This window comes from Suncus etruscus, chromosome 18 (assembly GCF_024139225.1).
Source record: "Suncus etruscus isolate mSunEtr1 chromosome 18, mSunEtr1.pri.cur, whole genome shotgun sequence".
Lineage (NCBI taxonomy): Eukaryota > Metazoa > Chordata > Mammalia > Eulipotyphla > Soricidae > Suncus > Suncus etruscus.
Window position 1 is genome coordinate 33853954 of NC_064865.1, and position 64434 is coordinate 33918387.

At 46.4% G+C, this 64434-nt stretch overlaps 1 protein-coding gene across 3 annotated transcripts; it reads left to right on the forward strand.

Moving 5' to 3' along the window:
- Positions 1-35109: 35109 nt before the first annotated feature.
- On the forward strand, positions 35110-58947 carry DDR1 (discoidin domain receptor tyrosine kinase 1). Of its 3 annotated transcripts, none has more exons than XM_049765330.1 (18): positions 35110-35394; positions 48167-48296; positions 48388-48490; positions 48894-49122; positions 50121-50268; positions 50685-50793; positions 51146-51332; positions 51431-51677; positions 52068-52163; positions 52278-52429; positions 53152-53317; positions 53984-54094; positions 55137-55381; positions 55469-55596; positions 55763-55981; positions 57161-57395; positions 57706-57855; positions 57976-58947. In XM_049765330.1, the coding sequence occupies exons 2-18, from the start codon at positions 48209-48211 to the stop codon at positions 58114-58116; spliced, it is 2754 nt and encodes a 917-aa protein (XP_049621287.1). In that variant the 5' UTR covers positions 35110-35394; positions 48167-48208; the 3' UTR covers positions 58117-58947. The 3 variants fall into 3 exon arrangements, with proteins under 3 accessions (XP_049621287.1, XP_049621286.1, XP_049621288.1); XM_049765329.1 differs by lacking the exon at positions 35110-35394 and adding an exon at positions 44710-44920; XM_049765331.1 differs by lacking the exons at positions 35110-35394; positions 53984-54094 and adding an exon at positions 44710-44920.
- Positions 58948-64434: the final 5487 nt, after the last annotated feature.

Below are 64434 nucleotides of genomic sequence, written 5' to 3' on the forward strand. Positions count from 1 at the left end.
AAATATATACATATTTCATTTTTGTCCAAGGCTGAGATAGAAGACTGGGGAGGGTGTGGGGATTCAAATCCTATCTGCTGCCCCTTTATCTTTGATGTTTGTATCCATCCTCAAGGTGGCTTCTGGGACCAGAATGGTTTCAGAAACTCCTATAGTTCAGACCATTTGGAAATCTTTAAGATCAAGATCTCCAGAAGGCAGGGCTACCCTGGGCCTCCTGGTACTTCCTGAGGTACCTGAAGGCAAGTCTTCAGGTGTTCCAGGTGGGGCAATGAGTGGGAGATAGGTATCTGTCCAGTTACTCAGCTCCTTTTCCTGCCAAAGTTTCACTCTTCTAGGTGAATCCAAAAGTTCTGGGCTATTCTAAACAGCACATCACACCCTTATTTTTTTTCAGGAGCTCAGGTTTCCTAGATAAACCCTGACAGTAAGCTTGTCAGTAAGCTTGTCAGGGAACTTCTGAGTTCCTGCTTCCCAGTTGAGGAGCTCCAAAGTCCTTCCTTTTGAAATGAAGGGAGTTCCGGTGAGTCCAGGAGAAAGTATGAGAAAACTGGACAAGGAAAATGCAGGAAAAACAAAACATTATTATTATTATTATTATTATTATTATTATTATTATTATTATATTTGGTTTTTCGACCACACCCAGTGACGCTCAGGGGTTACTCCTGGCTATGCGCTCAGAAATTGCTCCTGGCTTGGGGGATCATATGGGATGCCAGGGGATCGAACAGTGGTCTGTCCTAGGCTGGCATGCCTAGCCTAGCACATCTATCCTAGGCTGGAGCTGCCTTACAGCTTGCACCACTGCTCCGGTCCCACAAAACATTATTTCTTTGTTGATTATCTTGCTCCAGCTATCATTACAAATCTTTGTGTTCACCTCTGGAAGGAACGACTGCTTAGTGAAGGGGGCGTTAAGAATGTTATATTTGGGGTGGAGAGATAGCACAGCGGTAGGGCGTTTACCTTGCATGCGGCCATCCCAGGATGGATGGTGGTTTGATTCCTGGCATCCCATATGGTCTCCTGAGCCTCCCAGGGGGCGATTTCTGAATGTGACCTATGGTGTGACGCCAAAAAAAGGTGTTATATTTGGGGCTGGGAAAGAGAACAGCAGTTGCTCATCTGGATTCCATCCCAGGCATCCTATTGGGTCCCCCAAGCTCCAACAGGAGTAATTCCTAAGCACTGCAATGTGTGGCCAAACAAAACCAGAGCTAGGGTGACATATTTACACATTCAATCAAGTGTCAGTAGGACTGTGAATTGACCAGGGGAGAAAGCCTAGGGTGCTCCTGAACTGTCACCAGTAGGTAGCCAGTAGGAAGACGAGAAAAACTAGTGATAGGAACCTGGGAATCTACAAGGAGCTCCAGATACAGACGGGGAGAAGGGGTGACTGGGAATGGGTCACCCCCAAGAAAGGAGTGAGGTGGGGCCAGAGCAATTGTACAGCCGGTAAGGCGATTGTCTTGCATGCAGCCAGACTGGGGTTTGGTCCCTGGCATCAGATGGTCTCCAAAGTCCTCCCTCCAGGAGTGATCCCTGAGTGCAAAGTCAAGAGCAAACCCTGAGCACAGACTCTGTGGTGCTCTCCCATCCTCACCAAATAAAGTGTAGAAAAAAGAAAAAAGGGGTTTTTACTGTTGAATTTAGCCCCTGCCATTTGAGCCCTGGCCTGGTCTTTCTGGTCATCTGTTGGGATGTTCCCTGCAGTGCTCGGGTCTTGCTCTGGCAGAGAGGCGGGCAGCCCAGACATTCTAAGTATTGATGCCCTGGAGTGGCCCTCAACCACAGAGGGACTTTGGTGCATAATCCAAGCTTCCGTTTGAGTGGGAGGTTTTGAGGCATCTTCTACAGTCAACTGAGGGTCACCTATGGAACACTCCTGTGTCCTAGATTAAAGTTCCTTTAAACTTTTCCTCTCTCCCCTGCTCTTCCATCAGTGACTCTTGGCATTTTCTCCCAAGTATCTCAAGTATCTCCCAAGTATCACAAATACTCATCTCTCTAGGGGAGGAACCAGGTCCTTTTGGCAATGTGTGGAAGTCACTGGAATCCTTAGAATAAGTTTTTAATGTGTTAGAGAAAATACATAGTGTTGTAAGTGATTTAGGTGAAGTGAGAAAGGCAGAAAACCATATCTTGGCCACCCAATAGGCCTGGTGTGGGTCAGGACTGATGAAGTGACTATTAATAAAGACAAAAGAGACAAAGGGGGAACTAAGGTAGAGAAATTAGAGATTGGGCCTTAAGGAAATGAATTATCAGTATGGAATGTCACAAGGGTAGCCCTAGTGGTATAATCTGGATGACCAAGGCCCTGCTAGATAATAAAAAAATAATAAAAAAAAAAATAAAGATAGGCCCCGGAGAGATAGCACAGCAACGTTTGCCTTGCAAGCAGCCGATCCAGGACCAAAGGTGGTTGGTTCGAATCCCAGTGTCCCATATGGTCCCCCGTGCCTGCCAGGAGCTATTTCTTTCTTTCTTTTTTTTTTTTTTTGGTTTTTGGGCCACACCCGTTTGACGCTCAGGGGTTACTCCTGGCTATGCGCTCAGAGATCGCCCCTGGCTTGGGGGGACCATATGGGATGCCGGGGGATCGAACCGCGGTCAGTCCTACGCTAGCGCTGGCAAGGTAGACACCTTACCTCTAGCGCCACCTTCCCGGCCCCAAGGAGCTATTTCTGAGCAGACAGCCAGGAGTAACCCCTGAGCACCGCCGGGTGTGGCCCAAAAACCAATAAATAAATAAATAAATAAATAAATAGATAAATAAATAAATAAAATAAATAAAAATAAAAATAAAAAAATAATAAAGAAAGTCTTGCCTATCAACTTTTGTTAAAAAGGTATAAGGGGGAAGGGTATCAAGCTTTCTAATAATCCTTCTTTAAGAGATAATCACGAGGGCCCGGAGAGATAGCACAGAGATAGCACAGCAGCATTTGCCTTGCAAGCAGCTGAACCAGGTGGTTGGTTCGAATCCTGGTATCCTGCCAGGAGCTATTTCTGAGCAGACAGCCAGGAGTAACTCCTGAGCACTGCTGGGTGTGGCCCAAAAACCAAAAAAAAAAAAAAAAAAAAAAAAAAAAGAGATAATCATGACAGCATCCCTCCCTTCTTTTTCCTTCTTTTCTGTTTCCCTAAATAGAGACTTTTTGAGGGGATGCGGGGGAACCACATTCAGTATGTTAAGGTTTGGTGTCGGTGTCGTAGGATGAGACCACATAATTGGAGTAAAGCTGAACAAAACTTTAATCCATCTAACAACAGCTCCAACTGACCAGTCAGGGTTGTCTCTAGCAGGAGACAAACCCCACCCACGGTCATGAATCAGATTATATAGGGAGGTTCTAGCTTTTTGATGATCTTTAAAATGATTGGCTGTTGTTTCGGGTACCTTCCTACTGCTCTTTGTGTCCTTTCTTGATAGGCTACCTGGTATGGCCAGGTAGCTTGGGGAGGTGTTAATGAAAATAGGCTTGAGAAAGCCCAACATGTAGTGCTTACAAATTGGTGTCCCTCCTTGTTCAGAACCTAAGAGAAGCCTGACACGTGGCCTTTATAAAATGGTGTCACTTCTTGTTCATAACCCAGGACTTCACAAGTGATGCTCAGAGTTTCCTCCTGGCTCTGCACTCAGGAGTCACTCGGGACACCATATGTGATGGTGGGAATTAACCTGAGTCAGCTGCCCTACCCAGTATACTATCTCTCTGGCCCCTAAATAAAGTCTTTTTACTAGATGTGGCCATTTGCTTTTTTTTTTTTTTTTTGGTTTTTGGGCCACACCCAGTAACGCTCAGGGGTTACTCCTGGCTATGTGCTCAGAAGTTGCTCCTGGCTTGGGGGACCATATGGGACACCGGGGGATCGAACCGCGGTCCGTCCAAGGTTAGCGCAGGCAAGGCTACCTTACCTTTAGCGCCACCGCCCGGCCCGGCCATTTGCTTTTGGGTCCCTTGCTTGACTGCTCGAGGACAAGAACCTGAGTGCCTGTGACTGTTACAAAACTATGAGCATCTGTGTGACATGGATGCTCTTGGCCCAGGGATTTCATGAGGCAGCTGTTGAGTGGCAACTGTCCACTTGTGCACATTGTGGGAGCAGGTCCCCACCACTTGAGTTCTCAGGGAGCCAAGAATTTGTTCACTGCAGAAAATTGCTCTCTGCTTGAAAAGCAAAGTCTGTCTAACCTCAGCACAGATATTCTAGGAATGTCAACTTTCCTCGAAGAATTCCAGGAGAAGACAAATAGTGAAGCAAAATAGTTTATTTAAGGAGATTCTCTCTAGTGATAGTTCAGCAGTTAATGGGTAGAGCATTTGCCTTGCATGCCCTTGACCCAGATTTGATCCTTAGCATCCCATATAATATACTCTGAGCCCCATTAGGCATGGTTTCCCTGAGCATAGAACCAAGAACTACCCTTGAGCACTACTGGGTGTAGCCCTACATAAAAAGAATTCAGTAAGATGTGAGGGAGAGAGAAAGAGAGAGAGAAAAATATGATCAGAGAGCACAGGGGCTGTAGCAAGTACAGTGGGTAGGGCACTTGCCTTGCAGGCAGTCAATCTGGGTTTGATACCCAGTACCCCATATGGTCCCATGGCCCCACCAGGAGTGATCCCTGACCACAGAGCTAGGAGTAAGCCCTGAGCACCAGCAGTGTGTGTGTGTGTGTGTGTGTGTGTGTGTGTGTGTGTGTGTGTGTGTGTGTAGGGGGGAAGAGGGAGAGAGGGAGAGAGAGAGAGAAAGAAAGAGAAAGAAAGAGAGAGAGAAAGAGAGAGAGATTTACCCAAATAGCTATTACCAGCTTTACTTTTGTTTTATTTTGTCTTTTGGTTTACACCCAGCTGTACCTTGCTTGGGGCCCTTATGGGTTGCTGGCAGATCAAACTCAAGTTGGCCACATTCAAGGCAAGCACCTTCCCTGCTATACTATCACTCTGGCCCCTATATATCCCATTTCTCATTCATCCACTCATTTGATATGGTTGTTTTCAAGTTTTGGCTATTGTAAATAACCAATATGATGAACATGGTAATTACATCTCTTTGAATGAGTGCTTTCTGATATTTACCAGAAGAATAGCATACATGTATATATGTTATATAATTATGCATTATATAGCTATACATGTATATTAATAACATATAATTATATTATATAATTATAGAACTATTTTATGTCATATAATTAATTAATATATAGTTACATATATGTAACATGATATGATATAGAATGGGATTTCTATTTTTTTTTGAGGAATTTTCATGCTGTTTTTTTCTTGAACCATACCTGTTCAGGGGTAATACTAGCTCTGTCCCTGGAGGTACTTGGGATTTGTTATATTCACCTTCAATTCCACAGTAAGTATGATCCTGGATTTTATCAATCCATAATAAGACGAGACTGACACTTGGCTTGCATGTGGCCAATGCTGGGTTCATTCCTGTTTTATCCCTCTAGAGAGTGAGATAACAAAATATAAATAAAACAAAATAAAGAACATATGACAATTCTCAGCTGACATCATGTTTAATGGTAAAAACACTGAACAATTTTTTCAATATAATATTGGGAATCCTAGCCAAAGCATTTAGACATGCAACAGAGCAAAAAAATTTTCTTCAATAAATATTGAGATAGCTACATGCAAAAAAATGAAATGAAACAACTGCCTCATGTCACACATAAACATTAATTCAAAGTAGATAAAAAATGTTAATGTGAGACCCAAAAATAACAAAATAAATAGAAGTAGGTGCTGGAGAGATAGAATAACGGGTAGGACACTTGCTTTGCATGCAGCCAACTTGCATTCAATTACTGACACCACATATGGTCCTAGACAAGAGTAACCCCTGAGTATCACTGGGTGTGGCCCCCAAACAAAAATAACTAAAAAAAGTAAATAGAAGAAAACATAGGCGATATGATTTTGGGTATTAGACAGAGTTGTCTTTAGGAATTCCACTTTAATGGCAACAAGCTAAAGTAGAGAATCAAGATGAGCTAGTATAGATAGGGTCAGAGAGAGAGTACAGCAGGTAGGCCCAGGACACTGTAACGCAATGTAAAGCAGTATAATCAAAGTGGTTGTTGATACAGTCTTCTGGGGGTGACTGGAATGATCCAGAGGGAGTGATAGTAGTAGCCTTGTTGACAATTAAGGGGTGCTTTCTGTTTATTCCCTTAAAGAATGTATATTTCCAGGGCCACTGAATGATTTTCTTCTGAAAAGAAGGCAGTAGGCCAAATAAATTTTGGAACCTTTGTTACAGATTGGTATTCCAAAAAGGAAGAAAGATTTAGGAATACATCAGGATGCAAATGTGAAAGATTTGACACTGTTATTCTTTGCTTTTATCATAGGGATGGAGCAAGATTTTAGATCAACCCAGGAAGTACACAGGAAGTTGGCATTCTTCCTAATTTATCTCATGTTTCATTTTTCACCCTTAAATATATATATATATATATTTTGGTTTTTGGGCCACACCTGGCGTTGCTCAGGGGTTACTCCTGGCTGTCTGCTCAGAAATAGCTCCTGGCAGGCACGGGGGACCATATGGGACACCGGGATTCGAACCAACCACCTTTGGTCCTGGATCGGCTGCTTGCAAGGCAAACGCCGCTATCTCTCCAGGCCTGTAAATATTTTTATATTCATGTAGAATTAAGTTTTAGTATAGACAATCCTAATCATTATTATACTTCAAATGATTATGTGATAATCACTTTCCTGTTAATATAAAATGCAGATTTTACTATATATCAAATTCCTCTTTTTTTTTTTTGCCACACCCAGAAATGCTCAGGGGTTACTCATGGCTCTGTGCTTAGAAATTACTCCTGGCATACCCAGGGGACCATAAAGGATGATAGGGATTAAACCTGCGTCAAATGTGTACAAGACAAATGCCCTATCCACTTTGCTATTGCTTCGGCTCCCTGTATATCAAATTCTTGTACAAACTTAGGTCTCTTTGAGAACTTTGCATTTTGTTTCACTGAGTTATTCCTTTTTCTTAATTTTAATTTTACTTTTTTGGTTTTTGGGCCACACCCGTTTGACACTCAGGGGTTACTCCTGACTATGCGATCAGAAATCGCCCCTGGCTTGAGGGGACCATATGAGACGAGGGAGGATCAAACCTCTGTCTGTCCTACGCTAGCGCTTGCAAGGCAGACACCTTACCTCTAGCGCCACCTTCCTGCCCCCCCCCTTTTAACTCTTAGTAGCAACACCTGATTTTAGCTACTGGGTCCTTCCAATATATTTTAACATCAAGTAGGTTTGATATTTCTTTACCATTATATATTTTTTAAAATAGCTGCTAAAATGTATTATAACAAAATTATGTTATTTCAAATAGTCATAGAAAGCTTGGGGGAAATGGGTAGTACACTACCCAACTAGTACACAGCCCTTGAATGTGGCCAACCTTGGTTTGATCCTCATCATCCCATATTGTTCCTTGACTCCAACAGAAGTGCTTGCTGAGTGTAAAGTCAGAGGTAACCTGAGTGTGCTTCCCACCCCCACCCCACCCCCCGGCAAAAAAAGAATTCACATTCAAAAGTATGAAGTTTAGATGCTTGCCTCGAATAAGGCAGACTGGGTTTAGTTCCAGCAGCATTGCATATGGCTCCCTGAGTTTGAGAGAGAGAGAGAGAGAGAGAGAGAGAGAGAGAGAGAGAGAGAGAGAGAGAGAGAAAGAAAGAGAGAGAAGAGAGAGAGACAGAGACAGAGACAGAGAGACAGAGAGAGAGACAGAGAGAGACAGAGAGAGACAGAGAGAGACAGAGACAGAGACAGAGAGAGAGACAGAGAGAGACAGAGAGAGACAGAGACAGAGACAGAGAGACAGAGAGATAGAGACAGAGAGAGACAGAGAGAGACTGACCATTCAGACACACAACATACCTTTACAAAATTGGCTTTATAGTCAGGCTTTCCTTAACTGCTTCTACCTGGATACAGGTTAGAAATCTGTTGCTAGAACCTTGTCAAGGAGATAAAACTTGAATTCTTTTTACTTTGGTGTAGTAGTTCTCAGGAATTTTGTGTCAGGGATCATTCATATACGGCCTTGCTCAGGGGACCAAATGCAATGCCAAGGACTGACTTTCTCTTCTTAGCTTTGGATTCTTGATGTCTTTTCATATTCTTACTGTGGTTTTTGGATTTTCCTGAAGTTTCTCCTTTTCTGTGATATCCACCCTTGTCAGAGTGGTGCCTCATTTTTCCCATGTCCCTAGAGCTCAGTATTTGCATCTTAAAGACATTCCTAAAATTTTCTACATTTTTGGAATAGCAGAAACTTAGTAGTTTCATTTGGGGCCTGTTGTCATTTTTGGGAGGGGCAGCATCTCTTCAGGAATTCCTAAAAAGCTATGCCTGCACTAGCAGAAACTAAGTCATTTTATTTGAGATCTGTTGTCTCTTTGGAAGGTGAGAGGGGAGCCCACAGCTGTAGATGCTCAGGGCTTATTCTTGGTTCTACACTCTGTGATCACTCCTGCCAAAAACAAGGGACCATATGGAATGTTGGGGATTGAACCTGGGTTGGCTGTATGTAAGCCAAGTGCTTTACCTGTTGTACTCTCTCTGGCCCCCTGGACACAGTTCTTAGGAAAGAACTGAGTTCTGAATTTACAGTTCTGAGAATTCCAAGAGCTTTTAATTGTTGCTCATGCAATGGCTAGAGAGTGAATTCTGGTTAAACTATTTAACTTCTCTATAAGAATGTCAAATCTGGGGCCTGAGATATAGCATGGAGGTAAGGCGTTTGCCTTGCATGCAGAAGGTGGGTGGTTCGAATCCCGGCATCCCATATGGTCCCCTGTGCCTGCCAGGAGTTACTTCTGAGTGTAGAGCCAGGAGGAACCCCTGAGTGCTGCCAGGTTTGACTCAAAAACAAACAAACAAAAAAAGAATGTCAAATTTGTTTTCTACTTAGGGATCTCTTTTCATTAGAAACAGCAACAATATTTATTCTTAAGTTTTTGCCAAAATATAACTTTAAATATTATTCCCTCCTTTCTAATGCTTATAGAAAATTCAGTTAAGTGAAACAAAAGTCCATGTAGGTTTCTTTGAAGAATGTTCTATCCTTCTGCATCTGATTAAAGAATCCCTCCAGTGCCGTGGGTTATGTAATACTGGCATTACTGTGTTGTGAATTGGGATGGTATTTTAAACCTTAATTGAATCTCTTAAAATGAATTGAGCTCCGGAATTATGCTCTCAGGTTACAGGGACTCAATATGAGTTGGCATAGTACTGAATAATGTATAAATTAAAATGGTATGAATAATGTCTGGGATTAGTTGCAAAAGAACTCCAGAAACAAAAAGTTCTATGTATAAATTAAATTAAGTAGGCCATATTTGAGCAGTTGTTGAAACTTTTTGAAGATTACAAAAGATCCTCTTTATAGATTTGTGTATAATAAAATTATCCATCAAGGGCCAGAGAGATTGTACGGCAGGTACAGCATTTGTTTTGTGTGCTGCTGACCCAGTTTCAATCTCTGGCAGCTTGTATGGTCCTCTGAGTTCTTCCAGGAGTGATTCCTGATTGCAGAACCAGGAGTAACCCCTGAGCTTTGCTGGGTGTGGTCTCCAAAATATATTCATCCAAAGCAAAGGTTGTATTTGTAGGGATTTTTGAGGGGTGTTTTGTTTTTGGCTATACCTGATGGTACTCAGCACTTACTCCTGGTTCTGTGTTCAAGGATCACTCTTGGCGGTTCAGGGGATCATATGGGATGCCAGGGATCAAACACAGGTTGACCACATACAAAGCAAATGCTCTACTTACTATTCTACCCCTCCTGCTTCAAAAGTTTGTTTGTCTGCTTACTCCTTGCTTTGTGCTAGGAATCATATATGGAATGGCCATGTGCAAGGCAGATGCCTTACCCACTGTACTACACTTTAACTCCCTTAGCAAAGGTTTTTAAAATAATTCTAAACAAACTCATCATAACTGTTGGTCCAGGGAGAGAGTTAAACAGGCCATAACATGTGCCTTGCATGCTGTATGCTTGGGCATCCCCTAAGCCTACAGCTAGGCGTAACCCCTGAATACCACCGGGTGTGGCTCCCAAACAGGTTATCATTGCCTTTATTTTGTGGTTTACAATTTCATTATTAACACATCACTGCAATATACATCTGATGAGAAATTAGAGGTGACCTTAATAATAAAATGTTTATTCTAATGCAATGACTAGTACAAAATAATTACTTAATAAGTAGCAGTTAAAGACAGCAGGAGCTGGAGCAATAGTGTGATGATGGTTTTGTATGGATATACACAATGCTGGCAACATTTCTCTAAGATCAAATCCCCCCCCCCCCCCCACATCCAATGGTGTTCAGGGCATACTCTTGATTCCGAGATCAGGGATGACTCCTGGTGGGACTCTGGGGACCATATGTGCGTGGGCTGAAGTCAAGTCAAGGAAGCATTCTACTCTCTGTTTTGGGGCCACACCTACTGGTGCTCAGGGGTTACTCCTGGATCTGCGCTCAGAAATCACTCCTGGCAGGCTCAGGGGACCATACGTGATGCCTGAGATTGAATTTAGGTCACCCACGTGCAAGACAAATGTCTTACCATGCTCAAGTCTTCAAAAGTACTTTTTTTTTTTTTTTTTTTGGTTTTTGGGCCACACCCCTTGACATTCAGGGGTTACTCCTGGCTATGTGCTCAGAAATCGCTCCGGTTTGGGGAGACCGTATGGGACACTGGGGGATTGAACCCTGGTCTGCCCTAGGCTAGTGCTTGCAAGGCAGACACACATTACCTCTAACGTCACCACTTCGACCCCAAGAGTACTTTTTTTTTAAAATGTGTTTTATTTATGTCAGTAATACTATCATAAACTGTTTTTTTTTTTGGGGGGGGGTGTCACATCTAGCAATGCTTCTGACTTTGCACTCAGGAATCACTCCTGGCAGTGCTCAGGGGACATATGGGATGCTGAGGATTAAACCTAGGTCAGTCATGTGCAAGGTAAATGTCCTAGTTGCTATACTATTGCTCCAGCCCAAACTTTTCTTTTTTTTAAATAGTCAAGAGCTGGGGAGATGGCTTACAAGGCTGGATGCATTGCATGAAGGACACCCTGACTGGATCTCTGGTATTACCCAGAGATCCAGAGCACTGCTGGCAGCAACCTCAAACACTAGAAGTGGCCTTTTGAATACCATTGGGTGTTGTTCCAAAACATAAAAACAAAAGAAAATAGTCAAGGGTAAGGAAGGTAGCTCAAACAACTGTGATGCATAACTGGTATGTGTTGGACCTAGAGTTTGATCACTGGTACTACATGACTCAATTCCATTGAGCCATGAGTTACTTGGATGATCTTGGTGGTCTACAGCACTGCAAATAAAACCACATCACTAGGATTGAACACCGAACTGTCATGCTCATATAGCCAGGCCTAGTCTTGCTGGCCAAGGCCCTAACACACCCTGAATATCATTGGGTTGCCCCACCTCTCTTTTCCCCCATATAATAGCCAAGAGGAGAGTGGTAGAAAGCCTGGAAATGTCTACCAGAGGTGTGCACCTGTGGTTCCAGCCCAGTTTACCAGAAAAATTCATAATCAGGAATGCCATCCTATATATACAAACCATTCTGTGGATCTAGAGTTCTAACCAGTGAGTTCAGAAAGGGAGACCTGAGTCTTCTTGGCTCCTAAATAGCTTTGGAGAGACAGTTCTTATCTTTATGACTTTCCTGATGTTCTTCAAGCAGCCAGGCTGATAAAAAAGACTCAAAGGGTTAAATCATGTGCTTTGCATGTGGGAGCCCTGGATTAGATCTCTGAGCTTGTATTTTCCTCTGAGCACTGTGAGTGGGATGGGGTGGTCTCAAACTAAATCAAATCAAATATATTTTCTGGTTTCTAAATTCAAGGACTCTCCTTTGAGATTGCCTGCCTGCACCCATGTTTAGGTGGTTGTACTAATTCTTTAATAAACTGTTCTGGTTTTCCTTATGTTCTTATCTTGTCCTTGAAATTTTTTCTCTGACAAAAACAAAGAACCTGATTTTTCATCTTTTTTTTTTCAGAACCAAGTTAAATAGTCTCTCAGCTAATGAGATTCAGGTGTCATTAGTTAATTCTCAGGTTGAACAGATTAAGACACAGGATAAGTCTGATGACCACTTCAAGGGACTGATGGGATAACTGGCACCAGTACCAAGCAAGAACTCACCTAAATTTCTCCCTTATTTCTGTGGCCTCTTGACTGTTTTCCAGTCAAACAGCTGAATATGACCTTCATTCATTGATTTATTTAAAAACTGGAATTTTGTATTTTGTGGCCTTTTCTTTTTCCTTTTCTGTTTGGTCCATTCACCTTGGCAACCAATATACAGTTCCCTATATCTTTTTTTTTTTTTTTTTTTTTTTTTTTTTTTAGTTTTTGGGTTACACCCAGCAGTGCTCAGGGGTTACTCCTGGCTGTCTGCTCAGAAATAGCTCCTGGCAGGCTCAGGGGACCATATGGGACACCGGGATTCGAACCAACTACCTGGATCGGCTGCTTGCAAGGCAAACGCCGCTGTGCTATCTCTCCAGGCCCCCCTATATCTTTTTTAATATGAGCCACATCTGTATATCATATTATATCATATATAACATATATATCAGCACAGGTTATATCATATAGCCACCTACTTTGAGTTTCTAGTGGATGGTGTATGAGATTAGCACACAGATCACCATGTCTCTGTTTTATAGCTCTTATTTAATATTTCAAATTGCGGGGCCAGAGCTATAGTAGGGTGTTAGTCTTGCATGCAGCCAACTTAGGATGAACTCCGGTTCAATTCCTGGATCCATATGGTCCCCTGAGCCTGCCAGGATTCTGAGCACTACCGGGTGTGACCCACCAAAAAAAGTTCAAAAATAAGCAGGAAACAGTAGGGGAAAATTGAGAAGCACTTGCTACCTTAGTGACCTGAGCTTATATACATTATATATCCCTGTCCCTTAGTTGTTTCTCCTATCTGATTGATTATATACTTTTAGGTCATCTCATTACAACAACCTACCAGGGGCCAGAGAGATAGCACAGTGGTAGGGTGTTTGACTTGCATGCATCCAATTCAGTTCGAATCCCAACATCCCATATGGTCCTCCGTGCCTGCCACGAGTGATTTTTGACTACAGAACCAGAAGTAGTCCCTGAGCAATGCCAGGTGAGACCCAGAAACAAAAACAAAAACAAGAACAAGCTATCAGAGATACATGTAAATGAAGTGGGTGATCAGGAATTGTCCAATGAGATTACTCTTGCTCTTACATGGGCATGTAAAATAAGATGAGCTCATCTTCTCTTTGTAAATTGTATATTTAGGATAACCAATCAAATTAAATATGCAAATTAAGGTCATGTGAAAATAACCAGAGTCAGCCCCTCCCTTTCTTTCTGAATCCTTCCTAATATCCAGAGGAGCCCAAGACCTACTCTTGGCTCATTTCTTTCTTTCTTTCTTTCTTTTCTTCCCTCCTTTAACTTCCTTTATCTTTTTTTTTGGGGGGGGCACACCCAACAGCACTCAGGGGTACTACTGACTCTGCGTGAGAAATTACTCCTGGTAGGCTCAGGGACCATATGGGATGCCAGGGATCAGTCGCGTTCAAGGCAAACACCCTACTAGCTGTGCTATCACTATGACTTTCTTCCTTCTTTCTCTCTCTCCTTCCTTTCTTTTTTTCCTTACTTCCTTGCTTTATTTTTTGTTTTGTTGTTTTGTTTTGGGCTATACCTGTCAATGCTCTTGGCTCCACACTCAGGAATTACCTGGGTAGGTCATGTGCAAGGCAAGTGTCTTACTCACTGTACTATTTATCTACCCCCTCATTTCTTTTGTTTATTTATTTTTTTTCCTGGACCATGCACAGCAGTGCTTGGGACTTATAACTGACTCTGCACTGAGGGTTGACTCCTGGTAAGGTTGGGGTGACCATATGGAGTGCCAGGGGTCTAATCTGGATCAGTCACATGCAAGGCAAGTGCCCTACCTGCTCACTCCCCGCCTTGGCTTATTTCCTGGGGATTGCTCATGGTGGTACTAGGGATTTAGCTCACATCTCTAGTCTCTGATATGCAAAGCATGCACATTAACCCTTTACGTTATCACCTTGTACTCATGGTTTTGTTTTTATTTTTGTTATACTCAGCTATACTCAGGGTTTACTCCTGGCTCTGCTGAGGGGGGACCATATGCAGTTTTGGGGATCAAACCAGGGTTGGCCAAGTGCAAGGCAAATACCTTACTCTTTGGACTATCTATCTGGCTCCCATGATAATTTTTTAAGATTGTATTTAAGATGTAAGTGAAATGCAGCGCTTGTCTTTCTTTTTTTTTTAATTTTTTTAAAATTTTTTTATTTATTTATTTTATTTATTATTATTATTATTTTATTTATTTATTTATTTATTTATTTATTTTTGGTTTTTGGGTCACACCCGGCAGTGCTCAGGGGTTATTCCTGGCTCCAGGCTCAGAAATTGCTCCTGGCAGGCACAGGGGACCATATGGGGCACCGGGATTCGAACCGATGACCTCCTGCATGAAAGGCAAACGCCTTACCACCATGCTATCTCTCCGGTCCCAATTTTTTTTTTTATTTTTAATTATGAGAAAAATGATGCAAAGAAAGAGGACAAGGTAAAGTTACCGTGGAAGGACAATCACCAATAAACAGAGTTCTCAGAAGAAATCCCATTGCTGACACCTTAATTTTGAACATACAGTCAAGGAACATTAAGAAATAAAACAAAACCCATGTACAATTACTTTGTCCCTCAAGTCTTCAGATATACATTATAACATTTCTTAGTGGTACACAAAGCAATTTAAAGCCATGATATTTGTGTAACTCCTTAAACATGGAAGGCATAGTATTTTTTACAAATCCATGCATATGCATATTAGTTTATGTTAACCTCAAAAGTTTAAGTAGGGTATTTTTTTATTTAAGGTTTAGAGTCAAAGGAGCAAAGTAAAAACGGTGTTAGAGTGGCAATTACTGTTTGCATAGGCCCACCAAAATACGGGTGACATGGAAAGGAAAAGCCTTGGCCTAAATACAAGGAGACCCTACCTCTGAAGTTTCCTGGCATAAGACCAGCTCTAGGCTCTGGCAGAATAGTTTGTCTAGGGCCCGGAGAGATAGCACAGCGGCGTTTGCCTTGCAAGCAGCCAATCCAGGACCAAAGGTGGTTGGTTCAAATCCCGGTGTCCCATATGGTTCCCCGTGCCTGCCAGGAGCTATTTCTGAGCAGACAGCCAGGAGTCACCCCTGAGCACCGCCGGGTGTGGCCCAAAAAACAAAAACAGAACAAAACAAAACAAAAAAAAAATAGTTTGTCTAATCCAAGTCCTTGTCTGTGTGCCAACACAGTTTTATTTTTTACAGTCTCTGTTGTTGGCAAAAGATCCTGGAATCTGCATATCTTACATTGAAGTCAGGCTGTTGTCGAGTGTTCTCTAGTTTCACCTCACAATTAAAGGGCAATGCAGAGAGCCCTGTCCAGTAAGCAGGACATTATTGTTGTTAAGTCTTCTCAGTGTTAAGGGAAGTTTCTTTTGAGTAGGTCGATGTCAGAGCAGCGGTAGGGTCTTCCCTGGTAGAAAATTGCTTCCATGTGATGTTATAGACAATGTTGGATGTTTCGTAGGTGGCTTCTCTAGTTCAGGGGTGAATGGAGAATGCCCATTCTTCTGAGGCCTGCACCAGGTCATTATGTCAATGTTCAGGGTGTAAGGTCCAATTGCACTACAAGTTTTGTGTGTTCCCATCTCTATTAGATATGAACTTATCTGTATGTATAGACTTTCACTATTTTAATGCAGCAATTGTCTTTCTAATACTGATTGTTTTCTTAGCATATTGCCTTTGAGATTTATCTCTCTATCTTAAGTGGCAAAAATTTTTTAAATGGTTGAGTAGTGTCTTTGATGATTAGTGATAATTGAGCATCTTTTCCTTAATGGTCATCTATATATCTTCTTTAGAGAAATGTCTATTCAAGGGCCAGAGAGATAGAACAGTGGATAGGGCACTTGCTTTTTATGCAGTCAATTTGTATTTGACCCCTGGCACTACATAGGAATGTAGTGCATTTTATGTATGCCAGGGGTACATACATACATCTACATATGAATGAAAGCACCACCAGATATGATCCCTGAGTGTAGATCCAGAAGGAGTAAATTCTGAGGATAGCCAGTTATAGCCCAATCCTCCAAAAAAAAAAAAAAAAGTTTACTTAGATGCTTTTCCCCTTTCTCTTTTGTTTTTGAGCCACAGTTAGTAGTACTCTGGTCTTACTCCTGTGCTCAGAATTCCTGTGGTTCTGTGCTCAGGTATCAGTCCTGGCAGTGCTGCAGTGCTAGGGATCAAACTGCATGCAATGCAAGCACCTTAACTCCATATTATCTCTCCAGCTCCTTATACCCATTGGAATCAATGGATTGTTTTGTTTTTTTCTTTGTGTGTGTGTGTGTGTGTGTGTGTGTGTGTGTGTGTGTGTGTGTGTGTAGGGTGTCACATCAGTGGTGCAGGTATTACTACTAGCGCTGTTCTCATGAATCACTCCTGCAGGTCATAAAGGATGCCAAGGATCAAACCTGGGTTGGTTGCATTCAAGGCAAGTGCCCTATCCTCTGTACTGGGATTGTTTGGTTTTATAGGCTGTATGAAATCTCTGTAAACTTTGGAAATTAACCCATAATCATAAATGTATTGACTCACAAATGTTTTTTTCCCATTCAGCTGATTGTTTTTTCATTTAGTGGGTAGTTAACTTTTCTGCTCTTTTCCTCTTTATGAATCTACCGCTCTTCATCTAAGGGAAAGTCCCAGTGAGCATATTATGACTTCTCTGGCTTGACCAGACATACTTTGCCAGGTTATCTTTGGTGCAAAGATTGGATTTTGTAAATGACTATTAAAATCATTGCATTACATAAACAAAAGTTGAGCATAATGAGACGGCCAGTGGCAGAACTGAAATCCCCAGTCTACCAGGGCCACAGATGACATTTCCCAGGTTCTCTGGCAAACAGGTTTGGTCACATGACCAAGCTCTCTCCTGAGTAATGTAAGCATGGTGTACTGCCAAACTCCAGGCCTGATGTGTTTAACTCTTCCCATATTTCTTTTTTTTTTTCTTCCCATATTTCTTTTTTTTTGGTTTTTGGTTTTTGGGCCACACCCGGCAGTGCTCAGGGGTTACTCCTGGCTGTCTGCTCAGAAATAGCTCCTGGCAGGCACAGGGGACCATATGGGACACCGGGATTCGAACCAACCACCTTTGGTCCTGGATCGGCTGCTTGCAAGGCAAACGCCGCTGAGCTATCTCTCCGGGCCCATCTTCCCATATTTCTATTCCTCTTTCCCACTTGTGATTACTGAGAACTTGATACCCAAGGTGACCCTTGTAGCTGAAAACAGAACAGGCATGATCTCTCTCCAACTTCCTGATTGACCATGAGGAGGAGACCCTCCTTGGATAAACATGCTGGGGAGTGTTTTATAAGAAATGAACTTGCGGGCCCGGAGAGATAGCACAGCGGCATTTGCCTTGCAAACGGCTGATCCAGGACCAAAGGTGGTTGGTTCGAATCCCGGTGTCCCATATGGTCCCCCGTGCCTGCCAGGAGCTATTTCTGAGCAGACAGCCAGGAGTAACCCCTGAGCAATGCCGGGTGTGACCCAAAAACCAAAAAATAAATAAAATAAGAAATGAACTTGCATTACACGAGGCACTAAAATGTTATAGTTGTTTTTTTTTTTTTTTTTGATATGATAGTCTAACCTATCTTAAATATACAGGGTTGGATTTGGAAGTAACTTTATTTTCATCTCTTTGTCCCTTTAAACCTGTTTATGGGATCTCATACCTAGAAGAAATTTAAAGCCAGTACTATGAGCTTTCTTTTCATTTGTAAAATGAGTTTCTCTGCTCCCTGTAATCCCCCAACAATCAGGCAAATAAATTATCCAGTCTCGTGTAATGATGAAAACTTTAATCTTCGTTGAAATTCAAGACTTCTTTTCTTTCTTTGCTCCATTTAAGACCAATAGTAGGCATTGAGATGTGTGCGTGACCCGCTTTCATTTTCTACTTTGTGTTTAATGGCGCATAAATTGCTATTGTTCCCCAATATCCATTCTTCACTTCTTTCTAATTAATAGAACTCTCGAACTTTTGCTGACCTTCTGGCTACCTCTTAAAAAGATGTTATTTCCTGATATCTCTTGAAATGAAGTATGGCTGAGTCTGGGCAAGAGGAATTGAGTAAAATAACTCCAGCAGCTTTGAATGATGCCCTTTCTGAGAGAGAGAAAGAGAGAGAGAGAGAGAGAGAGAGAGAGAGAGAGAGAGAGAGAGAGAGAGAGAGAGAGAGAGAGAGAGAGAGAAGAAAGTATCTGCCATAGAGGAAGGTTTTTTGGGAGGTGGAAGGATAACTGGAGAAATTGGTCACAGAAAATGAACCTTTGTGAAGGGATGGGTGTTGGAACATTGCATGATCAAAACTCAGCTATCAACATTTAAACTCTGTATCTCATGGTGATTTAATACAAAAAATTAAAGAAAGAAATTAAAAAAAAAAAGAACAATGCCTTTCCCCCTTTCCTTTGGTCAGAGTGTAGCCTGGCAGATATGATGGGTTATTTCAACCTCTCAGATAAGAGGAGTTAAGATTGTACCTCAGGAATAGAACACTTGTCTTATATGTATGAGACCCTGAGTCTGATCATTAGAACTGAAGAAGCAGTCAGCCTCTTAGGCAGAGCAGCATTCTAGAGAATGGCAGAACAGCAAGACAGAAGGATCCTAGGCTCCCATCCCAATGAGTTACTACTTTATCCAGCTAGCATTCATTAAGCTGGAGCAACAACGTGGCCAATAAACTAGCTGTTGTCTTTGCTTCTCATACTGTCCCTGCAGGGGATACACCAGCACACTGATCATTCAGGAGATCTTGCATTCGGCTTCTGTCCTTTCTCTATGTCTGTTCCTTTGGACCTTAGGCCCTCCAGTATTGGAGCAGTCAGGAAGAGGCCCAGCTGGGCCTGGCTGGAGATAAAGTATCAGCAAGATGCTGCCTGCTCTCCTCTCTCTCTCTCTCTCTCTCTCTCTCTCTCTCTCTCTCTCTCTCTCTCTCTCTCTCTCTCTCTCTTTCTCTCTCTCTCTCTCTCTCCTCTCCTCTCTCTGTCTTCTCTCTCTCTTCTTCTCTCTCTCTTCTCTCTCTCTCTTTCCTCTTTTTTTCTCTCTCTCTCAGTCCAGTCATACAAGTCTCTCCTGGCCCCTCTCTGGTTGATAAATTAAGATAAATTACCTATCTCTCTCTCTCTCAGAACAACTCCCAACCCCAGTGGCAGATTTTAGACTGTGAGTAAAATGATTTATTGTTTCTACACCCCTCCTTCTTCTCTCTCTCTTCTTCTTTCTTCCAGGCCCCTTGGGCAGTGGTCCACTATTGGTTGGGTCGTTACATTTTGGCATCCCTGGGTGGGCACCTCACCCGACCTGGCAGATAGCCAGGTCCCCTGGCCTTTGCAGCCTTGCAGCTTTGCAGCCCTTACATTTTGGTTAAGAATGAGGGGTTGTCTTGACAACTTCTGGAGATGTTAGCCTTGCTGACTTTTCCTGCCATTAAACTCAAAGTAGAAAATAAAAGCAGATCACGCACTTATCTCAATGCCTGCAGTTAGTCTTACAGTCTTTGTTATTGGGTCAAGTTCATTGTGCTGTCAGCGATCAGGCACTGTGGCCACGGTGCTGGAGTCTAGCACAGACAAATCTCACTGTGTTGAACATGCCTGGTCTTTATCACACAGTGACAACAGGAGAAAAAACACTGCAGGATCTCTGCGAGAGCTTTCTTCCTCCCTACCCACACCAGGATTTCTAAACTTTTTTCTGCAGCAGACCTGATGGTGAAATGAGACTGGTTTGGCAGCTGCAGAAACTTCAGAAATAAAGAGGAGCCAGGGTTGAGCTGAACTTGAGGAAATGGGTGGATTGTGGGCTGACCAGCACAGATCTGGGAGGTGGGAAACTAGAAGGGAAAGGGAAAAGGAAAATAAGTTTGTGGAGGGGAAGAGGAAGGTGGAATGAGGGAGAGGAGAAACATTCTCTGGACTTGGGAAGCCCCATGCAGAGAGAGCTTGAAGGTCCAGGTGGAGCGTGAGTGACAGGGAAGACTGATGTCTTGGTTTCAGTTAAGCCTTGAAAACCTTGAGATCCAAACTTCCTTGGGGCTTTCTGTTTGGGTGAAAATCTCCCAGCTCCCAAAGGGCATAATAGGAGCCAGAGAGATAGCACAACAGACATGGTGCTTATCTTGAAGGTGGGCCAACCTGGATGCAATCCCTGCCATGCCATACGGTTCCCTGAGCACTGCCAGGAGAAACCCCTGAACATCACCGAAGTGACTATTAAAAAAAAAAAACCCCAGGGCCGGGCGGTGGCGCTAAAGGTAAGGTGCCTGCCTTGCCTGCGCTAGCCTTGGACGGACCGTGGTTCGATCCCCCGGCGTCCCATATGGTCCCCCAAGCCAGGAGCAACTTCTGAGCACATAGCCAGGAGTAACCCCTGAGCGTTACCGGGTGTGGCCCAAAAACCAAAAAAAAAAAAAAAAAAAAAAAAAAAAAAACCCAAAGGGCACATAAAGGAGTTGTGTTCTTGCCTTGTAGCTACAAGAGAAAAAAGAAGCTTGTGGTGGTGGTGTGGGGCTGGAGAGATAGCATGGAGGTAAGGCGTTTGCCTTTCATGCAGAAGGATGGTGGTTCGAATCCCGGCATCCCATTTGGTCCCCCGTGCCTGCCAGGAGCGATTTCTGAGTGTGGAGCCAGGAGTGACTCCTGAGCACTGCCGGGTGTGACCCCCACCCCTAACCTTAACCCCCCCCCCCAAAAAAAAAGAAGCTGTTGAGCATCCCAGGAAACAAACTGAGTCTGGAGCACCTCCATTCTGTTTAGTCTCCAAGTGCACCTGCCTGCCTGCTGAGTAGCCCAGAGGACCTCAGACTGTCTGTTGATCATCCCTGGTGGATCACCAGTCTGGAATGTTGCTTCCAGTTTAGGAAAAATACAATTTTATAAGATTATTTTTCTACCATTATAATTTTGTATTTCCTTTTTTTTTTTTTTTTGTTTTTGTTTTTTGGGCCACACCCGGTAACGCTCAGGGGTTACTCCTGGCTATGTGCTCAGAGGTCGCTCCTGGCTTGGGGGACCATATGGGACACCGGGGGATCGAACCGCGGTCCGTCCAAGGCTAGCTTAGGCAAGGCAGGCACCTTACCTTTAGCGCCACCGCCCAGCCCCTGTATTTCCTTTTTTATTTGCTTAATTTCTAATTGGCCCTGGTTTAGAATACAGAAACTTTTAGTTTATTGTTTATTTGTCTATTCATCTGAAATCACATTGTTGAAAACATGAAGATGTCAGGCACATTGGTGATAGACGTACAGTACATGTCCACCAAATGCATTAAGTTAACCCTATTGGCAAACCATGTTACTTCAGTAACAATGATAATTTTAAACCTTATTACCTAACTATAATAATATTAACAATTAAAGTTTTCAATAAATATAAATATTACATTATAAATAGATTTAAATATAAACATTAAGTTAATAAGGATAAATATTGACAAGTATAAAAACTATTTGACAAAATATTGTATAAAGCTAACAAAATTAACCTATGCCTGTGGTGAAAAATACTTAAAGGTTTGTCTCAGGATACTTGGTTCTGATTCTGTTGATTTGGGATTTATATTCACTCCAATACTACAGTTTTGATCACAATATCTTTATAGTATAATTCTAAGTTCACAAATGCAATACCTTAAATTTCTTTTTATTCTTTTTTTTTTTGGTTTTTGGACTACACCTGGTGACGCTCAGTTGTTATTCCTAGCTATGCGTTCAGAAATTGCTCCTGGCTTGGGGGACATATGGGATGCCAGGGGATGGAACTGCGGTCCGTCCTAGGCTACTGCGTGCAAGGCCTTGTGCCCTGCACCACTGCTCCAGATATCCTTTTTTTTTTTTTAAATAAAAAGGATATATATAAAAAATTATTTCTGTATTTTCTATTAAAATTTAATTAAATAACTGTAGTTTAAAAAGTTATTGAGGGGCCGGGCGGTGGCGCTGGAGGTAAGGTGCCTGACTTGCCTGCGCTAGCCTAGGACGGAACGCGGTTTGATCCCCAGGCGTCCCATATGGTCCCCCAAGCCAGGAGTGACTTCTGAGCGCATAGCCAGGAGTAATCCCTGAGCGTCACCGGGTGTGGCCCAAAAACCAAAAAAAAAAAGAAAAAAAATTAAAAAAAAAAGTTATTGATAGTTGAGTTTTAGGCATATAATATTTCTTTTTTTTATTTTTTATTTTTTTTTGGGTACACCCGGCAGTGCTCAGGGGTTACTCCTGGCTGTCTGCTCAGAAATAGCTCTTGGCAGGCACAGGGGACCATATGGGATGCCGGGATTCCACCTTAGGTCCTGGATCTGCTGCTTACAAGGCAAACGCCGCTGTGCTATCTCTCTTGGCCCGGCATACCAATCCCACCACCAGTGTCAACTCTCATCACCAGTGCTCCCATATGCTGTGATCCCCCAACCCCAACCAATCTCCCCCACCTCCTGCTACCACCTTGGTATATACATTATAAAGTTCAGTAGTTGCAGTTTAAATATCATGTTTTCAGTATTGTGAAGTTTGTGCTTTGAATATATACCTATACCACCCTCACACATCCCCAATATAATCAAAACCCAGACCCCTGTTCTCCATTACTTTTCTTTTTCATCTTCTTCCTTTTATTTCTTTCCTTCTCTATCCTTTTCCTCCCTAGGCTCTGCAGTCAAGGGTGATCTAGACATTCTCTCTCTAGTTAAGCATTGCATTTCCTAATAGTTATTTGATATACAACAGATAAATGAAATTATCCTGTGTTTGTCTTTCTTCTTCTAGTTTAATTCAACATGATGTCTTCCATTTTCAACCAGGTTGCAGCAAATTGCATGAATTCATTATTCCTTGAAGTTGCATAGTATCCCATTGTGTATATGTATCACATCTTCATAGTCCATTCATCTGCCATTGGACACTTTAGGTTGATTCTATATCTTAGCAATAATAATTATTTTTGTATTTGAACCATACCCAGCCATATCTGGGGGTCATTCCTGGTGGTGCTCAGGGGACCATATGGGATGCCGGGGATTGAGCCCAGGTCAGTCAAGTGCAAGGCAAATGAATGCCTTATCTCCTGTGCTATCACTCCAGCCCCATAATAATAATAATAATAATAATAATAATTTTTAAAAAACAAAAAGAGAAGATGTATTTGGAGAGGTAGTACAGTAGTTTAGGGACTTGCCTTGTATGTGGCTGACCTATATTTAATTCTTAGCACCCATGTGGTCCCCTGAAAAAATGAAGAAAAATATGAGGCTTAGGGCCTAACCATGCTATGTTTTTTTTAGTTAAGTGAGAAAAGTTTTCATACTTTGAATAACTTTTTTGTAGTCCTTGGGTTACACCCAGTGGCATTCAAGCATTACTCTTGGCTCTGCACTCAGAAGTCACTCCTGGCAGGCACAGGGGACCACATGGAATGCCAGGATTCGAATCACCATCTGTCCTGGATTGACTGCATGCAAGGCAAACTCCCTACCACTGTGCTATTTCTCCAGCCCTTTAATTTAAATAATTTTACTATTTGCTGGTAGTCTGTTCCAGATCTGATGTTACAAAGTCAGTTCAATAATGAAACTTTAAGACTGGTCCCATTATAGGAAGGATAACATATATCTCATTACAGACATTCCCTTCTCCATCTTGAACCTCAAACTACCCCCTTCTCCATGAACTACTCTCTTCATGGAGCATATAAGCCAAGCCACCCTTAGTGGAATTGCTGCTGCAATGGGAGGAAAGCCCCCACAGGGGTAAAGGGGCCCTCTTTGACCCTACTTGTGAGCAGGGGTGAGTGGCCGGGTGGAGAGATCTGAAAGCTTGTACCATAGGGGCAGGAGTTGGACTTTAGTCTGTGAGTGGCAGGGATAGATTCTCTGCAGAACAGAGGAATTTGGGCAGTTGGTGGGTAGCTTTGTCCACATTGTGTGCCACCATGGTCTCTTGTCAGCGCCTACATCATTATAAAGCCCAGAGAGATGCAGATGTTTTTGTGTTTTAATTTTGGGCCATTTTCTGCAGTCTGAACTAGGATTGGCTTCATGAAATGCAAGCACCTTAACCCATGAACTATCCCTCCAGCCTCAGTTTTTCTTTGGGCCCTTCTGGATCGCTGTCCCTTGTTGATCCTGTGCAACCACATGCCTGGTGACTCTGGATCCTGTTACAATACTGAGCTGAGTCTTCTGTGTGAATGTAGCTTAGCTTCTGCTATTGAGTAGCTGCGGGGTCTTTTGGAAGGAGTTGCATGCAGGGCATCCTTTGCTGTCCTCGGCTCAGCAGGCATCATAGATTACTGTCTACTTGCCACTTCTGACTTCATGGTCTAATATTTTAAATTATGCACACATACCTTATTACTGGCATCTCTGCTTTAAATCTCCATCCTCCTTGTTTCACTGTTAATATCATTATACAAATCCTATCATGCCTAGGCTCAGTCTTAAAAGACTTCCCAGAAGCTGTTGGATACCATCCAGGCTCTTTTGTAGGGCAGGCAAGGAAATCTGTTCAGGTACATGAGAGCCTTTTGGAGAAGATACTGGTGTTCACAAAACAACCACCTCTACTTTCTTTTGGCAGAGCTCAGACACATTTTATTATTCATTGTTTCTTCCTGCTTCCCATTTAGCCAGAGGAGGCCTCTTTACAGTCTTTACAGTCCTAAGAGAAGTGTTCATCAGGAGAAGATGGCTGTGGGCTCTTGCTTCCTGAACAGTGACTCCTGATATGATGGGGCAGAGAGAGCAGAAAGAGGGAAAGAAACAGTCTCTTTGCTGATAAATCAAGCCATCAAGATAATCCAAATCTTAGTTTTGTATAAAATAAAATTCATAAATTGTGAGATCACCCCAGGCACTGAGTTCATAAACCCCACACAGATGGGTCTGAAGAAGTAGGTAGTGGTTAAGAAATAATAAGCCAAGCCAGTCAGGAGAGAGTAATGGAGTCAGTGTCTTCTCATGGCTTCTCTCTCATAATGTTTGCCAGAGCCAAAAACCAGAACTCCTCTTTCTTTATTAAATCAATAAAAAAGGGGAAAGTCAGGAAATCCAGGTGGGCCTTTATCAAAAAAGAGATTTATGGGGCCCGAGAGATAGCATGGAGGTAAAGCATTTGCCTTTCATGCAGAAGGACCATGGTTCGAATCCCTGCATCCCATATGGTCCCCTGTGCCTGCCAGAGGCGATTTCTGAGCATAGAGCCAAGAGTAACCCCTGAGCGCTGCCGGGTGTGACCCAAAAACAAAAACAAAAACAAAAAGAGAGATTTATGGGAAAGGGGAAGTGGGGAACACCTTTGTTTTGGGTTAATAGCTGGGTCTCGTCTTACAGTTGGTTGCTTAAGCATTCTCTGATTCTTGCATCTATCATAGAGATGATAACTATCACCTATTACAATTCATCTTTTTCCCCATTACTTAAAGTCTGTGGTGGTTTCTCAAACACCTCTATACTCTTGCACATGATGTCATGACTTTTCCCTATGCCTTGATGTCCACCTCCTCTTCTCTGATGGAAATTCTTCATCCTTTCTAGTTCAAGTGTGACCTCCTTTGTGGGGTCTTGCAGAGTCCTTGGTCAGGTCAGAATAAACCATCCCTTTGTCCTAACTGCCCCCAAAGTTTCATTGCTTGCTTACCATGCACAATACTTCATTTGTGAAATGAACAAGAATTTTCCTGTCATTTTTTATCAAAATTATTATTGTTTTTGTTATTTAAATAGGGGCTAGGCTCAGTAGGGCTGGAAGATCTGGAGCTACTTTTTCTGTTTGTTTGTTTTTAGGGCTACACCCGATAACACTCAGGGGCTACTCCCGGCTCTGTGCTCAGATATCACTCCTGGCTTGAGGGACCATATGGGACACTGGGGATTGAATGAGGTCCGTCCTGGGTCAGCCACATGCAAGGGAAATGCCCTACCACTATGCTATCGCTCAGGTCCCTGGAGCTACTTTTTTTTTTTTTTTTTATAGTAACTGATCTGGGGTCCTGGCAGCTCGGTGTTCAAGGACCTATATTCAATTGTGGCAGGGAGTTCTAGGTGGTAGGGATTGAGCTCAGCCTAATATAAATCATGTGCCTTTTCTAACACTTACACCACATCCTAGTTCCATCTTGGTTGACGTATTTTATGAGTAAAAATAACTCCAAACTTTTTTGGGGGGAGTGGGAGGCAGGCAGGGTGGGAGGGAAAATACTCTCAGTGGTGCTTAGGGTTTAGTCCTCAGCTTGATGTCCAGGGAACCATGAGGTACCAGAGATGTAACCCAGACTTTTTACCATGCAAAGCTAACTCTTAAGCCCCAAACTTTAAATTAATTTATTCATTTGTGGTTTTGAGGCCGCATCGAGCTGTGCTCAGGTATTACCCCTGGTTCTGGCAAGGCAAGGGGCTTGCCTGCTGTACTACCTAACACCCCAAACTTTATTTTAAAAACATTTTCATAGCATTATCATTTTGTTTTTTGGGCAGTTTCTGGTGGTGTTGGGATTTAAACACAAATTGAATATGATGCTCCAGAATACTAAGTATGTTTAGTATGTTTCCCCTGACGCTGATCTATGTAATGTGTAAATTCGGTTTTGGGTTTTTTTTTTGTTTGTTTGTTTTTTGGTTTTTGGGCCACAGCTGGTATGCTCAGGGATTACTCCTGGCTATGAGCTCAGGGACACCAGGGGATCGAACCACAGTCTGTCCTAGGCTAGTGCGGGCAAGGCAGATGCCTTACTGCTTGTGCCACCGCTCTGGCCCTGATGTGTAAATTCAATCTTCTCAAAAGAGATGTGTTATTTGGGGGGCAAATATATATTTAAAATATTAAACATTACTTATTTATGTGTGGTTGTTTTGTTTTTTTTTTGTTTTTTTTTTTTGGTTTCTGGGTCACACCCGGCGGTGCTCAGGGATTACTCCTAGCTGTCTGCTCAGAAATAGCTCCTGGCAGGCACAGGGGACCATATGGGACACCGGGATTCGAACCAACCACCTTTGGTCCTGGATCGGCTGCTTGCAAGGCAAACACCGCTGTGCTATCTCTCCGGGCCCAGTTTATGTTTATTTATTTTATACTCATTTATGCTCAACTGTGCTCAGGGCTTACCCCTGGTTCTGCTAGGAGACACTCTAGTACATGCTTAGGGAGCAATACAAGGTGCTAGGGATCAAACCTAGGATAGCTGCAGACAAACTACGTGCTTTAAGAGCTAAGTGCTCTCTGGCCCATTAAAAAATCTTTGTTTTGTTTTGTTTTGGTTTGGTTTTTGGGCCACACCCGGCGGTGCTCAGGGGTTACTCCTGGCTATCTGCTCAGAAATAGCTCCCGGCAGGCACGGGGGACCATATGGGACACCGGGATTCGAACCAACCACCTTTGGTCCTGGATTGGCTGCTTGCAAGGCAAACACTGCTGTGCTATCTCTCCGGGCCCAGCCATTAAAAAAAAAATCTTATTATGAAAAATTTCAAATCTGGGTTGTTGTTTTTCACTTAAAATTTTTCTTTATTTTTATGGCCTGAGTGGCGCACAAACAATAAGGCATTTGCCTTGTGCATGCTAGCCTAGGACAGACCACGGTTCAATTCCCCCAGTGTTCCATATGGTCCTTCAAACCGGAGGAGATTTCTTAGTGCATAGCCAGGAGTAACCCCTGAACATCACCAGATGTGGCTGAAAACAAAACAAAAAAATTCTTTATTTTTATACAAAAATTTCATACTTGAACCACCATGAGATACAAAGTTGTTCATGATTGTTCATATAATGAATAACACCCTTCACCAGTGCAAATTTTCTACCAATGTCCCCAGTTGCCCTCCTACCTTCTCCCATGCCCTCTCCCAAAACAGAGGTGCTATTATCATAATAGGTATCATTGTGTCTACTCTTCTGGCCAATCTTGGTGCCTTCACTGCCAGCCACATCTGCTCTGTGGTTCTGAAGTCCTCCTATCTGTACTTTGCCCATTAATGTTATCTTTTAAATCTCCAGGAATGTCAACTTTCTCTCCTTTTTTTTTCCTTTGCTTTTTGGGCCACACGCAGTGACCCTCAGGGGTTACTCCTGGCTATGCGCTCAGAAATCGCTCCTGGCTTGGAAGATCATATGGGACGCCTGGGGATTGAATCTTGGTCTGTCCTAGGTTAGCATGTTGCAAAACTAGCGCCACCACTCCAGCTCCAACTTTCTCTTTCCTTTTTTTTTTTTTTTTTAGAGGGCTTGAGGTACATCCTTGGCACTCAGGGGTTATTCCTAGCTCTACACTCAGAATCACTCCTGGCAAGCTTGGGATCCCTATGGGATGCTGGGTATCAAAACCGACTTGGCCATATGCAAGGCAAATGCCCTATCCACTAAGAATGTCAACTGTCTTTTTAAAAACCATAACATAACTTCGGGAGGGTGGGACAAAAAATTTATGAAAACCATAACCACAACAACACTAAACCTTTTGCCTCAGAATAACATTATTTCATTTTATTTGTAGACATAGACAAGGTTAAAGGGTTAATTTGCTGGTTTGATTATTTTACACACACATACACACAGTTTCTCACATAGTCAGGATCCAAATTATAATTTGTGATTGATACTTCTCAAGTCTTCTTAAAAATTACTTAAGGGGGCCCAGAGAGATAGCACAGCGGCGTTTGCCTTGCAAGCAGCCGATCCAGGACCAAAGGTGGTTGGTTCGAATCCCGGTGTCCATTTTGGCCCCCCGTGCCTGCTAGGAGCTATTTCTGAGCAAACAGCCAGGAGTAACCCCTGAGCACCACCGGGTGTGGCCCCCCCAAAAAAATTACTAAGGAACAGGAGAGTTATTATTGCTTTGCAATGCAGCCAACCCTGGTTTAATCCCTTGCACTGCATATGGTACTTGCCCTCAGCACTGTCAGGTGCTACTCCTGAACACAGACCTAGAAATAGATCCTGGGCATTACAGAACATGGCCCCCAAACCTCAAAAACAAACTAAATAAAACAGCTTAAAGGGCTGAGGAGATATCTCAAAGTGAGGGACAAATGCTTGGTATTTGGTGTTAGCATAAAAGTGGATTTTCCTGGGCCCAGAGAGATAGCACAGCGGTGTTTGCTTTGCAAGCAGCCGATCCAGGACCAAAGGTGGTTGGTTCAAATCCCGGTGTCCCATATGGTCCCCCGAGCCTGCCAGGAACTATTTCTGAGCAGACAGCCAGGAGTAACCTCTGAGCACCACTGGGTGTGGCCCAAAATCCAAAAAAAAAAAAAAAAAAAAAAAAGTGGATTTTCCCGTCCTGGTGGGTTCTTGACAATTGTATGAAAGATTTGCATATAAAACTTGGAAGACTAGGGGCTGGAGCCATAGTTCAGTGGGTATGATATTTGCCTTGCATGCAGCCAACATGGGTTTGATCCCTGGCATCCCATATGGTCCTCCAAGCCTGCCAGGAATGATTCCTGAGCACAGAGCCAGGAGTAACCCCTGAATACTGCCCGGTATCCCCAAAACAACAACAAAAACAAAAACAAGGGGAGCTTTTGACAGCATGGGGAATGGCAACCTCCTCCATGCCAAAGCCTTTTTAACCAAGCCTGGAGGTGGGGTGGGGCTTGGGCCAATCTGACAGTCTTCCATCTCCTTCCTCCCAAATTCCAGGGCTCTCTCTGGGCTGCACACCCAGAGGGCCAGTGAGGTGGGTGCCAGCTAGGAGTTTATAGGGGACCCCAGGCTTTCCCTAGCCCCCACACAGCACAGAGGGGCCGGTTTTAAGAAGTCGCAGGCATCTTTCCCTCCTACCTCAGTCCATTCTGAAAGTATAGACAATTAATTTGGATATCATTGGGTTTAATCTGTGATATACAGAATGTTTATGTGTATACTTTCCTTCCCTCCTTGGCTCACAACCCAGAAGCTCATTTTTAGTCTTTTACTCCCTCACTCCCACTGCCTATTACCCCACATTTAACCATTTTTGCCCTCAGTTCTTTTGTTTTTGTTTTTGTTTTTTTTTTGGGCCACACCCAGCAGTGCTCAGGGGTTACTCCTGGCTGTCTGCTCAGAAATAGCTCCTGGCAGGCACAGAGGACCATATGGGACACCGGGATTCGAACCAACCACCTTTGGTCCTGGATCGGCTGCTTGCAAGGCAAACGCTGCTGTGCTATCTCTCCGGGCCCTGCCCTCAGTTCTTGGCTCTCCACGAAGCACATCATTATCCCCACTCAAGCCAGCTGCCAACCAGCTACCAAAGTGAAAAAAATAGACTCTCAGGCTGAGAAAAAAACCGTACTCTGTTCCTACTTATCTACTTTCAGTGGCCTCCTGTCCTCCACCTTCCTTCACTTTGTAACTGTGGTTGCTACCATACTAGGTTTTTGATTAGTCCTCATTCAAAGACATTTCCAGCTATGGGGCTGCTGGGTTCATTTTGCAGACTCCAGAAGGCCGAATCACAGACTAAAGTGGTGTCCAGGATTCAGCATCCTCCCATCCTCCTCCCAACTATTTCCAAAGACATAAAAGGGACATGCATATTTTTTTTGTATATCTTAGATGTAGTCCCTGAACTGCTATGACTCTTATTGAATATCCTATACAGTGACAATTGAGCCCATTGTTTTTTGTTTTATTTTTTTTCTTTCTTTGTGATCGGTTCAATAAAGAATTCTGGTAGGGGCCCAGAGAGATAGCACAGCAGCGTTTGCCTTGCAAGCAGCCGATCCAGGACCTAAGGTGGTTGGTTCGAATCCCAGTGTCCCATATGGTCCCCCTTGCCTGCCAGGAGCTATTTCTGAGCAAACAGCCAGGAGTAAACCCTGAGCACTGCCGGGTGTAGCCCCCAAAAAACAAAACAAAACAAAACAAACAAACAAACAAACAAAAGAATTCTGGTAGAAGAGTCTTTTGCTTTAGAATTCATATTAAAACCAAGTTAAGAGGCTTGTTGGACTTGTTCCCTCGGCCCTCAGAGGCACCAATCATACCTTGTGGCATTGTTCCTCTTTTGCATAGGCGCATTAAAATGGGAAAATACTACATATGCAAACAAGTTCTTATCTAATAGAGATAGGAACACAAATTTTGTAATGCAGTTAGGCCTTATAACTTGAACATTGGCATAGACTTGGTTCAGGCCTCAGAAGAATGGCCATTGCCCATACACTCCTGAACCATTGACCATCTACAGAAACAACCACAATTGTCTACAACATCACCAGGAAGCAAATTTCTACCAGGGAAGACCCTACTGCTACCTGGCATTGACTTACTCCAAAGAATATTCCCTTAACACCCAGATGACTCAGCAACAGCAACAACTTGCTTGCAGGGCAGGACGCTTCACATCTAATGGTGAGGTGAAACTAGAGGTCACTCCACATCATCCTGACTTCGATGAAGAAAATGCACAGAAACCAGAATCTTTAACTACTGAAACCTGACACAAACAACAGCTAATGTGTGAAAAATTTTTACCGGGACTACAGAGAATGACTCAGGGTTGGACAACCTAGTATGCCTGGAACCCAGCGTCAGTCTTTTTTTTGTTTTGTTTTGTTTTTTGTTTTTTGGGGCCACACCCATTTGATGCTCAGGGGTTACTCCTGGCTAAGCACTCAGAAATTGGCTTGGGGTGACCATATGGGACGCCTGGGGATTGAACCGTTGTTGCAATCTTTCCTTGGCTAGCGTTTGCAAGGCAGATACCTTACCTCTAGTGCCACCTCGCCAGCCCCCAGAGTCAGTCTTATGCCAGAAAACTTCAGGGATAAGGTCTCCCTGTATTTTGGCCAAGGATTTTTTTTTTCCCTTTATTTTTCCCATATTTGCTGGGTCTATGCAAACAACAACAATTGCCACTCTCACACCGTAATTACTGTATTTCTTTTTAATTCTTATCCTTTTTTTTTTAAAAAGAAGAGCTTACTACACTTTCAGCTAGTGCTTCAATGAATTCATTGTGATTCAATAATTCTCAAAAATATTCTTTTCTTTCTCTTCCATCTCTTTAGTTTTTCTTTCAATTTTCTATTTTTTTTTAAATTATGTTGCTTTTGGTCTTTCTAAAACAAATGTATTATTATCAGTTATGTCAACTATGTAATGCATTTTATTTAAATAAATTAATAAAAAAAACTTTAGAAGACTAAAAGTTAGTTTATTGCATAGTTTAAGTAGATGGGTCTGGGTCCCTCCCCAAATGTACAGACCTCTCCTTCACCCATATATAATGCCACTCATCCTATTCCTGGCATTGCTTGGTCTCTAGTATTATGACTTGGACTTGTCCCACGTGTTCTACTCAACTCCAAAGCATAATGGCTAGGTCCCTTCTCTGCTTGCTCTTCCTCTTTATCTATAATTTATCTGAAATTATGTCCCTAGGCCTTTCCTAAATTATATCTCAATGGTTGCCTTCTTGTCTTGGCTTACCTTAGTCTCCACCCTGCCACCTGGTGCTTGTGGGTGAGATCCCTATACTATGATACCTGTAACTGAGTCACTAGGCTTCTATCAACTGTATACCAGCATTTCCTCTTGTCATGGGGGGTGAGGAGAGAGAGACAGAGACAGATAATTATGTGATCCATGGGCAAGATTAAAAATAACACAAATACGGCCAGAGAGATAGCAGGAAGGCATTGTGTTTGCCTTGCATGCAGAAGGATGGTGGTTTGAATCCCGGCATCCCGAATGGTCCCCCAAGCCTGCCAGGAGCGATTTCTGAGTGTAGAGCCAGGAGTAATCCCTGAGCACTGCTGGGTGTGACCCAAAATACAAACAAAACAAAACAAAACAAAACAAAAAATGACCAACTAAATTTACCTGGGCTCCATCTACTCTGTATCATTTGAAATCCACAAAATTAAAGGAGCATACAAAAATAAAACAATATAAAAATCATATAAAAATTCTCTCTTTTTTGGGGGGTTACACATCCAGCTGTGCTCAGGGATCACTCCTGGTGGACTCAGGGGACCAGATGGAGAGCCAGGTCAGTCACATGCTAGACAAACACTTTATCCACTTGTACTATCACTCTGGCCCCCAATATTTATAAATACTTTAGCCCTGTATACATTACTTTATGATTTTAATTTAATTTGGCTTCTTTTTTCTTTTCAGCCTTCCTCATAGAACTAGATTTTCAAGGTTAGGGCCCACACCTGCCCAATCAAGGGGCCACTAATTTGCAGAATATGATAAGCAAAGGTCACTCTCAAAGAGAAAGTGGCAAAACACATTTGACCTTCAAAGACCCTAAAATTCCAAATAATTTTACACACACACACACACACACACACACACACACACACACACACACACACACACACACACTATGCTTTGTGCTCTCAGGCCATACAATAAGACAAGAGCTTGCTGCAGCATTGTTTGTATAAAGTATTGAAAATTACACAAATATGGCCGGAGAGATAGCATGAAGGTATTGTGTTTGCCTTGCATGCAGAAGGTCGGTGGTTCAAATCCCAGCAACCCATATGGTCCCCTGAGCCTGCCAGGAGCGATTTCTGAGCCAGGAGTAATCCCTGAGCACTGCTGGGTGTGACCCAAAAACCAAAACCAAAACAAAAAAAACCCCACACAAATAGAAAGCCTATTTTTAAAATGATGACATTTCCATATAATGGACATTATGCATCTGTTTAAAAAAATGCGCAAAGGGGCCTGGAGAGATAGCACAGTGGCATTTGTCTTGCAAGCAGCCGATCCAGGACCAAAGGTGGTTGGTTCGAATCCCGGTGTCCCATATGGTCCCCCGTGCCTGCCAGGAGCTATTTCTGAGCAGACAGCCAGGAATAACCCCTGAGCACCACCGGGTGTGGCCAAAAAAACAAACAAAAAAAAAAGCGCAAAGGAGCCGGATAGATAGTGCTGGAGTTAAATTGCTTGCTTTGCTTGCAACCAATCCTGGTTAGATCTCCAGTACCACATATGGTCCTCAAGCACTGTTAGGAGTGATCTCTGAGCATAGAACTAGGAATAAGCTTCCAACACTGCCAAGTGTGATCCCCAAACAAACCAAAACAAAACAAAACATGTGCAAGGGTCAGAGAGATGACATAGGAAATAAGAATTTACATGCAGCTGTGGAAGCCATGATCCTTAGTTTGAATTCTGGCACCAAAACAAATAACAAAAAAGCAAACTCTTTATATATTTTATATATGAATGCCTAACAACACCTATTATACTGATTAGTGAAGAAAAGTAAGGAGCAGAATTTTTTATATTCTATTATGCTAATTAATGTTAACTATTATTTATGTTTAAATCCCACTGTATAGCAAGCTTCTTTTTCCTCGTTTGTTTCTGTAAGCCCAGTATTACTTAGGACTGCTCAGGGATTACTCCTGGTGGGGCTCAGGGGACTTGTGGTTCTGGAGATCAAGTGAGAGTGGGGGAGTGGGGGTGTAGCTATGGAAATTTACTTCTAGGGCTGGACTGCAAACCTGCAACAGACAAAGCATAAAATAAGACTATTTAGGGCCTTTTGGATATAAAGCGGAGCATGGGCAAAAGCAGAATTGGAAAGCATCAGGACTTTATATTTTAAAGTTGCCTTCTATGAAAAATAGGAAAAACTATGAAAAATACCCCAGCCTCTGCTCATTACCTATTACATATCGATGCACTTTCTAACTGCCCATAAAGTCTCTGTCAACTTCAAACAATGGCTCATTTGTTGGGAGCCCGGTGTCTGTGGGGGAGCGATATTGTATTGAATAAATGGCAAGTCTATGAGCTCACTGGTGGCTGCCTAGGCGACCCTAAAGCTTGGACAGTCCATGTGTGCTTGTTTGTCTCCGTATGTGTTTGTTTTCCTATGACTGATCGCCGCTGGACAGAGGTTGAAGACGGCAATCCAATTGGCTCTAGAAGCTGGCTGTGTGCAAGGCAGGGTCATAATCCCTATAAGGTCTCTTCCATTCATCAAGCCATCAAGGTTCTTTTTTTTAAAAAGAGAAAAATACAGTTGTGTGTATATATTAAGAATTTGGCTGTTCATGAACAAAAGGGCAAGAGAATAGCTGTGGAAGGATGCAGAGAACCAGCAGGCCTCCTCCTGGGCAGAGGAGTATCATGATCTGAAAATCACATTGACACCTGCACTGTAAGTACTTTTGTTTGTTGTGTGGTTTGGGGGCATTGCCTAGCACTGCTCAGGGCTCATTCCTACTTCAGCTCAGGGGAGGGTCTCTCTGGGTAAGGATTGCCTGCAAGGAAAATTCAACTATCTCTCTGACCCCTATAAGTACTTACAGATTTTCTATTTTTGCAGGTCAGGGATTATATGAGGTATGTGCTCTCCCACTGAGTCACATCCTGGTCTCTTAGACATATTAAATGTTGAACTATATGATTTATTAAAAATAATTCATAAGGGGCCGGAGCAGTGGCATAAATGGTAGGGTGCTTGCCTTGCATGCGCTAACTTAGGATGGACCATGGTTCGATCCCCTGGAGTCCCTTATGGTCCCCAATCGAGGAGTGATTTCTAAGCGCATAGCAAGGAGTAACTCCTGAGCATCACCGGGTGTGGCCCAAAAATCGAAAAAAAAAAAAAAGGAAAGAAAATAATTCATAGAATGTATCAAACGAAACACTTTAAAGTCTCATCTAGAATTTGAATGTCCCTTTTTTATATTTATTTATTTATTTATTTATTTATTTTATTTATTTATTTTTTGATCATACCCGGTAGTGATCAGGGTTACTCCTGGCTCTATGCTGAGAAATTGCCCATGGCAGGCACAGGGGACCATATGGGATGCTGGGATTCGAACCACCATCCTTCTGCATGCAAGGCAAATGCCTTACCTCCATGCTATCTCTCCGGCCCCGAATGTCCCTTTTTAGAACTCACTGTTACCTACTGTTGGCCAGGACGTCTTAACACCCTTGGCTCTTAGGCTCCCTCCTGCCTCTCCACCACTCTGACTTTACTCCTACGGTGGTGCCCTTCTCTTACTCCTTATTAAACATGGTACCCCTCAGGGTTCACCTGTGCCCCCTCTCTTGCCCTTTGCACTACAGTTCCCTTTTATTCCTCCTCCTTGGAACCTCAGTACATGGCACTCTATCTCAATGAGTATGGACAAAGCCTTTTTCTTGTTTATCTATTTATTCCCTTGTATTCCATTGCTAATTCTATTTTCTTTCTTATTGAGTAATCATTCAAATGTGCTCCAGAGAAAAATCATTTCTTTGATTTTATGTGAATTTGTTTGCATAAACAATGCATCACTGGGTGTGACTCTACCCGCTGTCCCTGGGTCTAAGCCTAGCTTCAGTTAGCTCAGAATTGCCAGACTTGACTTCTGGACCCCAAAAGCACTGCTTAGGAGACCTCTACCCCTTAAAAATGTTTTTACGTATTTTGGGACTATTCTATATACTCACTTCTTTGTTCTGATATGTAAATTGTCTTAGAGTTTCCTCTGGGGACTGTTATGTCTGCTCCATTTCTCCTGCCCTTTCTTTCCCTCCTTCCCTACTCTCTTGGCTCAGAACCTGGTGTTCTGACTTCTTGTGCTAGATTTCATGGGTGGGCTTATATGGGCCTTGAAAAATTATTTAATCTCAGCAGCCAGATTTAGTTTAGTGCTGCTCTGATGCTAGAACTTAAGTAACAGGGAAATACAATTCTCATAAATTTCTGTTTTTTTTCTTTTATTATTTTAGTTTTTGGACTACACCAGGCGGTGCTCATGGGTTACTTCTATTTGCACTCAGAATTTACTCCTGGCAGGATCAAGAGACCATATTGAATGCCAGGGATTGAACCCCAGCTCAGCCACATGCAAGCAAGCAAATGCCCTACCCGCTGTGCTATCACTTCAGCCCCAATTTATTTTCATAACCTACATGTGTGAAAACTCTGATTTCAGTATCACAATAATATAGGTAAAAACAGAGTCAAAATATATCTTTTTCTATTTCTTTTTTCTTCACAAAAACAAAGAATAGCCATGGACAGTTAAATCTGACATGTCCTTCTAGGCCCTGTTTATATGCCAACACAACCAAGCATCTATTATGTTAAGGGTATTTGGTTATGCATCATGATTTTTTTTTTACACACTAGGGATATTTCCCATTCGTTTTGCTTTTCTGAAGTGACAGCACTGTTGGCAAGGGGAACAAAAGCTGCTTCACACAGGCTTTTCTGAACAGGGCACAGCATGCCTCTGGGAGATGACTCCATTTCTCTCTCCTTGTGTCTTTTTAGATTACTAAGAAATCTTTGTCAGGACACATCCCTGTCCCTTCAACTTGATGTGGAACAAACACACCCCAAACAATGAAAGCAGTGGTGGCATGACCATTAGATGCTAAAACAATGTGAGGGGGTTCAGGCACTCGCTGGCAGGGCCAGCATAATTACATGAGACTCAGAATGCACTTATATGACTTTAAAAAATTACCAGTAAAGGGGCTGGAGAGATTGCACAGTGGTAGGGCATTTGCCTTGCATGCGGCTGACCCAGGAGAGACCTGGTTCAATTTCTGGCATCCCAAATGGTCCCCCAGCCTGCCAAGGGCGATTTCTGAATGCAGAGCCAGGAGTAACCCCTGAGCTTCACTGGGTATGGCCCCAGAACCAATCAATCAATAAATAAATAAAATTTTAAAAAATTAACAGTGAAAATGAAAATGTTTAATAATTTATTGGGGCTGAAGAGATAGTTTAGCAGGGAGGGTGCTTGCCTTGCATGCAGCTGACCTAGGTTTGATCCCCAGCATCCTTTATGGATCCCCAAGAGCCCCAACAACAAAATTTACACAGGACTTTTCTGAGTTCTCTGGAATCCAGATACCTCATGGGAAACCTTGACTTCCAGTGTGATCTCAAGTCAATTAGTTAACTTTTGTTAGACCTTTGTAAGGTCTTTATACACAATTAAGAAATGACTCAGGGCCAAGCAATAGAATAGCAGGTAGAGTGTTTGCCTAACATGCAGCCAACCAGGTTTCAATCTCTGGCATACTGTATAGTCCCTAGAGTACTACCAGGAGTGATTCCTGAGTGCAGAGCTGGGAGCAGCCACTGAACCTCATCTAATGTAGTTCAAAATCCAAATTGCCTGCATTCTTTAGGAATAAAGAAAAGACACTACAGGCTGGGGCCAGAGGGGTGGTGCAAGTGGTAAGGCATCTGCCTTGCCCATGCTAACCTAGGACAGACCGTGGTTTTATCCCTGGCAGCCCATATGGTCCCCCAAGCCAGGAGAGATTTCTGAGCAAATAGCCAGGAGTAACCCCTGAGCATCACCGGTGTGGCCCAAAACAAAACAAAACAAACAAACACAAAAACAAAAAGGAAAGAAAAGACACTACAAGATTTGCGAGGAAAGAAAAGGATGAAGATTTATTATAGAATCCCAGATTTGGGGAAATCATGATGGCTAAGACCCTCCAGCCCAGCTTTGGCTTTAGAGTTGAAGGGACTCAGTTTGAATTCCCAGGTGCTGTGTGTGCAGTTGCAGACACCTTGCTTGTCTTCTCTCCTTGATTTCTGTCTCTGTAACAGTGGGTGTATTTCAAAATGCCATTTCACAGAGTTGCAGGATGGGTCAAATGGGGGTAACTCCAGAGATGGGGAGGGCAGAGCCTGCATCAAACAAAGCTCAGCAAATCAGTAGCTTTTATGAGGAAGAGGTCAAGGGCTACTGTGAATGCCATGGCTTTGGCAAAGGAGGACAGAGAGGGGAAAGTAGAGATTCTAAGATTCTGTCTATAAATAAAATTTTTCCTGATACATGACCACCAAAATTCTACCCTAATGAGTTCCTCAGCTACCAAAATTCCACTCAGCTTCATTTCTCTCTGCATCTGCCTCTCCATTGCCTATCACACCAAGTCCTCAAAACCTTGGCTTGAATGCTGTGCCTTTCTTTTCTTTCTTTCCTAGCCTTAGTGTTGGTCACTTGTGAGGCGAGCGCCACCCAGTGGCTTTTTTATTCCTTGCCAAGTCTGTGATACCCACAAAAAGACAGATGGGATTCCAAGTAAGAGGTGAGGGGTTCACCTGACCTTGGAAGATTGTTCTGGCTCCTCTCCCCTTCTTAGAAGAAGGTAATGAAATGTAGAAGTCCTGTGTGAAGAACCGTAATCTGCAAATTCCAACCCCCTCTTTTTAGGAGATAATAAGAGCCCCTGGGTCCACTGCTTTCCTGCTGGCTCTCACCATTTCTCAGTGTATTTCTCACCTTGAGGCCTGGCAGGGTCATTCCCAGGTTCAGCACCAGGCAGAGGTGATTGGGATAAAGGCAGAAAAGACACCTCTCTCCTATCAGATATGCTCCATAAGAGCGCTATTAGGTGCACCCCAACTCTGCTGCCAGAACATTTTTAAAATAACACAAATGGAACCTGTCATTTTCTAGACCCCAACCCCAAAGCTTTTCCTTCTCACCTTCACAATGAGCCAAACCAAAAATGATTCCACACCTGCTTTCTGGGCTTCTTCCCTGGCTGGCCTGGACTGCCCATCACAGCTGCATTTTCCCAGAACCATCTCCACCCTTCCAACCTCCCTCAGCTTCTTCAGCCAGGAAAGGCCTCCCTTCACTTCTGCAAATCCCTGTGCAACTACTCTTCCACCAGCTCTTTCTCTTTATCAGGAGATGGAGTCTGCTTGTCCTTGGGTTTCCGCAACTCTGACAGCCCTGACTGTAAACCCATTATGCTGTCTTCTGCGATTTTCTAGAAACACTGTATGCCCACCTCCAGTTACAGTTTTACATTCTGTGGTTTAGCTACTTGCAAATGTAGTTGAAAAATTATGGACTATAAGACACTTTAAGAGAGCAAACAAGTGCACTTCATATACAGTTGTTGTAATTGTGACATTTGATTATTATTCATCTCACTGTGCATAATTTCCAAATCAAACTATCATGTATGCATGAAGAACCACAATTAGAAGTGTATGTGTATATATCTTTATGTATATATACACATATTTTTCATATATGTGAAAGCCTAGCATGTATTTAAAGATTCTATTTTATCATAACTATAGGCATCCTCTAGAGGTCTTAGAATATACTCCCAGCAAATGTGGAGGGAGGACAGTACATACATATATACCCATATACACACTTGCCTCCCTCGAGACTCTGGGCAGGCAGATAGGAGGAGGTTGTGATTCTCACTGTACCTGTTGAGCTCTGCTCAAACTCTTAGTAACTTGGCATAATGTGAAGATGGAGCACAGAGACTCAAGCGACACAGAAGAAAGCCACAGAGGGAGATCATGTTAGTGGAGTCTGCTTTGCACATGCCTCAACAGGAGCAGGGTAATCCCTTACTCCATTTCACAGGAGAGGAAGCTCTGAAAAACTCAGCCCAGAGAAGGGAGTGGGCTTGCAGCCTCCCTTCTTCCCTCCTCATAGGTGCTGTCACTGGCAGCACTGCTACCTTTCTTCCCCCCATTCCAATCAGCCACTGACCCAATCAGTTGTGGATCTTATTTTCCAAACCGAGAATTGGAGTACACTATCTGATAATGACATCTGTACTTTAGAAGTTCCTGGTGGAGGCAAGTTTGAAATTGTGGTTATTCTTGGAAATGGAGGGGGGTCTAGTGTCCTCTGCATCTTCCCCTGGTACAACTGTAGTTTATACCAGCTATAGACAGTATAGAAGGACTTTCATTTTGTGGCAGAGCAGTCAACAATATTTGATTTTTCCCTAGAGTGTAAATTCCTAAGAAGGAATTGACTATCAGGGACCCCATGGGGCTTCCAAAGGACAAGGCTGTTCTAATGATCTCTTTTTAGTTTTCGGGTCCATCTGCCCCTCCTGTTTGGATTCTCCCTTCTCAGTAGCCCAACCCACAGCCTAAGTGCCCAGCCACAGTGAACCAGGGCTGCTTTCTCCCAGCCGCCTTCTTCATCGCCTTTGTCTGGGGGCTCTTTGTTTCTGGTCCCGCTTTAGTTCAGAATCACAGTCCTTGCTTCCCTCCTTTTCTCTGGCCCAGGCTACTCCCTCCCTCTCTGCGGGGGCCTGGAGGCTCAGCGTGGGGAGTGGGGCTGGGTTGCCATGGTCACGTCGAAGTCGGCCGCAGCTGGCCTGGGCAGCTGCTCTCAGCCCCCGGATGGGCAGACAAAGCCAAGCAGCCTTGGCAGCTTCGGACCTCGAACCCCAAAGGCCTGAGACTGGGGGGACTTGGATCCAGAACCCAGAGCTTGAGGTAAGGGGGAGGAAATCTGAGCTGAGGGGGGCGGGGAGGATTGAAGTAGAGTGAGAGGGACCGAGGTGTGATGGGAAGAGGGGAACAACAGAGTTGGGGTCCAGGACTGGAATGTCATGTCCTTATGGAGCCTCAGTCTGGGTATCTGTGTCCTGGCGTGATTAAACTTTGGGCCTCTGTTATCCTAGTCTGTTGGATACCTCGTCTAGGGGCACCTACACGTTATTTCCCTTTCTTTCTCAAACTTCTGTCTCCCTTTCTTCCTTTTTCACTCTGACTTTGCACTCAGGTATCATTTCTGTGGACTTGGGGAACATATGGGACCATGTGGACTTGTGGCATGCAAGGCAAGCTCACTACCCACTGTATTGTCTCTCTATCCCCATCCTTACCCCCATTCCCATGTCCTTTCTTTCACCCTGGGGCCAGGCCCCTCATGGCTCTCCCACTCCAACTCCGTCTGCTCTTCTCAGTCTTCAGTCAGTTCTCTCTCTCTGGTTTGGAGGACATCTCTAGGCTCTCCTTTTTCCTTGTCTCTACCTGGTCTGACACTTCCTCTTCAAATCTTTTTTCTTTGGGGGGGGGTTGGGCCACACGCGGTGACGCTCAGGGGTTACTCCTATGAGCTCAGAAATCACACCTGCCTTGGGGGACCATATGGGACGCCAGGATCCATCCGCGGTTCCTCCTAGGTTAGCGGTAAGGCAACGCCCTACTGCTGCTCTGGCTTCTCCAAACCTTTTTTCTTACCTTTTGCTGTGTGCCCTGTCTCCATCATCCCTTTCCCTCTCTAGGCCTCAGTTTCCCTTAGCCTCCCTTCTGAGGTCCAGCACCACTATCCACTGAACTTCCCACCCTCTGCCTGCTCCTGAGCCCTTTAATCTGCAGGTTTCCTGCAGCTGAACTTTTTCTTCTTTCTCCCATTTCTCCTCCTTTCTGCTTTCACTTCTCCTTTCACTCTAGGGAGGACTAAGAGATATCAAGGCCTGACTGACCCCCAGGGCTTTGCACCAGGAGCTCTCCCAGAGGCCTCTCTCCCCAGCTGCTGACCCAGCCTGTTGCTCCCAGGCAGCTGCTTCCCCAGGCAGAGGCCGCCGCCTTGTGAGTGGGGCCCATCTGGCCCATCCTGCACTGGCTGATCTGCAGGGGGGCCCTGCAGGCGGGTGGTCTGCTGGCCTACAAGGCTCCCTCCTGCGGCGGCTGGCATTTTTTTTTTAAGCTGTTTTTGCCAGCTCTCCTTTCTGGGCAGCAGGAAACCCTGCACTAGAAGGGAACCCAGAATGGAGGGTCTGGATGGGGGAGGTGAGGCGGATCCTCAGGTGGCTCAGATGGACACGTGGGACCCTGGAGGTGGGAGAGATGCAGGAGATGCGCCAACAGGTGTGTGGGCATCTCGAGTCTTTGGCACTGCCCTGGTGGCCCCTAGACGGCTGGGATTTCCCTGCCTAGAATCTCGGCTCCGAGCCCCGCATTCCAGTCGGCTCCAGCCCGCTTTCCACTGTCACTTGACTCCACAGGGCCTCAGTCCGGCATCCCTCCCACTCCGCCACGCCAGCTCTGGGCTGGGACGAGGTGGGCATCACTGACTAGGAATTTCTCCTGGGGGCGACGAGGGGCCCGAGTTTCGCAAGGGACCCTTCGTCTGGCACTGCCGCGCCACCTGCCCGGGTTAGCCAGGGCTCGAGCCGTGGAATGTCCCACCCCGGCGTGAGGGGCTGCGGCTCGGCGGGCCCAGGGAGGACCGCCCGGGTCAGCCAGTGGGGCGGAGCTGCCCAGGTGAGGTTACTGGGAAAGCCTCGGCCCGGCCCTTTCTGGCCCCGCCTCGGCCCAGCCTCTCGGGGCCCAGATTCCCTGGCGGCTGTCTGCAAGGGGGTACGTGTCTGGGGGAGCCCAGGGGACTCGATCCGAAGGGAGGAAGGGAAGAGGCGGCTCAACGAGGGCCCTGAGGGCTGTTCGTGAGTCCCTTCGCAGGGGGGGCGTCCTCGGGCTGGTGGGTCACCCCAGAGGCTCGGTTGATTTTGATCCCCTCCAAGGGCCAGCTCTTTCTGGTGGTGCTTTTGTGATCTTGCCTGGTAGGGATTCCGGGTTTCTTTCTTGGGACGCTTGTCAAGGCTTGCATACAGGGTGTGGTGACTTGTGTTTGTTGCTACTGCAAGGAGCATTGGGGTATCGCTCTGCAGGGAGGCAGAAACCTGCCTTTGAGGTGACATTGTCTATAGGTGGTGGCAGGTGTGGGCGTGGAGAGCTGGTGGCCCCAGAGAGCGGATGAGGGAGCACTTCCCCCCATTCCCTCGGCCCTGTCCAGCTGTCCAGCTCACTGACCTTCTTGCTGGCCCTTCTTCCATTTGTTTACCCAGGCTTGCCTGGTTCCATCTTCTCCGGGTTCGTGTTCACTTCCGTTTTGGCCCCATGTCTCATTTATTCTTGCTGGCATGTCCTCCTTTACTCACCGTGGCCCGCTCTGTAGGCAGAAACTGCTTGCCGACTGGGCCCAGGGGCAGCCGGGAGTCCGCATGCCGGCCAAGTAGCCTGCCTGCCGGAGAGGTGTGGGAAATGCCCCGAGGAGGAATGGGGGAGGAATAGAAAGATAGCAGGGGAGAGGACAGAATCTGGGGTGAGGGAGTGACCGGCAGGTACGGGGGACAGGCATTGCAGATGGGCTGGGGAGGGGGTTAGAGCACAGGAGGCCAGAGAGGTCCAAGAGAACCCAAGATGTGTAGTGTGCCAAGGGGCTTTAGGGGCTGGTTGGACAGGTGAGCCCCACTCCCTTCCCCGTGCCGACGGGGCCACTCTGGGCTGCATCAGGGCCTGTGGGAACCTGCTCCTTCCCTCCCGGTGCCCTGGGCCGCCCCTCTCCTTCCCTCCGCACCTCCATCTCCTGGAACCGGGCCCAGATCTGGGGGAGCAGGGAGAGGGCCGGGATGTGCGGGAGGCCCTAGCGAGGCTGCCCAGGTCCCCGGGTAGGTTCTGATAGCTTCCGAGGGGGGATCCCCGCCTGGGGTGGGCCAGAGAGCGGGGCTGCGTGTTGGCTGTTACCTGGGGGAGGCCGGGCGTGCGGGGGAATGCGGGGTGGGCGTGCCGGGGCGCCTCGGAGAGCGGCGGGCCGAGGGCGGCGCCGGGCGTGGGAGCGGCGGGCCCGGGCGCCCCGCCGGGGGAGGGAGGCCGAGGGGGAGCCCGGAGGAGGAGCGGGGCGCGGGGAGGCGGCGCCAGACCCGAGCCGCCCCAGCCCTGGCTGCTCTCCCCGGAACAGGCCCCCGACAGCTGCGGCCGGGAGCCGCCTCCCGACACCCGAGCCCCGCCGGCGCCTCCTTCTCCCGCTCCCGGCTCCTGGCCCGCTCGCCTCCCCCGCCCCTCTCCTCTCCTCTCCTCTCCTCGCCCGCCGCCGAGGAGGCCCCGACCGGGGTCGGACGCCTGGGTCTGCCGGGAAGAGCCATGAGAGGTAGGTGGGGAGAGCTGCGGGCCGAGGGCCGAGCGCGGGGCCCCGGGTGCGGGAGGCGAAGGGCCCAGTCTGGAGGCTGCAGCAGAAGGGGCTGCGATTTGGGGCCCGATTTGGAGCCCCTGCACGCCTCCCCGGTGCTCTGGCTGACTGTTGGGGAGATGGAGGAGGTCCCCGACCCGAAGAAAGCGTGTTCCAGGCGGAGGCCTGGACTCCGGGAAAGGTGCTTTGGTGTGATTCCTGCCGAATCCTTCCTGGTCCCCGAGAAGCTGCCCGCCCAGTCCTGCCAGTCCCTGCCAGTCCCTACGGGCATCTCCTAGGCCTCCACCCATCTTGCACGCATTGGGGAGCCTGGCGGTAGCCCAGCAGACTGGCACCCAGCAGAATGACAGCACACCCGTACTGTGGTGGGCAGGGTTGTTTGGTTCTACTTCTACCTGAGATCTTGTCGAGGGCCAGTGAGCACCAGGCGGTCCCCAGGGGCTGTGCATTTCTCTCCAGCACCTCATCCCAGCTAGAGCTAGGTGCCGAGGGTGCACAGAGAACTGAGTGGCAAGGCGAGACGGGTGAAAAGTCCAGGGCTTGGGAAAACCAAGAAGAGGGTTAATCTGCTCATCACTCCAGACATACACATTTCCTGCTATTCCCCAGTTTCTGGACTTCTCTCTGGCTTGATGTGTGTATGTGTGTGTGTGTGTGTGTGTGAGAGAGAGAGAGAGAGAGAGAGAGAGAGAGAGAGAGGGGGGGGGGGGAGAGAGAGAGAGGGGGGGAGAGGGAGAGTTAGGGAGAGGGAGAGAGAGATAAGACAGAGAACGAGAGAATATATTAGGAGGTGGGCCCCACCCACATTTCCCCAGTTTCTGGACTTCTCTCTGGCTTGATATGTGTGTGTTAGAGAAAAAAAAAAAAAAGACAGAGACAGAGAATGAGAGAATATATTAGGAGGTGGGCCCCACCCACATTTCCCCAGTTTCTGGACTTCTCTCTGGCTTGATATGTGTGTGTTAGAGAAAAAAAAAAAGACAGAGACAGAGAATGAGAGAATATATTAGGAGGTGGGCCCCAGCTGTCTGGGGTCAGGCTCCAAGGAACTGAGTGTCTCACATTGGCCTCTGATTGGACGAGCAGGTGGGGACTGTCATTTCACAGGTAACTGAAGATGACTCTTTACTAAGGGATGTGGTTGGATGTTAAGTGACACTAAAGTGTGGCTGGAGCTGATGGTGTGAGTGGCTGTGTTTGTCCTGGCTGAGTCTCTGTGTGTAACTGATTTATGTGGATGTCAAATGAAGTGTTTTTAAGTTTCAAAGTATTGATACAAAGAGTATGTGTGCACATGCCTTAGCCTGTTAGAGTTACAATAGTATTTACTATCAGCTCTATAAGTGAATATATATATACAAGCTTGTGCATGCTTGTATATATGTGTGTCCACTGGCACACATGCATACAGAGCTGTCTGGGGCAGGCTGGCGGGAGATGAGGGTGAGAACTTGCTGGCACAGCGACTTGTGGCTGTACTGGGCAGGATGGAGGGGCTGGAGGTTAACTCCAGGGCTTGCCCTTCATCGATGTCTGACTGAGTGGAGAGAAATAGGCTACTACCGGGGTGTCAGAGGATGATTGCCGGACACCTCTCCTCTTGGCCCTGTGCCCATGCTTCTGAGCCAGCTCTGTTTACCTCCTGCTTTGTGTTCCTGCCTGTCTCCCCCTGCCCCATCCCCTGACTGTCTTTGTATCTCTGCCCGGGGCTTCTCTCCTCTAGCTCTGTCTGGCTCAGATGACTCATCTGGGATAGGCATGAAGGTTACTCTGTTGAACAAGGGCCCTGCTGTTCCCCAGAGAGGTGGGGGTGGAGAGTGGCACCCAGGAATTCCAGGCCCCTGTGTGCAGTTCCTGGACCCCCAAGGGACCAGGCACCAGACTGTGGTTCTAATTCTCCTTTGATACTGGGGTACCCCCCACAACTCAGCTCCCTCAGCTGCTACTTCAGTGCTTTGGGGACTCAGCTGCCTTTTACATTCCTGCCCGAGAGCATTGTGGGAGCAGCTGGAGGAAGACAAAGGGATGGGGGAGTATCCCCCCACTCCTCGTACCTCCTGGGGTGACCTGGCTTCCCTGTCTTTAGGCCCGCCCTCATCTCCAAGGCAACTCAGCCTTCTCCCCCAGTCTCTGGCTTTTCCTTTGGAGGGAAGCAGCAGTTACCTTTGGAAAGGGGATTCCGGGGTGGGGCTGTACGTACAGGTCTTTGGAAGAAAGAGTTGAGTAGTAGAGTTTGGGGGTACCATACTTTGGGCCTGATGGCAGGGTGGAAAAAAGGTACGACTGAATGCTGATATCTGGAATCCTTAAAGGTTTTAGGGCTTGGAGAATGTCGACAGGGTATGAAGATGAGCTAGGATTGTTTTTTCCATTGAAGGGGAAAATTGTAGAGGGATCTGGGTTCATAAGGTGATGCTGATTGGAGTGGCTTTAGGTTGGCATGCTATTTGGTCTCCTGTGAGGATGATGAGGGATTCTCCAGCTCATGGGCACAGATGACCTGGTAGTCATGCTTTGAAATGCAGATTCTAGATTTTAGACCCATATTATAGTAGATAGAGTGCTTACCTTGCACTTGATCAACCCAGGTTTGATCCCTGGTATCCTATATGGTTCCTCCAAGTCCACCAGGAATGATCCCTGAGAGCAGAGCCAGGAGTAAACACTGAACATCGCTGGGTGTGGCCCCCCCAAAAAAATACAGATCTGGGACCAAAGAGATAGTATAGATATAGAGCATAAGGTCTTGCATGTGGCCGACCTGGGTTCAATCCCTGGCAGTACATAGTGATCCCCAAGCACCAGGCATGATTCCGATGCATAGAGCCAGGAATAAATCCTGAGCACTGCCCTCTACTCCGCAAAAAAAGAGTTCAGAATTTACCCCAAACTTTGAGGTATTGCTGGGACATCTGGTCCAGAGACCCATCAAGGCTACAGAGAAGAGTGGTCTTAGAAGGTTCTGGGGTCCTGTCACTTTTTTTAGAATTCTGGGCATCTGGGTTTGTATGAGAGGGGACCAGAGATTAGCTTAGTGTCTGGCATGTATGTTCTGAAGCTGAGGCTGAAACTATTAAACTGTGACCTATGCTGTCATTTCCCAGCTCTTGTTCCCACAGCAACCTGTTTTGTCCTGGCTATTTCAGCTCTGAATCAGCTTCCCAGCTTGCCTCTCAACTCACCCTCTTTACCTTTTGTCCTCTGCAGAGATGTTGCCTGCACCCCCTTAGGCCTGAGGAATCAGAAGCTATGGGGCCAAGGGCCCGCACATCTCTGCTGCTGCTGCTGCTCATGGTGGCTACTGGAGATGCTGACATGAAGGGACATTTTGACCCAGGTGAGGAGACTGGCTCTTGGACCCCTGGTGGATGAGACTAGGGAGACAGAGAATTAGACCCTTGACCCTCTCTCTGCCTGTGTTCACCCAGCCAAGTGCCGCTATGCCCTGGGCATGCAGGACCGGACGATCCCAGATGGAGACATCTCTGCCTCCAGCTCCTGGTCAGACTCCACTGCTGCTCGCCACAGCAGGTACCTGGCACACCTGGGCTGCCCCAGCAGGAGCTTCTGGGGGCCTTAATTGCCCTTTCAACCCCTCTGCCCAAGCTTTAAGGTTTCTGGGAGGGCTGAGGCCATTGAAATGCTTTAGATCCTGGGTTGGGGTGGTGGTGGTTATTTTTTATTTTTGTTTAGCTTACTTAGTGTTTAACCTACATACCCTTACATGCCAACACTAAGCTAAATAAGCAGTGCTCAGTGCTTACTTCTGGTTATGCTTGGGGGACTGTATGGGATTCCAGGGATTGAAATGGGATCACCTGCATGCAAGACAAGCATGTTACCTGTTGTTCTATCACACTGGTGCCTTGTGTGTTGTGGGGTTAAAGTAAAAGCAACGAGGCCACATGTTCCCTGCGATCTCCCCATCCTCCAGGCTGGAGAGCAGTGATGGGGACGGGGCATGGTGCCCTGCAGGCCCCGTGTTTCCCAAGGAGGAGGAGTACCTGCAGGTGGACCTGCGGCAGCTGCACCTGGTGGCACTGGTGGGCACCCAGGGCCGGCATGCAGGGGGCCTGGGCAAAGAGTTCTCCCCCAGCTACCGGTTGCGATACTCCCGGGATGGCCTCCGCTGGATGGACTGGAGGGACCGCTGGGGTCAGGAGGTGAGGCCGGCTCGGAGGTCCCCAGGGAGGGTTGCTTTCCTCTGTCCTCTAGCTACCCTTTAAATGCCACTGTCCATGGTAATTCACCCCACGTGCGCCTTCTTCTGCCCAATTTGTCCCCTGAGATGTTTAGTAAGCCTCAAACTGCCATATAAGTTTCTCAAACTGAACTGGGGCCCCACTCCCACACTAGATCCCTCCAGCTTGGCTCTAGTCCTATGTTGTCCAAGGCTGGGAGTTAAGGTGATAACCTTGATCCCTCCTGTTCTCTCCTTTCCTCCAAGAATCAGCAAGGCCAGTTGTTCTCTCTGTGTATTATGTTCTTCAGCTGACCATTATGTCTCCCTCGCCCTCTGCCACCTTCCCTGCTTAAAAGAACCAACAGAATGGCCTCTCCAGACCTCCCTCCCAGCCTCTGCCCTTTCCCACCTGAGGTTAGATTGCTAACTATAGGTACATCCTGAGCTTAGTGCAAATCAGATTCCAACTGCCCTCCCTTGCTGTCTACTCTGCCAACAGTGGAGATTCTGCCCACTTCTCCTTTCACTGGGTGCTTCTTCCACTGCTCTTCCTCCTCCTCTGGGCCCTGCTGGCTGCTGTTATTCCCTAGTCCAGCCAGGGCTCCTCCCATGGCCATAGGATAGTCTCCTTGAATGCCTAATACCTGGAAAGCAGCTCCCACACAGGCTCTCCAGGTCTCCTTTCTCCCTTTACTTCTCCTTAGATACCACCTTTCTCCTCACCCCAAATTTCCTTTATATTATCTCTCAGCCCAGCATGAGTGGGACTGACTCTCACCCGGGTGAGCACAAGGCAGTGCTTAGCTTATGTTAAGAGCAGGCACTGCTCTGGAGGGCAAGGGCTGACCCTCAGGCCAAGAGAAGTGTCAGTCTCTGTCACTACTCCTGGCTGTGCCCTGTAAGAACCTTTCCTGGGGATGGGTAGGGCATAGCTACCTGGAGCCTTTCCTGTGGCTGACCCCATGTCCTGGCCCACAGGTGATCCTAGGTAATGAGGACACTGGGGGAGTGGTGCTGAAGGACCTTGGCCCCCCCATGGTGGCCCGCATGGTTCGATTCTACCCCCGGGCTGACCGGGTCATGAGTGTCTGTCTTCGAGTGGAGCTCTACGGCTGCCTCTGGAAAGGTAAGTTTGCAGAGTTCTCTTACTCCCCCAGTTTTGTTTTTATGCTGTGTCTGGGGAATGGGGCTGAGGGGCAAAGCCCTCTCTATTCTGGGCCAGAGAGATAGCATGGAGGTAAGGTATTTACCTTTCATGCAGAAGGACAGTGGTTCGAATCCCGGCATCCTATATGGTCCCTCGTGCCTGCCAGGGGCGATTTCTGAGCATAGAGCCAGGAGTAACCCCTGGCGCTGCCGGGTGTGACCCCAAAAAAACAAAAAAACAAACAAAAAAAGCCCACTCTATCCTGTGGAGACACTGCCACTGGATAGAGGGTACTGGCCATTACTAGGGGAGGGGGAGGAGACAGAGGGTGGGTGCAGGGCTGTGGGAAGGGGGATTGGAGACTGCATGCCTCTGACTCCCTTCCGCTCTGGCAGACGGACTCCTGTCATACACAGCCCCTATGGGGCAGACCATGTTCCTAGCAGAGGCCGTGTACCTCAATGACTCCACTTACGATGGCCACACCACCCACTCAGTTGGCGGGTAAGCATGGGGAGCTCTAAGTAGTGTGGGCAAAGAAGTGGGAGAATTGGGGGTCGGTGTAGGATAGGTGGGGCCTCAAGGGACAGGACCAGGAGTGAAGAGTGAGACCGCCATGAGCTCATAGATGTTTTGTGTGACACTTGGCTGAGATGCAGATGTTTGTGGGAGACAGCACAAGGAGTGCATACACCACAGATTGTGCAGGGCCCTGTAGAGAGGGGCCTTCTGTGTAGTGAGTGACTAGAGTCCCTGTGAGAGTGTGGGGGGAGGGATAAGCTGTAGGGGACTGGCATGGCAGAGTCCCTGAATAGGAGATACTTTCTTTTTTTCTTCCTCTGCCCCCTCCTTTCAGGCTGCAGTATGGGGGGCTGGGCCAGCTGGCGGACGGTGTGGTGGGTCTGGATGACTTTAGGAAGAGCCAGGAGCTGCGGGTTTGGCCGGGTTATGACTACGTGGGATGGAGCAATCACAGCTTCCCCAGTGGCTATGTGGAGATGGAGTTTGAGTTTGACCGGTTGAGGGCCTTCCAGGCCATGCAGGTAATAGATCGTGCTATATGTTGGGAATAGGGGGCAGATGGCCCTGGGGGTGCAGTGTACCCTGGCTCTCTTGGACTGACCCTGGTTTTCTCTATCAGGTCCACTGCAACAACATGCACACGCTGGGAGCCCGGCTGCCCGGCGGGGTTGAGTGTTGCTTCAAGCGAGGCCCCACCATGGCCTGGGAGGGCGAGCCTATACGCCATGTCCTTGGAGGCAGCCTGGGAGACCCCAGAGCCCGTGCCGTGTCAGTGCCTCTGGGGGGCCGTCTGGGTCGCTTTCTGCAGTGCCGCTTCCTTTTTGCTGGGCCTTGGCTGCTCTTCAGTGAAATCTCCTTCATCTCTGGTAAGCCTCTGGTCCCTGCCTGACCCAAGCTGGGCTTTCCAGCCCTGCAGAGTCCAAAGTACCTAGTCCAAAGTACCTAGTACCCCACAGCTACTCAGCCTCCAAGATTTTGCCAAGCAGGGATTCCAAGTGATTGGAAACCTTGCAGATCTCTGTCCTTCCTTTTCCTTTCAGGAAAAGAGCCACTTTGGCAGGACTAGTTAAGAAACGACTTTTCTCCAAACCTCTTGATGCTCAGGAACCTGTTTTGACTAGCCTTTCTGCTTGGTTGGGATGTAACTGGGCACCAGGGCTGCCTCTGCTTCTATCCATAGTAGAGTCCCCAGACCTCATGCCCATGGGCCTTCCTTTGATGTCCCTGACTTCTCCCTGTTATTTTCTTCTCCTCAGATGTTGTGAACGATTCCTCCCTGACTCCGGGAGGCACCTTCCCACCAGCCCCCTGGTGGCCGCCTGGTCCACCTCCTACCAACTTTAGCAGCTTGGGTGAGCAGCCCCGGGGGCCTCTGGGTGTGTGGGTCCTGAGCTCTTATGCCTCATGGGCCCCTCATAGCTTGGGCTGGTAGCCTCTTGTGGTTCTGACCCTTCTGTCTTTGTCAGAGCTGGAGCCCAGGGGCCAGCAGCCAGTAGCCAAGGCCGAGGGAAGCCCGACTGCCATCCTCATTGGCTGCCTGGTGGCCATCATTCTGCTGCTGCTGCTCATCATCGCCCTCATGCTCTGGCGGCTGCATTGGCGCAGGCTCCTTAGCAAGGTGGGCAGAGTGGGGTAGGGTGGGCAACCCAGAGAGGGAGACCCTGTAGGATATGGGTGTCCAGCAGAGACCATGGAGCACATGAGACCACATCATAAGGTGACAATGCAAACATGGAGATTACCAGAAATAGGGTTGATCTTAGACCTAGAACAAGAGAGCTGTGACCCTGGGCCTGTCAGGTACAAGGAGGTGGAGTCTTGAGTGGGGCAGCTGCTGAGCCTCCTGTGCTGGGGACTAGTTGTGAGATTATTATGCACCCTCCAAATTCTCTCTTCTGGTACACCCAGAGCAGACTGGTGATCCAGCTCATATGTCCAAAATCTTGGGGTAGATGGGGGGAGTGGAGAAAGCCTGGCACTCCCCAAGCCTGGTCTTGTGAGGAATGGTGTGTGTAGGTTTATGTGGTGTGTGTATGTCCCCAACATCTTGGGGCAGGTGGGGAGTGGAGCTAGAAGAATATAGGTACAGGAGTCAGCCTGGCACTCCCCAAGCCTAGTCTGGTGAGGAATGGTGTGTGTGTATGTGTGTAATGCACATTGAGGTTAAATCCAAGAGCATTAGCTTTGGGTTCAAGTTCCACTGGGTCCTCAGGGAGTTCATGTAAGTGCTCTTAAGCCTGTTCTTTAGCTGTGAAGTGAGTTAGCCTGTTATGAGGGCTGAAGGAGGGAGTAGTGAAGAACTGAGGGGGCTGAAGTAACTCTTCCCCGCCCCCACAACAGGCTGAGCGGCGAGTGTTAGAAGAGGAGCTGACAGTTCATCTTTCTGTCCCTGGAGACACCATCCTCATCAACAACCGTCCAGGGCCCCGAGAGCCTCCCCCTTACCAGGAACCCCGACCACGTGGGAATCCACCCCACTCTGCACCCACTGTCCCCAATGGCTCTGGTAAGATCTACTTGCTTCAGTCCCACCTCCGTCCTCTGTTCTAGTGTGCCCCTTTCTGTTTTTTATCTTCCCCAGTTTTAATTCATCTTATTTTGTTGTCCCAGTTACTATCCTCTGATATTACTCCCTGTCCCTATATAGGCTCTTCAAGAATTTCCCATGTCCAAAGTGGTTTCTTCCTGTCTCTGTATCCCATACATTTCTTCTTTCTGTTGTGTCCTCTCCATTGTCTTCCCTCCTTTCTCTTAGACTCACCATTTCATTCCATCTATCCAATGGCCAGTAAACCACTCACGTATCCATCCACTCATAATCATCCATCCATCCATCCATCCATCCATCGATCCATCCATTCATCTATTCATCCATCCATCCATCCATCCATCCATCCATCCATCCATCCATCCATCCATCCGACCATCCATCATCACCCATTTATCAACCTTCCACTATACTCAAGAGATTGATTCATCACTTACCTGGCCATCCAGCCCTTTATTATCTGCTCATTATCCATCCAGCTGCCCAGTACTCCACAACTTTGATCCTGTCGCTTAGTACATTAATCCCCATCAGCCCTGCTCTTGGCCACTCTAGGCTTCCCTGTCTGTCTAGCCTTGAGTCTCATCCCTTCCCCGTGTCTCCCCCCCCCCCTTCTCCCGACAGCGTTGCTGCTCTCCAATCCGGCCTACCGCCTCCTTCTGGCCACTTACGCCCGTCCCCCTCGAGGCCCGGGCCCCCCCACACCCGCCTGGGCCAAACCCACCAACACCCAGGGTAAGCCCCTCTGCCCCAGGCTTTGCCAGGCTCCTCGAACCTCTACTGGGGCAGGGAAAGTCCTCATACTGTGCACTTCCTCTTCTGCCCCTGCGGCCTCTTCTGTTCTCCAGAGCTCCCAAGGCGGAAGCTCTGCCCCTAGCACGTCTCTCTGCTGCTCGGCTCTTTTGTAAGGCATCCCCCCTCGAGCTGACTGAAGCTCAGGGGTTCTCAGCTCTGTGTGCTCCTCCTCTCCCCATCTCTTCAGCTCTCCAGAGCCAGAGAGGAGACAGCGGCGGTGGTGCTGCAGGCTCCCTTGTAACTCCTCCTTTGTTCTCCCCTCTCTCTAGAGCTTCGAGGAGGAGGGCCTCTGTCCCTGGTTGCTTGCCCTCTCCCCCAATGTGTCCTCTCTTTGCTGTCCCAGAGGTGAAGGCTCATGTCCCCCCTTCTGTCTGCCCCTCCCCCTACTGTTGCCTTCTCATTGTCACCCCTTCCCCATGGCTGAGAGGGGCCAGCCTGCTCACCCCTTCCCTGTCCATGGACTCTGTGTTGTGCGGCTGTGAGACACTGTTCCCTTCCCACTGTGTGCCTGTCTCTGCTTGTCTTTGAGCTTGGTGTGTTGGGTTGGGAGTGGTTGGGTGAGCATGGTAGGGAGGAATCCAGGCAGAAGGTGCCGGGTAGGGCAGCTAAGTGAGGCGAGGGCATGTGATGGCTAAGGGTGTGTGACCATGACTACAGCCATCTTTCCAGTGGTGGGTAGAGACAAGAATCCCTCTTCTAGTCTTGACTTACCTCATGATCTCCTGGGCAGATCAGGGACATGAGAGAGTCAGATTTTATGACATTGTCTGCTTGGACATTTCTGTTATTATCTTGGAAACTCTGGGGCTCATATCCCATGCCAGCCTCTTGCTTTGGGGTTGGTGGTTAGAACACCAGGAGGATGGAGGCTAGTTTTAGGCAGGGAGCTGGAGAGTTCTGAGAAGCTGGTGTGTGGAGAAACTGGGCTCTCGGGAACTGCTCCTGATGCCACATCCTGTCTTCTTTTCCCTCACCCTTCCAGCTTGCAATGGTGACTATATGGAGCCTGAGAAGCCGGGTGCCCCACTCCTGCCCCCACCTCCCCAGAATAGTGTCCCCCATTATGCTGAGGCTGACATCGTCACACTGCAGGGTGTCACTGGGGGCAACACCTATGCTGTGCCCGCACTGCCCCCAGGGGCAGCTGGAGATGGCCCCCCCAGAGTGGATTTTCCTCGGTCACGGCTCCGCTTCAAGGAAAAGCTTGGCGAGGGCCAGTTTGGGGAGGTAAGATGGAACCCTGGCTGGCCCTACCATACGCAGTGCTCCCCAGTTACCCCTGTGACCTGGTGACTCCAAGGTTACCTTCTGCAGGTGCACCTATGTGAGGTCGAAAGCCCACAGGACCTGATAAGTCAGGATTTCCCCCTCAGTGTGCACAAGGGTCATCCCTTACTGGTGGCTGTCAAGATTCTTCGGCCAGATGCCACTAAGAATGCCAGGTGAGGACCAAGAAATCATGTAGAAATTGGGAGCCCATGAAGATGGGACAATGGGAGGAAATACAATGGAGAGTGGTGGAGCCCATGTGGGTGCAGCCCGGGGCCCCTATGAGTGGGAAGGAAGGTGCCGCTCAGTCTGCAGTGCCGCCCACATCTCCTGCTCCAGGAATGATTTTCTGAAAGAGGTGAAGATCATGTCAAGGCTAAAGGACCCCAACATCATCCGGCTCCTGGGCGTGTGTGTACAGGATGACCCCCTCTGCATGATCACAGACTACATGGAGAATGGTGACCTTAACCAGTTTCTAAGTGCACACCAGCTTGAGGACAAAACATCTGAAGTGCCCTCTGAGGACGGGGGTGCTGCTCAGGGACCCACCATCAGGTACTTGCTCACCTAACAGCTTCCCCTGAGAGTTTCCCAGGACTCCTATCTTTTTTTTTTTTCCGGGCCACACCCATTGATGCTCAGGGGTTACTCCTGGCTACGCACTCAGAAATTGCCCCTGGCTTGGGGGGACCATATGGGACGCCGGGGGATTGAACTATAGTCCTTTTCTTGGCTAGCGCTTTCAAGGCAGACACCTTACCTCTAGCGCCACCTCGCCGACCCCAGGACTCTAATCTTCTCCCTTTTCTCCAGCCTAGAGAGAGGTCAGGACACCCTTGGGAGGGAATATTGTGGTAAGCAACATGTGGCCAGGTATATCCAGGAACTTGAGGGACTACCACAGTGAGGGTGTTCTCATCCAGAATTTTTCTAGGCGGCCACAGAGATAGTACAGCAGTAGGGTGTTTGCCTTGCACACTGCCAACCCAGAACTGATGGTGGTTCGATTCCTGGGATCCCATATGGTCCCCCAAGCCTGCCAAGGGTGGTTTCTGAGTGCAGAGTGAGGAGTAACCCCTGAGTGCCTCTGGGTGTGGTCCAAAAACCAAAAAAAAAAAAAAGGAATTTTTCTAACCTTAAGGCCAGAGAGAGAGAGAACAGCAGATAGAACAATTATCTTACACACAGCCAATCCTGCTTTGATTCCCAGCATCCCATATGGTCCTCCTGAGTCTGCCAGGAAGAATTCCTAAATGAAGAGCCAGGAAAAAGCCTGAGCACCTCAGGGGTACAGGCCACCTCTGTGTGGCCCTAAAACCAAACCAAATCAAAACAAAACTTCTTTTTTAACCTCCCATTTACTGAGTCTGAGTCCAGACTGGGGCTGAGGGCTGGAGATATAGCAGGGAGGCAGGGTGTTTGCCTTGCATGCCGAAGGATGGTGGTTCGAACCTTGGCATCTCATATGGTCCCCCGAGCCTGCCAGGAGCGATTTCTGAGCGTAGAGCCAGGAGTAACCCCCTGAACACTGCCGGGTATGACCCCCCAAAAAAAACACCCCAAAGAAACCAAAACCAGACTGGGCCTAAGAGTCATCCATCTGCTGGTCTCCGCCCATGCACAAGGGAAGGTGTAACCTGTTCCTAGTCATGCTTCCCTCTTTTGATCCTGGGAATCAGAGCAGCAGGAGTGTGGGGGATGCCCCAATGTTCCCTTTTTGGCTTCTTTCCTCAGCTACATGATGCTGTTGCACGTGGCAGCTCAGATTGCCTCGGGCATGCGCTATCTGGCCACCCTCAACTTTGTGCACCGAGACCTGGCCACAAGGAACTGCCTGGTCGGGGAGAACTTTACCATCAAGATTGCCGACTTTGGCATGAGCCGGAACCTGTATGCAGGAGACTATTATCGTGTGCAGGGCCGGGCGGTGCTGCCCATCCGCTGGATGGCCTGGGAGTGCATCCTCATGGTGAGCAGAAAGGGGCCAAGAGTGGGTACCACACATAGGTGCAGGTTGACAGTTGAGATAGTAGGGGCTGCATTGGGAATCAGGAAATGAGGTGAAGGATGGGGAGAAAGGGAAGAAGTGAGGGAGGTGATGAGCCTGGAGAGTGAGGGCAAAGCTGAGGGAATGAGGAGCAGAGTGGCAGCTAAGGAGAGTGGATCATGAAGGGGGTGGTGGTAATGGGGTCTGTGCTGAGGACTTGGGTGTCCCTTTGTGGGGAGGAGAAAGGTCTCTGTTGTCAATGTCTTTTTCTGTCGTGTTCCTGCACTGCCAGGGGAAATTCACGACTGCCAGTGATGTGTGGGCCTTTGGAGTGACCCTGTGGGAGGTGCTGATGCTCTGCCGGGCCCAACCCTTTGGGCAGCTCACTGATGAGCAAGTCATCGAGAATGCTGGGGAGTTCTTCCGGGACCAGGGCCGCCAGGTCAGAGCAGCGGGGCGGAATGGTGCAGCTGGGAGCGGGATGGGGAGAGCCTTGTCAGCATTGGGTCTAAAGGACATTGGCTCTCTGTCCATATCTCCCCCTTCCCCTCCTGCCTTGTAGGTGTACCTGTCCCGGCCCCCTGCCTGTCCACTGGGTCTGTACGAGCTGATGCTTCGGTGCTGGAGCCGTGAGCCCGAGCAGCGACCAGCCTTCTCCCAGCTGCACCGATTCCTGGCAGAAGATGCTCTCAACACGGTGTGAACCACATCACCCAGCGCCGCTCCCTCAGGGACTATTCGAGAAAAACCGTGGCACTGAGAAGAGGTGCTGAAGATACCCTCAGCCTAAATAAACCCTCCTGGCTGCCCTTTACCTCTAAGAGAGGCAGTGGACCACAGGCAGGCTGGGCCTGCCGGAACCTAACATCTCCTTGCTTTCAAGCCCCTTCTTGCTCTTCTCCCAGAAGCCCTCACCCCCCACCCAGCTGGCCCTGTGGATGGGACCCTCTCCAACCTCTTCTAGCCACCCTTTGAGGAGAATAGGCACAAATATAGGGCAGAACACTGGACAAGGCCCTCTGGATCACCTGGGCCCCCTGGACAACACTGGTTCCTGGAGAGAGGGTTGCCCCCAACCCCAGCCTCTCTTCGTCACACACTGGACCCCATGGGCTGAGGATCTGGGCAGTGAGGAGGACGAGAAAGGGGGAAAGACATTCTTTTGTGCTCACTCCTGAACCTGTCCTCAGCTTGGCTTCTTCCTCCTCCGTCTTCTGAAACACTGGACCTGGGGGTAACCCTTGCCCCCAACCCTTGGACACCCCCACTGCCATGTTTGTAGCTAGAACTCTAAGCCTGTATGTTTCTGTGGAATAAATATTGGGATTAGGGGGGAAGAGGAAGCAAAGGCCTATGGCCCTGGGGTTGGTCATCTCTATAGTAGTTGCCACATTGGTTTTTCTATAATCACTTTGGGTTTGTACAGTTTTGGGGGGGAAAAGACACAGATTTTTACACTAATATATGGATCTAGCTCAATGCTATTTTAATCACCTGCATTAGGCAGGCAATAATAAAGGTTGAGTTTTCCACAGTTGGGAGTGGGTTTCTGGAGGATTTTGTAAAAAGTTGCCTCTTGACCCCCTCTACCCAATTTACTTCCTTCTTCTATCCTTCCTTTTTTCTTTCTTCATTCTTCTTTCCTTTCTTGTCTTTTGGGCCTCACTTGGCAATGCTTAGGGCTTACTCCTGGCTTTGCACCCAGGAATCACTCCTGGTGGTGCTCTGGGCTGAGGGTATCTCTGAGATAAGAGAGATTGAACCTACGTCAACTGTGTGCAAGGCAAGTGCCTTACCCCATACTCACTGTACTATCATTCTGCCCTCTTCCCCCAGTCTCTTTCTTTCTCTTCTTTTCTCCCCTCTTTCTCTTTATTCCATCTCCTTCTGTGTATTTTGTCCAGCATAGATATTTGTTTCTCCCTAAGCCACATCTTGCTGGTGGGACCTGCATGTCTGAATCCAACATCTGAACGGGTACTCTGCAGGAGGCCAGAAGGGAGGTAAATTAGGCTAACAGTTTTTAATTTTATAATTATTGAAAAAAATTTTGTTTGATCTAAGGGCCTCATTGGAAATCTTGAGTGTCCTACTAATTTCTCTTTAGCACTCTCATCTGATTCTTTCTTAGAATTATGTTTTTTGTTTCTTTGTTTGTTTTTGGCAGTGCTCAGGGGTTACTCCTGGCTCTACAGTCAGAAATCGCTCCTGGCAGGCTTGGGGGACTTTATGGGACGCTGGAATTCGAACCACCGTCCTTCTGCATGCAAGGCAAATGCCCCACCTGCATGCTATTTCTCTGGTCCCAGAATTATGTTTTAAGGCTGGGGAATTGCTCAGGACAGGAGTGTATGTTTTTTTGTTTTTTTGTGAAGGGGGTACAGTGTCCTGGTTCTGTACTTGGGGATCGCTTGCAGTGAGGGTTAAAGGAGCCATATGTAGTGCTGTGAATTAAACCCAGGTCAGCCGCATGTATGGTAAGTGTCCTTCCTGCTACATTATCTGGAGGGTATATGTGGGAGCTTTAGTCCCTGGAGATCTATTTTAAAAGTAGTTCCCAGCACCACCTGACTCAATAATATATATATATTATTTTTTTGGTTTTTGGGCCACACCTAGTGATGCTCACGAGTTACTCCTGGCTTGAGGGGACCATATGGGATGCCAGTGGATCATCCTAGGTTAGCGCTTGCAAGGCAAGCTTGTGCCACCACTCAGATCCCTCAATAAATATTTTCACGCTCATAAAATGTTATTTATCTTTGGATAATCTATCTAGGATTTTGAAGATAGATGAAAATTGCGGAAATGAAATAGAAATTTTGGCAAACTTTTAAAGATAATGATATGTAGTATGCTTCTTTTCAGTATAATATTTGGGGCCAAAGAAATATTACTGTGGGTATGATAGTTGCCTTGCACGCAGTCAACCTAGGTTCAATCCCTGACATCCCTGTGGTTCCCCAAACACCTTGAGCATTGCCAGGGTTAGCCAGAAAACAAAACAAAATTAGATTAAAAATAAATATACATGAGGGGGCCGGAGAGATAGCATGGAGATAGGACATTTGCCTTTTATGTAGAAGAACGGTGGTTTGAATCCCAGCACCCCATATGGTCCCCCGAGCCTGCTAGGAGTGATTTCTGAGCGTAGAGCCAGGAGGAACCCCTGAGCGCTGCCGGGTGTGACCCAAAAACCAAAAATAAATAAATATACTTGATAATGATCTAGCAGTAAGTGTAATAACTATTAAATTCAAAAAGTAATAAGCATAAGTGATATTATGTAATGATATATCATGCTTTATAATGTGCATTACATTTTTATAATGCATTATCATATATGCTTATGATATTAAGCATAAGTAATGAACTAGTGGTATTTATTACACACTACAGAAGCTCTTCCATGGAGGAGTTTATTCATATTTATGTTTGGAGGAAATGCTTAATTTCAGTCAAAGGCTGAAGGAAAGAGGTATAATTTTGCTTTTCCCCACACTTTAGATGGACAAAAGGTCTAGAAGTTACAGGTAGAGGATCCTTTGTTAGGATGATGAAGTGCAAATGACTGGGAAAGTGAACTGATTTCTGAACAAGAGCTTAGTTTTTAGGCACAACCTATAAGATGTCATTTAACAAAGCTCAAATTTAGTTGGATTAGAAAAATCAGTTACAAGTACAGAATCGGCAAACTATCATGATAGAGGTTCATGTGAAATAGAGACTGTGGGGTCTCAGTTGATAATCATAGAATGAGCCCACTGGATAATGAGGGCAATGATGAAGATATGATAGTTTGAATAACAGGCCCCTGGGTCTGGATCACAGATCTGATTCTGCTGAAATCTACACAGACCAGAGCACTGTGACCTGGATATTACAGTTATTGGCAGGGGATGAATTAGAGGTCAGACCCAGAATGGCGGTAGTAGAAGCCACAGCTTTGAGCTGAGAACTCCCTAATCTGAGCTCAGAACTCTTAGCTCTAAAGTGTTATCTAGATTCTAGAATATTGTAATGCTCTGGAGTTCTTTTGTTTGTTTTGTTTTCAGGTCACACCTGGCTGCTGTACTCAGGGGTTACTCCTTGTTCTGCTCTCAGAAATTACTCCTGCAGGCCAAGGGGACCATATGAAAATCCGGGATCAAACCTGGGTGGACCACATACAAGGCAAAAGCCCTACCCGCTGTGCTATCACTCTGGCCCCTAGGGTTCTTTCAAATGTTTGCCATGCATTGGGTCCATGGGTTCTTGATTCAGCAAATAGCTAGCATCACCCATTAGAAACCTGAAATTTATGTGACACCCATTGTCTTATTCTCACCTCTTAAGTGCAGTCTATCATGAAGTGCTATTGATCCAATTTTTCAAATTGCCTTTCAATTTGTTATTTCTCTGCACTTTGATCACCAACTGGCACAGGCTAGCTCCACCTTGCCTGGACCTGCAAGAGATTTATTGGGATCTGTTTCTGCTCCTCTCAGCTTGATTTTTCACCCTGCAGCCAACAGTGATTTTTAACATACACAAACCTGACCTCGACTCTATATTTCAAACCTGTTAGTAACTTCCTTAGAACAAAGAATACCTTCCTGGCCAAGTCCCATTGCCATCTCTTACCTCACACCCTCCCCACCTCTGGCCTCCTTTCAGTTTCTCCAACAGGCCAGTTCTTCCTGTACCTGAACATAGTCTCCTATCTGCTTTCTCTGCTTTGTTGGGAATCTTCCCTGTCCTTTCCTCCTGATGTTCTCAGAGTGTGGGATGCTCAGTAGTACTTACCACAGATGTGGTTTTACAGTTTTCTGTGTACAAATGGGGGAGTTTACTCTTGGTGGGAGTAAACTTACTCAGGGGACCATGTGGTGCTGAGAATTAACTCAGAGCTCCCCGCGACTCATATACAAAGCTGTTCTCCAGTTCTTTGCATCATCTTCCCAAACCTGGTTTGATGTTTTTCAGTCATTGAAAATTTTTTATTTGAGATGTTTAAAGAAATTACTGATGAAAATTTACATTGACTGAGCACCAATGTCCTAGGACAGTGGTCGGCCACCTGCGGCTCGCGAGCCACATGTGGCTCTTTACACTTTTAATTTGGCTCTTCTGTGTGCCAGGCGGCCGCTCCAGGAGTCAGGACTCTGCTCCTAACCTCTGTCAGTGCGCGCCCTGTGTGCAGCCCCGGCAGCCGGCTCCAAGAGTGTGAGATGATACTCAGTATCAACCCTAAACAAAGGTGTTTCCTTTGATATGTAAAAGTCCACTGAATATGTACTTTTGTGTCTCTCTCTCTCTCTCTCTCTCTCTCTCTCTCTCTCTCTCTCTCTCTCTCTCTCTCTCTCTCCTCTCTCTCTCTCTCTCTCTCTCTCTCTCTCTCTCTCTCTCTCCTCTCTCTCTCTCTCTCTCTCCTCTCTCTCTCTCTCTCCCTCTCTCTCTCTTGACCTGAAGCCTCCTGTTATTGGGATTTGGTTTTAATAAAGAAAGAGGTGTCTAGCCTTTTGGGTTCGAGGCAGAGAGTACAAGGTAAAAGGCCATGGACTCCATGGCTAGCTTGGTTTATTATTTCTTTCCTGCTACCCTGCTTCTTCAGACCAGGTTGGGTGGGGTTTAGAAATACAGTGCTGGGTTCGGGCCCCAGTGGAACCACCAAAGAAAAAAAAAAAAAGAAAGAAAGAAAAAATAGAAATACAGTGCTTGGAGTGATCTTAAAACATATTTTATTTTGCACAAGAGTGGGCATCTTCCATGAAGGGATTCTCAACCCAGTTTTCTTTTCCGTGAATTCTCATGTTCAGAGTACTCATGATTAAAGTTGTGAGCTAATGCCCTTAAATTCTGTTTTTCATATTGATTATGACTTTCTGCATAATATAAGTGCCAATCAGAAATTTTTTGCAAGAGTGGAAACATTTCAATATCTCCTTCTCAGACACAGCTATCCCAGAATCAGATTCTGGGATCCATCCATCTTATGTCTCACTGTAAGACTACTTGTGAAACTCTCCTGCAGAGAAATATTAAATTCATAGAGAAAATGAACAGTGTCTGCCAAATACACAAGCTTAACTACCCATTCCTTGTCCAACTGGGGCTGTGCAAAGTCAGAGTTCTGATCTCACAGGAACTGTACTACTTCTTCCCTCTTGCCAACAAGGCGAGTGAGCACCCTTCCCCTGAACAGCCACTTTATTTCTTCATGGAGAAGATGCTAGTAGTGGGCATCCATACTCTCACCCAGGGTGGTGAATAGCCTGGATTTGATCACAATTGTGAATTTCACAAATTATCTTTACTGTGTCATTTGTCACAGAGTTTAGTTCAGCAGGGAGGGTTTTTGTTTTTGTTTTTTTTTTTTTTTTTTTTTTTTTTTTTGTGGTTTTTGGGTCACACCCGGCAGTACTCAGGGGTTATTCCTGGCTCCAGGCTCAGAAATTGCTCCTGGCAGGCACGGGGGACCATATGGGATGCCGGGATTCGAACCGATGACCTCCTGCATGAAAGGCAAACGCTTTACCCCCATGCTATCTCTCCGGCCCCAGCAGGGAGTTTTTTTTTTTTTTCCAATCTATCATACAATGAGTGGATACAATGTACAGGTATGCAACTTCTGTTTCTTGTGACTACACAAAAACACTGAGCCATGCACAGTGCATCATCTGTACATACATCAACACATCAGATTATTATTCTGAGTGAAATGAGTTAGAATTAGAGATGTAGACACAAAATAATCATTTGTGGCATGTAAGAATAATAAATGGCATATGGTAATAATATCTAGAGAAAACAGGGATGAGGGACAGGAGGAATAGTCTATGATAGGAAGCTTGCCATAAAAAGTGGTGAGTTCAATTAGAATAGAGAAAGGTACATTATGACATTGATAGTTGGAACATATCACTCTGGACAAGAACTGGACGCTGAAAATGGATAAGTGACATGCATGGAACCCTTTAATTAACAATATTGCAAATCACGGTGTCCTAAAGGAAAATTTGCAAACCTCAGTGTCATAAAG

What these genes read in the sequence shown, in the direction of transcription:
- DDR1 (XM_049765330.1), top strand. Translation starts at nt 48,209, where the DNA reads ATGGGGCCAAGGGCCCGCACATCTCTGCTGCTGCTGCTGCTCATGGTG. An exon ending in GGGACCGCTGGGGTCAGGAG is followed by an intron (nt 49,123 to 50,120) that starts GTGAGGCCGGCT and finishes CCTGGCCCACAG; the next exon opens with GTGATCCTAGGTAATGAGGA. An exon ending in ACCACCCACTCAGTTGGCGG is followed by an intron (nt 50,794 to 51,145) that starts GTAAGCATGGGG and finishes CCCTCCTTTCAG; the next exon opens with GCTGCAGTATGGGGGGCTGG.